This window comes from Antennarius striatus, chromosome 4, assembly GCF_040054535.1.
Source record: "Antennarius striatus isolate MH-2024 chromosome 4, ASM4005453v1, whole genome shotgun sequence".
NCBI classification, from domain to species: Eukaryota; Metazoa; Chordata; class Actinopteri; order Lophiiformes; family Antennariidae; genus Antennarius; species Antennarius striatus.
In genome coordinates this window covers 16,282,494-16,354,582 of record NC_090779.1, presented here as the reverse complement: position 1 = coordinate 16,354,582, position 72,089 = coordinate 16,282,494, and positions in this window count along the sequence as shown.

Below are 72,089 nucleotides of genomic sequence, written 5' to 3'. Positions count from 1 at the left end.
AGCGCTGTCTCATCTCTCCCAATCATGTTTCACTTTAACCTTGTTCCTCTTTCTTTACAAGCAAAATGTTGAGCTTTGCTTGTTCCATTGAGAAAATCCAGCTCTGATGCATTGCAAAACATAGACATGACAGAAACACTGCCTGTTAACTGATTCTACGGCTTGTATGAGTTTCAAATAAATTCATAGCTTTGGTTTTTGGTGTGTTTCTTCCTTTGACAAGACCGACATAAGACATTATGATCAAATTAGCCATGCACCTATAAGCAGAGGTTAAGGAGTCCAGACTGATCTGGAATGACATTTCAGCACCTTCATAAAAAAAAATTTAAAAAAAAGATTCAGACTCAGTGCTATGGGCAGCCCTCCTAGGAGAAATAAGCCTCTCTCTTTTCATCCACTGACCCATTGATGTGAAAGGGCACCTGAGGCCTTGGGGAAAAAGTAAAGCAAAATTCACATGGAGAATAAAACTACTGCATTTGTACTATTCTTTTTTCTTCGTTTTTCATTTTGGGAGTTTGTTCTTTAGGGCACCTCTAACCATCCACAATTTTCAATGTCTCTACTTCATAACAGAAAGTATCAATGTGGTTTTGCTGTAATTTTTATGTGGTGTTTTTCAAATTGTGTGAAAAAAATTACATGAAAAAACGTCAGTCAAAATTGACACTTGCAGTACACAGCGTAGTGTGGTGGTTTATTTTTAAAAATGTTTAGTAAATGTTTAATAATATTTAACAAAATAATCAGGTTATAAAATAATCTAATTAAATAATAGTTATGTGGCGGCACGGTGGCGCAGTGGGTAGCACCGTCGTCGCACAAGGCGGGTCCTGGTTCAAGTCCCGCTCTGTGTGGAGTTTGCATGGTTTGCATGGAACCCTGTGTGTGCGTGGGTTCTCTCCGCGTTCTCCGGCTTCCTCCCACCTCCAAAAAAACATGCACTTAAGGTTAATTTGCTGTTCCAAATTACCCGTAGGAGCAAGTGTGTGTGTGAATGTTGTATTTCTCTGTGTTGCTCTGCGGTCTGCTGGCGCTGCCTCACGCCCTATATCAGCTAGGATAGGCTCCAGCTCCACTGGAGCCTATCCTAGCGCTGGACGGGTACTGCTAAGCCGTGAATGAATGTCAGCAGGTTACCTGGAGAAAGAAAGCTAACTAATCATGAGATTGGGAAAGTAGCTGACGTTAAAGGAAAAGGCACCTGTCAAAAGAGCAAGTGGAAAAGAAATTTTAGAGAAGTGATAGCTCTGTTAGCTGACTACATGAACAGAACTGTATGTAGTTAATTGAAGACTGTTTTTGTCAGATGCCCGAGGAGCATCTTGGATACCATATAAATTGTGGTATCCAAACGGAAACCATAGCTGGACAGACTGCTTCGTGCTAGCAGCTAGTTTCACTCAGAATTAGTTCCCGTTCTCTGTGTCGTTCCTGCTGTTTGGACTTTCTGCTCAAAAACATGAAAATTGTTGGAACCGTTAACAATTATGTTAACTGGGAAGTCCATGTAAATATTTATTTCTTCTCCTGATAGCAGATGCCTTACGCCATATTGTTCGCGTGATTCCTTCTGGCAGATGCACTGTGATTGACTGGGTGCTGTGATTGGTTGGGCACTTGATTGACAGGTAGTGGGTGGAGTTGGTGACAGCATTAGACTTTTTCAAGTGAGCTTATTCAAATACATGGGTAGGGTATATCTGTATATATGTATATGTGTTAGGGTTAGAGTTAGGATAAAGCTTTCAATTTGCACACTGTAGAAACGCAAGGGACATATCTATTCAACCAAGACAACCCACAATTATTTATATGTACACATGAATTCCTGCTAGCATATGTGCAAGCGGTACACTCACACATTCCTCATGGGTATCTTTGGCTGCTCAGCTAATCTATAAAACCTGGCTTATTGCCTCCATGAGCCCTCTGGTTCTGCCATTCCCCCAATCCATCCCAAGGCTCCTCTGATTATCAGTTGTCTCTGTTCTGTTCTAAAATATTCATACAGATATGTGATCTGACTCCAGTCATCAAGAAAATACAGGTCAGGTATTGGTGAAAAATGTGCAGGTTCACAAAATGTGTACATGTGTGAAAACATATCCATTTGTGTTTACAGTGAACATATTAAGTGTTAATAGACCTTGTAAAACATTGCCTCACATTTTCAAAGATATGCAGGTCTTATTTGGTCTGAAGCCACATGCTTTCATACCATTATGGCTGCTGTAGTCCCAGCTAGAAAAACAAACAAAAAATGTAGAGTATATATTAGTATAAGGTATGGGGGTAAAAGATTAAGTGGAAGAAAATGAAGAGATAAGCCATATCAAGGGCAGGCTTATCCAATACCCTGCTATAATTGACACAGCTAATGCATTACAAAAGACACTGTAATCCAAGGTGTCAGAAGGCAATTACATGGAGCTAATTACTAAATAATTAATGGAGACAGTTTAACCAGACAGACTGAAAACTTGACTTGAACTGGGTGTAATGTTTTTCTCTGTTAGGTCAAGCTGGGTGCCTTTAGGCTTTTTGACATTGAAAAGTGGTCTTAATTTACTGTATTTTTCTAATAGCTGTCAAAAAGTACAATGATGTGGAAGACCATTTCATCAGCCAGTGTTACATGGGACTGTAATCCATGGTATGCCACACTGGGGCGGAGCAAATTATCTTAAATATATATTGATAAATGAAATGTTATGCTGATTATTTAGTACCTGCAAATCAAGACGTTAGTACAAGGAATGATTCATGAATATTCAGAACCACCATCTAAAATACTAATGCTGGAACAGCAACCTTATTATTCCTACAACATACCTATATTTAAAAATGTTTCTGACAGATTACAATGCATGGTTTTCTGGAGCATAATTATGAACAAAGCACCTCTTCAAAAACACATTCATAGCAATTGTCATTATATTGCAATGTATAGTAAAGTTTGAAGCTGACATTTAACAGATTTGTCATGGCCATGACTCCAGTGTTCTTTTTTCCCCCTAGTACTTCCATGCCTTCCCCTTATTGTGTCATTGTCTGCTTTTGGGGCCAAAAAAAGATTTTGGGCCCATTAAGAGGATAAAGTACTTGCAGTACCTCAGAAAGAACATTCCTGTTAAATGATGTAATTTTTCAGTGCTTTGCAAGCAGAACACTGCAATGCAGTAACAGAGCTTGCAAACCAGGTATCTAAAAACCAGGGCACTCTTCAAGCTTCAGATCATTGTAATGAAGCGGCCAGACATTAAACCTTGTGTTGTTTTTACATTCTATATACCCCTACTTTCAAAAGGGTAAAATGTTACCTTCAGTGAAATCCTAAAAAAATCCAGTTCAATTGAAATTTAAATCCTAAATCAATCACCACAGAAACTGCAGCAGCATGGCCAATGGGCCTGTAAATATGTGTTAATGGTAGCAGCCCTATGTATGTGCACGTCAGTTTCATCTACCCTCCATAATCACAAAAAACCTCCAGATTGATAATTTCCAAAGTAATTTTCTATGGCAGGTGTGATGAACAGACTGAATTATGAGATGAGACAACGTCCTGGGCAGGGAACACTGAATACCAAAAATCACCATCAAGTCTGTGTACCTACTGTACCTTGGTGGTCTCCACCTTTCATGGAAATATGTGTAGTGTAATGGCAGTTTTACTTTTTCTAATGTTGTTGGAAAATGGTCAATTAGAGAGATTTCTGTCCTGCTAAAGATGCTTGTGGGTCATTTTGAACTCAAAGACAACCCAATATTTAATGAGAGAGAACATTTTCTTTGTTTGAATTCAACAAACCTATCCTCTATCATTTCTATTTAAAAAAATAAAGACACCCCGTGTATAATTTACTAGAATTGTAAAATTATACCTGTGCTATTTATATGCATGGAGAAAAAATAGATCATCTTTAAAAATTCAAGGTACAGTGTAAAACATTTAGCTGGCATTGTTGAAACGATTTTCTTTGGGAGTGTTCCTAGCCTCCCTAATCTTGTACATAGCCTTCGGTACATCATAGTGTGATAGCAGTGCTGCAAAGGTCTTAAAATGAACAACGCTGACTAGTAATGATTGTTACAACCCACCTACCCACCCCCAACACAATCACAGGAAATGTATCTTAATGGCTTCTTTTTTCTCCCCGTCTTTAATCTTAATGGTATAGCTGGCAGTGTATTGCACCTTGGCTCAACAGTCCACCAAGTCAACAGATGGGGATACAAATCATATATAAACATGAAAGAGTGCAAGCAAGAGCATTGAACAAGAAAGGTTTGAATAAGACATAGATGTTGGCGTAAGTTGACAATGACCTTTGAATTACTTTTATTTTGTAAATTAACATAAATGAACTGTGGTCACTTTTAAAAGTACAATCCATGCATAATTTTAGCTTCCCAGCTTAATTCCTCCTATATGTCAAAATAAAGACAGAGTGACTCGGTCTTTGTGGTAACCATCTCTTCCCTTGGAGAATCTGCAGGTAGAGCATATCCCAGGGAAAATAGTTCTTACTGCACTTTATGTTAATATTATTAGAAAAGTCATCTCCTTACCACACAGTTCAAGGAAAATACTATTTTTGATCACTAGACTTTTTTTTTCATATCCTGTATATAATTTTATTTTTTTCCTCACTTTTAATTTTCATCTCCCCTGGAAGTTATACCATCTAGGTCAAGGGTATTGAAGGGAAGCAAATTGCTGTGACTACTCATACTGCTTCTATCTCAGTAAAGACTCTCGCAAAGACACGCTGACTTTCTCTTTTATTTCTGTTTCTACATTATTAATGTGAAGTAAACTGGAAAAATAAGATGAGTACTTTGTCTAATACAAATAGAGACTACAATGACTCTCGGGATCAAAATTCCATTTTACTATAAAAAGCAAACAAACTTTGAAATACAGTCTTGTGAAGATGAAAGAAAATATGAAAGAGCCAATGACAAAAGAGTGTGAAGAACCACTCTCCAAAGGCACTCATACATCCCTTATAGTGTTGCACTGGCCACATAAAAATGTGGCACTAACGGCCTCTGATCAAGGTCTAATGATATTCATAGTTGCCATGGGTCCTTTCACTGAGATATTATTAAGATCATTTTTATTCATGATATCCGCAAATTGTCCTTGGAAGATACAGCAGATTATGGGAGACTGCTGACCCATGGATTGTGAATAAACATGAAAAACAATCAGTGTTCAAATTGAAGGCTGAGTGGTGTTTAGTCCAGAGCCTCTGGGCTGAGATTTGAGAGGGTGGCATCCAAGGAATAATGAAATCATTAAAAAATGAACTGAAGAGAAAATGAATGATGCTGTACTCGAACCCTTGATCCAGGTGAAAGCCTCAAGATTATGTGTAAAATGCAAAAGGTAATAATAGCTTTCTATGAATCATAATTATAAACAACACATTTGTGGGGTTTTTTAGCTGTGACCCAATTTTTTCATTCAGGTTGACGCAATTAATAAAAGGGAAGTTTTGTAATATTATCTTTAATGTATTTTATCTCACTCACGATCAGTGTCATTGTTTCACTATTTTCAGTGTTTTAAAAAATCACATAAAAAGCCTGCTTAACCACTAGAATACTGGTTTGAAAAGAAAGCCGGAGTCTCTCTTTGGAGCCATTTCCAACAATATTTTGGGACATCAGAAGCAAGTGTCTTATTGTGCCAGTCCCAAGCCAGGATAAATGCAGAGGGTTGTGTCAGGAAGGGCATCCAATGTAAAACGTTTGTCAAATCAATATGCAAATCAAATATGACTTCAATAACGGATCGGTCTAGGCTCAGGATAACAATGACCGCCATGGGTGCTGTTCACCTACAGGGTGCCAGTGTACTACTGTTGGTCGAAGAAGGAGAGGAGAAAAGTGTGTTTGTAGAAAGAGAGAGAAGAGGCACTCCAAGAGTATAGAACTGAGAGTAGGGACGTTGAATGTTGGAACTATGACAGGAAAAGGTAGAGAGTTGGTTGACATGATGCAGAGGAGGAAGGTAGACATACCGTGTGTCCAGGAGACCAGGTGGAAAGGTAGCAAGGCTAGAAGTTTAGGAGCAGGGTTACAGCTGTTCTATTATGATGTAGATAGGAAGAGAAATGGAGTAGGAGTTATCTTGAAGGAAGAGTTTGTTATGTCCTGGAGGTAAAAAGAGTGTTAGAAAGAGTGATAAGTCTAAAGATAGAAATCGAAGGTGTGGTGTTCAATGTTGTTAGTGGGTATGCTCCACAGGTAGGATGTGAGCTGAAGGATCAGGAATGAGGACATCACAGGGAGAGCAGGTTAGAGGTTTTGGAGATAAAGAGGTCAGACTGAGACATGTCCAAAGGAGAGATAGTGAATATATTGGTAGAAGGATGCTGAGTTTTGAACTGCCAGGCAGAAGGCCTAGAGGAAGACCAAAGAGGAGTTTTATGGATGTAGTAAAAGAGGACATGAAGGTAGTTGGGTGAGAGAGGAAGAGGCAAAAGACAGGGTTAGATGGAGGCAACTGATTCGCTGTGGCGACTCCTGAAGGGAAAAGCAGAAAGGAGAAGAATACAGTCATTACTGTATCTTTCAATAGAGTAACAAAGATTATTATCTTTGTTTTATAGTGAATGTCTTTACAAATGTTTGTCTTTTATAGGTCCATTATGAAGAGGTGCTTGAATTTTGTTGCTTTATGGGGACAAACTACTGTCTGCCTCTTTTGCCATAGATCATTGTGTCATCATCATGCTTTCAAAAGTTTAAGTACATTTCCTAAAATACATGAATAGCACTGTATTTTTGTCTTCTCATGCATAATCGAATGAAGAAACTACCATATTTTGAGCACCATTCGGCCTATCGTATAAAGAGGCGCAATCTAAATTACAGAGTTTATTTCTGTACTTAAACCATATACACGGCACATCCTATTGTTCTGCGCATGCTAGAACATGCTAACTGAAGCAAAACAGTGACTGTGGTTGAACTGGATTGTACTACATATTTAGGTTCAAATGATACACCAACGTTATTTTTAAATATTTTATATTATTTTATTTTTTAAACAGTCTGTGGTAAATCTTTCTTAGTCCTCATTTTCGGTCTGCTTCGAACAGCTCAGCAATTTCAGTATTGCTGTCGGAGTCCGTCTCGTTTCCGGGTGGCTGCCCAGTAATGATTCCGGCTTTTGCGAAAGATTGGACAACCATCGAAGCAGACACGTTGTTCCAGGCAGCCACAATACACTTGCATATTGTGCCGTAACTCGTTCAGCACTGCCTCCTAGTCTTGGTAAACGTGTGTTCACCGTCTCTCATCCATTGCTCCACGACGCACGCAGCTTAACTATAAATGCTGTTTACACCAATGTCCAGCGTTTGGAGTTCTTTAGTTGGTCCTCGCATGATGATGGCAAGCTCCAAATTCAGTTACTTCACATGACAGTAGAGTCTGTCCTTTGTTCCAGAATCCATCGCTCCAGCTCATCTTCCACCTACGGCCTTGTTGCCATGGAAACTAACTTTTGTTTTCTTAACTTGGCGCAGTTGATTCTCTTGCTTCCTCCACTTTTGAACCATAGATTCATTGATTTTAAATTATCTCGCAGCTGCTCTAACCGCGTAACTGATAACCTGGAGTTTAAATTGTGCTTCGTAAGTGTGTCTCTTTGCTGATGCCATTGTTGGGGGTCTTTAGCCAAACAAATGTGGTACCTCCCAGAGGTGTGCCGGAGGTAGCCTTGCGTCATGTTCTCTAATTGATTTATCGCTGCTGGTGTACATGGTGACATATTACGTTCTATATCGGTGGAAAATGGTCGATATGGAGGAACGCTGACTAAAATTGCACAAAAACATGTTTACAGATTTGGAAACTCAGTGTACACATTAGACACTTCGTGTTAAGAGGCCCAGCATTGATTTTTGAGAAAATTGAAGCCTTTTAAGCGTGCCTTATGGTGTGCAAAAATACAGTAGCTTTGGCTATATTGTCAATTTGAGTTTAAATCTGTTGGCCATACTCTCTGGTTTAAAGAGAGAGAGGGATAAACCTGTGGGACTTTCGCCTGTAGGCAAAAGCTGTTCAGGAATACCCATAGCGAGACAAAGGCAAAAGTAGCGGGGGGGGTTGGGTGACAATTCAGAGGAAGAGCAAACAGCAAAGGGATGCAGCCGTGTGACTTTCAGTCTTTGAAAGTCTCTGTCTCCTGCAAACAAGCTGAGCTTCAGCCATGCACCTAGGCACAGTAACAAGAGTCTCTTTGTCTTTGATCATGACAGCTAACTTGAGAGCTAGGCTTTGGGCACAGTGCTGGCAGTTACCATGGCAAGCTGTTATATCCTCCTAATCAGTGCTTTCCAATAACATGGGAGAGACAGGAATAGGCCCTGGTGTTATTCAGACATTTACGTATTGTGGAGCCATGTGCTATCATTGATAAAATTGTTTTGCATGAATACAATTGCGATATTCATTTCAACAAACACCTGCTCCCCAATCTGCATTTTCAGAACCCATTTTATGAGACAGCTTTTTAAACAGCTATTATTTTGCATGTGGGAAATTACATGATCCCCTCCACACAGCCCTTCCTCGGAACAAAAACAGCTGTATGGGTAGTCTATGTACTTAACTTATGCCACTGTCTATTTACAGTTGCTCATAGGCAGAATCCTCTACTGCCTGTAGTAATTAATGTTCGATTAAAATGCACAAAGGAATGGAATGCACAAAGAAAGGTTAGGAATGAAGGATATATCAGAAACACACAGAGTTCCACTTTCATGTGGAGTTATTTTATTCTTTTCTTATGAAACATTTTATATGTCCCATGATATGCAATTTTATTGCCAAATTCTAAAAAGCTTAAACTGTTTCACAATGACAAACACCTCCAGTCCAGAATGTCAAAGCTTGGTGTGATAAAGATCTGTTATGTCACTGTACTATATGCTATAAAGGATATGTCAACTTAGAAAGTGATAAAAGGACTGATTATGTGTTTTTAGACCATCAGAGACAATCAATACACAATCAATACATTCTTTAAACTGTGCAGTTTTGGTTTAATGTGTGAAGTGACTGTTTTTAGTTTCTGTGCGTCTGTTTGAGTATTCACAATCCGACTTTACACACTCAGACAATATTCATTCATTCAACTTCGAGCCGCTTTTATCTGCTGTGGCGGGTCGCGGGGAGCTGGAGGCAATCTCAACTGGCTTAGGGTGTGAAGCAGGGGAAATTCTGCGCCACGATTCCGCCCGCTCAGAAAATATGCACATCCAATATGACATTTTACTTCCATCTCTACTGGTAATATGAGAATAGCAGCAGCTTGGGGCCTGATGAAACTGACCTTGGTGTTAATCAGCTTCTCACAGACAGACAGGAGTTCTTTATGCACCTTAACTGACACAACACCCCTTCATGTACAGGACCACTTACCTGCATCAATCTTAAGAGGACTCCTCAGTCAATTTCACTGACAACCATTTGTTCCACTTGCCCTGTCATGGGATAAAACAGCATTGTAATCATCCTCTCATAAGTGCTTTTATACCATGAATTGTGTAGCTCTATTTTTAATTTTTTTTTTTTCAGTTGTAAGCCCAGGCAATATTACAAAGCTCTATAGAACGTGTTGAAAAATGTGCACATCCTTTGCAAGCAGTTATTTGGAGCTGTTGAATTGGATGTAGTTTCTAAATAAGTCACAAGCTTAGAAAGTATAGTGATATTAAATTACTTTTTTAAAATTCTTTTACAAAAGGGAAATTTTGGTTTTCAGCCAAGGTAAATTTTTCATGAACCCAAGGTTTGTCATTTCCACTCTTCACCACATCACTTTTAAAAACAACCCTGTCAATATGCATTACATATTAATGGGTTCTCATGAATAGTTCTAATCAATTTCTTTATAAATTTTGTTTTTTCTAGTTCCTGTAAAAATTAAGGAATGAATGCCCATGCAGGATTTACTACTATGTACAACCACATGTACATGTAGATACAGAAAGAGGTCTTGGGAAATCAGTGCAAGTAATTCACATTTTATGGACAAAGCAAGTCGAGTGTATACAGTTCAACAGAAACACTGTAACTGTAACTCTCATCGGAACGGTTCGCAGCCGAGTGTGAAGCGGTTGGGATGAGAATCAGCACCTCCAAATCTGAGACCATGGTCCTCAGTCGGAAAAGGGTGGAGTGCCCTCTCCAGGTTGGGGATGAGATCCTGCCCCAAGTGGAGGAGTTCAAGTATCTTGGGGTCTCGTTCACGAGTGAGGGTACAATGGAACGGGAGATCGACAGGCGGATCGGTGCAGCGTCTGCAGTGATGCAGACTCTGTATTGGTCCGTCGTGGTGAAGAAGGAGCTGAGCCAAAAGGCAAAGCTCTCGATTTACCGGTCGATCTACATTCCTACCCTCACCTATGGTCACGAGCTATGGGTCGTGACCGAAAGAACGAGATCCCAGATACAAGCGGCCGAAATTAGTTTCCTCCGTAAGGTGTCCGGGCTCTCCCTTAGAGATAGGGTGAGGAGTTCGGTCATCCGGGAGGGACTCAGAGTCGAGCCGCTGCTCCTCCACATCGAGAGGAGCCAGATGAGGTGGCTCGGGCATCTGGTTAGGATGCCTCCTGGACGCCTCCCTGGTGAGGTGTTCCGGGCACATCCTACCGGGAGGAGGCCCCGGGGACGACCCAGGACACGCTGGAGAGACTATGTCTCCCGGCTGGCCTGGGAACGCCTTAGGATTCTCCCGGAGGAGCTGGATGAAGTGGCTAGGGAGAGGGAAGTTTGGGCTTCCCTGCTTAAGCTGCTGCCCCCGCGACCCGACCCCGGATAAGCGGAAGAGAATGGATGGATGGATGGATGGAGAAACACTGTAGAAAATGAACAGAGGCAATGACATTTTAATCGAAAATGAACAAATATGTAAAAATAGTTCTGTTGACGGTGGGGTTTTGTATGTTCGCAACATATTTTTTGTAACTCCAACCCCAACCATTCATTCAGGGAAGAAAAATAGATCAGTTTGGTTGTGAAGGTCAATCATAGTTTATATAGAGAGGAACACACACACACACACACACACACACACACACACACACACACACACACACACACACACTCATACATATGAATACACTTCTATGTATACATATATTTATTTTTATAACTAAATTCACATTCATGTCAATGTCGGAATTTGGTATCTCACAATCATAAAAATAATAATGATAATGACAATAATAATAATAAAATTATTATTATTATTATTATTACAACAGGGGCGGCACCGTGGCACAGTTGGTAGTGCCGTCGCCTCACAACACAGCGGTTCCGGGTTAAAATCCCACTCTGTGTGGAGTTTGCATGCTCTCCACATGTGCGTCGGTTCTCTCCGGGTTCTCCGGCTTCCTCCCACCTCCAAAAACATACATGTGCTTCAGGTTGATTGGCCAGTCCCAAGTTGCCCGTAGGAGTGAGTGTGTGTCTGCATGGTTGTCTGTCTTTGTGTGTGGCTCCGCGGTGCACTGGCGTTGTGCCCAGAGTGTCCCCCGCCTCACGCCCTATGCCAGCTGAGATAGGCTCCTGCTCTCCGTGACCCACTACGGTGGATAAACCTGCAAAAATTAATGATAATAATGACAACAAGAAACAAGGCAGTCAGAGACTGCAACATCTAGCGAAGGGTAGGTCAGGGTATCTGACAAGTGCATAGCTTTGACCTTTCAGGGTAGATCAAAGCACTAGCTTTGGTCAATGGTCTTACTCACACTGGCCTTCTCCCACATCTCTCTAATCCGATTCCTGAGTGTACAAAAGTTGAAATTTGACATTGACCTAGTTTTCTCAAGGTCAAGGTCATCATGTCACTTTCATCCTCTTTGTCGCCCGAGTAATATGCTTTTTGTTTTATCATTCCATCTACAACGGTTGAGAAGATATCTGGTAGACATATGAACAAACGGACGAACCGACAAACACTGACAATTACAATACACCGCTTTGAAGTGGGATGTATTAGTAATAGATGGTACAGTGGCGTAGTGGGTAGCGCTGTCGCCACACAGCATGGCGATTCCGGGTTCGTGTCCCACTGCGGATTCTCTCCAGGTTCTCCAAATTCCTCGCACCTCCAAAAACATGTGCTTCAGGTTAATTAGCCTTTCCAAAATTGACCATAGGTGTGAGTGTTTGTGTTTTTGGTTGTCTGTGTCTCTGTGTGGCTCTGTGGTGCACTGGCTCTAGTGCCCTGTGACCCACGACAGCGGATAAAGCGGTGATGGAAAATGGATGGATGGATGGATATTAATAATTTATTACTAATTTCATTCAAATATAACACAAAACAAAAAATAAATTTCACACCGAAACAAAGGGGGTATGATAATTATTAATATATCTGAAAATTTCACCTTCAAAAGGGGGACACAGCAAGGGGCCTCTGGCTGTAAGACGAGCTGGTCATGGGTTTTTCGACCAATCTTTCAACATCAGTCATTGCCTGACACTGTTGGGTGCATTGCTGCTCTCCACATCAGTCATTGACTCCCTCCTGCCCTTAACACTTCAGCACAGGACATGTACATGCACTATCAAAGTCAGAGCATTACAGTCTGATGACAGTAACAGCTGAAGATGGGAGTATAAATGGTCAGAGAAAAAAGGATTCTCGCCCTGTTCAGGATTTTAATATGCAGTATAGTCCTTTAGTGAAAACGACTCATTATATGTATTGCTATTGCAGCAGCAGCAACAGAATGTATTTTGAGTTTGTTTTTTGTTTTTTTGTTTTGTTTTTTTGGGGGGGGGTGACCAAAAGCTGACTCCTGCCAGATAAGTTTACACGGTTATGCTGAGAGTTGATGAGAAAAATCCTCAACCCTCTAAGCAGACCATACCGGTGGATGCTGGAGTGCTGGTGGGGCTGAAAGTGTGGCAGCAACATGCACATAGTGTTTGGATTGGTGGAGAAATAGGAAATTGTCTTGAACAAACTGAGAGTTGGGGAAGACATAATCTGTCACCACTCACCTGGTTCCTATCACCTGTTAGAACAATGTTCCACCCTTGACTTGCAATTATATACTGTGAAACTGACCTGTTTTGTTGTATAACATTGAAATTGTGTGGAAATATATATTTTAAGAAGGCATAGAGCACTGTATTTACAATTAATTTTTTCCTCTTTTACAAATTAATGCCCCCACAGTTTTCTCTTGGTTAATGTTTCTTGTTCCATTTCCTTTTTTTGTTCCAACATGTTTCCTGATCTGCAAAGGTAAAGTGATAGAATTTATTTTTAAAAATGCTCCTAGGAAAAGTATATGGGACTTAGAGTGCTGCTTAATATTTTCAGTATGTTTATTGTTCTTTAACCTTAAACATCATAGATTGTTTCATTCTTTCAGTCACTTTTTGAAGGCGACATGGCCTCAGGCCACGCTTTAGCTAATCTTAGCAGGTGAGAAGCAGGATACACCTGGGATGAGTTGCCAGCTTATTTCAGAGCCAGGTAATTTCATTTTTTCCAATTGTTTTTTATTCAGGTATTTGGTAACATTACTGTTTGATTTATTCCTATGTTTCTAAATCTCAGGCTGACATTTTATAGCTACTATTTTCTACGTTGACTTGATCTGTTGTGTGCTTATTAGGCTGGAGCTCCCATGGTACTAGTTTCAGACAATTATCCGGTACGGATAAAGCATTTTCGATGAGTACGAGCACGATACAAATAAAACTTGTCAATACTCGTGCTCATGCTGAAGAATCCTCATAACCACCGGCCCCCAACCTTTTTTGCGCCACGAACCATTTCCATTTAAGACCATTTTTTTCACAGAGCGGCCTTCATTTGCTCGATAATTGTTAATGATGCCAGGACAGTTGTAGTCTAATAATTTGCGGTTCGTGAGCGTTCTCACTAAGCGCAGGCAGTCAATCAGACTGGGGGGACCACTACTCCTCAACCCTGGTTGTGAGTTCTGGGGGCCCCCATGGCTGTGTGCTCAGTCCAATTATGTACACCCTGTACACCCATGATTGCACCCCGACCAACAGCAGCAGCTTCCTTGTGAAATATGCTGCCGACATTACTGTTGTGGGGCTGATTAAAAATAGCGAGGAATCAGCCTACTGGGAGGACGTCCTGAACCTCACCACCTGGTGCTCCCTCAACAACCAGGCACTGAACTCCTCCAAAACCAAGGAGATGGTGCTGGACTTCAGAAGGAACAGGGAGGATCCCCCACATCTTCTAACCTGAGGGGACCTGGTGCAACGGGTCAGTGACTTCAAGTCCCTGGGAACGTACATCTCAGAGGACCTTACGTGGGGCACCAACACCAATGCCCTCGTAAAAAAGGCACAACAGTGCCTCTAGTGTCTAAGGTCCCTGAGAAGTGTTAATGTGTCCCAGGACCTGCTGCTGTCCTTCTACAGGTGTCCTCTGGAGAGCATTCTCACCAACAATATGCTAGTGTGGTTCAATAGTTGCTCTCAGGCTGACAAGAAGACTCTGGAAAGGTCCGGAAGTCAGGGCAGAAGGTCGTAGGTGTGCAGTTATCCTCTCTGTTGGACATCTACAACACCAGATATCTGCGTCGGGCCACAAGCATCACCGGTGACAGTTCACACCCTGCCAAAGCTTGTTCTCACTGCTGCGCTCTGGGAAGAGGTATCGGTCCATCAAGGCCCGGACCTCCAGACTTACCAACACGTTTTGTTCAAGTGCAATCAGAGTAATGAAAACAGTACTCCGAAATTAACTGATGACACCCTGTTGGAAGTCTGTCCCAGTTAGGAACCTGTACAATGCCCTGGTCACAATTACTGCGACTGAGCGCTCTGCTTGTTCTTACACCTGTGTTTTGTTTTTCTTGTTTTGTATTTATATTTACCTAATACTTGAAACTAAGTCCTTTGCACAGAGTTGTCAAAGAATTTTGCTGTACACTTATATATAATGACAGTAAATGACAGTATTCTATTCTATCATTCATTCTATTCTATTCTAATAGTGGTTTTATGTAAAATGCAGACATCAACAGACAATAAACAACCTTTTTTCATAAATAGATAATCAACATCTCTGTAAATGAAATTATTATAAAAAATAATTATATTAAAAACTCGATTATTTTATTTATTTAGCGAATGCAAAGTCCTCCAGTCATGCAGCTGCTTTCGGGTCGGCTGAGTGGAGGGTGGCTAGCCCTCCTCTCAGTTTTTGGAGAGGACAAGCTTCAATAATGTGTTCCATTGTGTGCTCCTCTCCATAAGTGCACAGTGGGCTAGCGCAGTTGCCCCATTTGTGGCAGCTGGCCAAGCACGGGCCATGTCCAGTCCTAAATCTGTTGAGGGTTGACCACCTTCTCCTTGGAAGCTTGGTGCCAGGGACCGGATGGGTGCGGTCTGACAACAGATATTTGTTGCGGACCTCCTTGGAATCCCATTCCTTTTTCCAAGCTGACTGGATGGTAAAGTGAGCTGGTGGGGGGTTCGTCCAGATGGGGCGTCTGGATGGGAGTCGAGCAGTGGGTGGATTAAGGATGTCTTGATGGATAGGTAGATGGGGGGAGACTTTGACCACGTGATGTATGTGAGATGACCTGCACCAAACAGGAGCACAGTACTCTGCTGCAGAGTGAGCAAGGACCAAAGCTGAGGTGCGTAGTGTGGAAGTGGAAGCGCCCCATTTTACACCAGCAAGCTTGCACAGCAGGTTGTTTCTGGACTTTATCTTAGCTGGTGTCCCTGCTAAGCGTTGCTTGAAGGAAAGGGTCCTGTCTAGGGTCACTCCAAGGTAGATGGGATAGGGGGCATGCTTAAGTTTGAGCCCACTTAGGGATATCTTCAGTCCTCTGGCTACATTTGCATTATGCAGATGGAATACACTGGAGACAGTTTTTGCAAGGTTTGATTTTAGCCGCCAAGTTTTGCAGTACTGGTCTAGTTTGCCAAGGTCTTCTGTGAGCAAGTGTTCCAGCTGGCAGATGTCATCTGCATAGATAAATTTGTGGGATTTGGTGCGGGGGAGGTCGTTTGTATAGAGGTTGAACAATGTTGGAGCGAGAACGAGAGCGAGAGTTTTGGGGGAGTCCAATTTCCCGTGTAATCCATGAACTGTTGTTCTGGCCGAGGTGTACTCTGAACTTCCAGTTGGTCAGGTGAGTTGTGATGATTGTTGTTGTCCATGTAGGGAGAGCCTTTGCAAGTTTCAGAAGGAGGCCTTTGTGCATTGGCCTGCTACCTCCATGCCAATGTGGATCTTTTGGAGGCAGATGACATCAACAGAATGTTGGGAGGCAAGGACTTCAATGAGGCTTCGCTTGGCTGAGGAAAGGCCTTTGACATTGAGTTATAGTATGCGAAGAGCTGGTCCTACCGCTAGGTGCTCTTGGAGCTGTCTGCTTTTGGCTTTAGGACTAGGACTAGGATTCTGTGACTTGTCTTTTTGGCATCGTCTCTCAGAATTTAGTCTGCTGGTAGGATCATTAGCTTCCCCAGGCGAACCTGGGTACTGGCGGGGGATGCGACGTGAATGCTGATCCATCATTCCCCTCGATTGAAGTCACTGCACTTGTGAAAAAACTCCTGGAAAGGAAGTGATGTCACATAATCAGGAGCAAGATGGCGGCCCTCCTATCACACAGCTGTGAGGTTACTTAGAGGAGCCAGGCTTCTCACTCTGGTCATATCACCAGCAACTCTACACCAGTCTGTTTGCTCTCAGACTCTCACCATTCTTCACTCCAGAAACCTCTCCACTCTACTCCATTCTTCAAGCCATGTGCATCTATACCCAACGTGAGTTGTTTTGATCAGACCTCCATCTTTGTTCTGAGGCACCATGCGGCCAACAAATGTTTGCACACTGGACTCTGTGCCACCAGGCCTTTCCCTCCATTTGTAGTTTGATTATTTAAAGTTATTTAAGATGTATTGAATGTTTGATCATTTCCTTCAGTTTATACATCATGCATTTAAGTATTTATCCTTTCTTTATTCCTTGAATGCATAACGAGTTTATTGTTTGGTTGATTGGTTTATTGAACAATTATATTGATGCTTATTCCAATTAGTGAATTCATTGACTTAAAGTTTATTAATATTAATTATTATTTGAAGTAAATCATGGATTTAATCCTAGATTTGCATATGATTTCCTTTTCATTATAATGATTTATTATTTCTGAAAATAATTTATTTATTATTACCAAATTGAATATTGATTTAAGATCAATTGACTTTATTTGTTTATTGTAGTTTATTTGTTGAATATGCATTGAGTTAATGAATCGGACATAATTATTGATGCAAATGTATTTGTTTACTCTTCTGTACAGCACACACACCCAAATCCTCAGTAAATACGCAATTGTGGCTAAACCCAGTTCTCTGTCTCCGCCTCCTCCAAGGTCAACTTAATACGTGACCTGCCTGCTCACCTATCAGTCACTTAACCTGAACTATACCAAAGACAATCTTTCAGCACTGATGAGGTTTATTTTGAAATAAAGCGACTTAGTCAGTGCATTCAACGTAAGAGAAAAACTGATCATTTCCAATAAAAGGGTGAATCAAATAATAATAATTACAATAATGAGGATTAGTGGTTGGGGACCGCTGATGTACAGGTAATGGGAGACAATGACATCTGAAGTGTCTTCTGGACGACGGTCTACTCCGCAGTTTAGTTTTCTTTATGGTCACTGCAGAAAATCCCGCTTCACAAAGACAGGAGGTTGGAAATTGAAGCAGGGTTTTCGATACTTTTTAGGCGATCTCAGTATAATCTGCCGTGACTTTAATCAAGAACACTGGCACAGTTGTGGGTGCTTAATTAAGGGGTAACGGCTGTTGTCCTGTCACGTGACTGACACCTGTCAAGAGGCACAGACACACAGATACGGATATAGATAATTTAGATGGTTGAACAGATACAGATAGTGGTGTACTTGCTAATCCCTAGTGCCGTATGTTCGCGTTTTACGTTGACTGCCTTAACATTTTTATAATTAACCTGGTTGGATGACCTTTAGCTCTTGTAACAGGCTGCTAGTCCTAGATTCACCCCATTTTTCAAAACCAGGATAATGGCTATTTCACATTCCATCTACTGAAGCATGTTGACAGGAATGTGTATGAAAGCACTCACATTTGTGTGTAATAATGAAACAAAGAAATGAATGATGGTGGCCAGGATAAAATATCATATTCAGGTGTTGCAAAAATATTCATATATGCTCAGTAGTCTATCATACACCTATTCTACAGTGTGTAGATGCTTAGAAAAGGTACATTTACATTCATGGTTTTCATTTCAGATTCTGCAACCCATACATGACCCTATCATGAATAATAAAAACACCATCATGAACAATTTAACACACTGGAAACCTCAACAGCGGTTTACTTTTCTGGTCAGTAATCATTCTTGGCATTTAAGGGCAAAAAGGGGTATTCGCACAAATCTGAAATCTGAGGATGATAAAGTATGCTATCAATAAAGAACCTCAATTGCTCCCACATTGTTTTGACATCTTTGAAACAAATATCTTTCTGGGTTCTTTCTTTCTGGGTGGATTGTAAATCTATCAATGTGATGAAAGATACACCAGAAGATATACTTGGTGTGAAGAACTTCTTCATATCTGTTAGGTACCGTATGTCTAGAATGCATGCAACTTGGATCAGGATGGTTTAAAGAATTTTGCCCAGCACATAATGTTCATGCAATACAATATTTCAACATGACATTAAGGGTTTACTTTTGTATGTATTTACTTCAATGAAAAATGGCCGCAGAGAAACAATAATGATTTTGTCCACTCAGGCATGTGGTAATACAGTAACGGTCTCATGATATGGCAATGTGCCATGTGCAGGCGCACCTGGATTTACAGAAAAAAAGGGATGACAGATTGGCTTAATTCATGTTATGCTCCAAACACACCTATGATTAATTAAGAGGCATCACTGGAGTAGCCTGGTGCATCATTTTGTACCAGACTATCCACAATTTAAAAGGCAAAAAGGAGTTGGGTGCAACCTTAGAACACTTATACATTGCAGTTGAAATAATGCACTCATGATTACATTAGAGCCCTTGAAGTGGACTTGGATATGCCTGTCCTGTCACGACTCGAACACGACTGGCAAGGGGAACCCACGACAGAGTAGCAGGCGGGTAAAGTCTCAAAAAAGGGTTAATTAATACAGGCAGAGGTCAGGTTCCAAATAATCAGTCCAATAGGCAGAGGTATCCAATAAACGACAGGCAAATGGTAGAGTCCAGAATCAGGCAGGGTCAGGTATGAAACAATCAACAAACCAGGCAGACAAATAAGATGAGGAGCAGACAACAGGCTGGGTCGAGAGAGCAGACTGGATTCATACACAGTCACAAAAGTAGGCAGGATACGTAGGCTGGAGAGTCAGGGCGGACACTAAACAATCTGGCAGAGTACTGAGGGCTGAGCTGGGTATACGAAGACGGGTGGCTGATGAGGGGAGTGGTTGCAGGTGAGCGAAGGAAAGGCAGGTGCAGAGAATGAACTGGTTGCAAGTGGAACCGAATCTGAAATAGCATGATATGTTAGTGACCGGAAACAAACAGGATTATAATAGTCCAGTGACGTGACATGTCCTTGCATGTGTGTTCTTCACTAGTTTTCCTGATTGTGTGTGTGTGTGTGTGTGTGTGTGTGTGTGTGTGTGTGTGTGTGTGTGTGTGCACGCATACATTGTAAAAGACATTTTCTTGATGATATTAATGTTTTTATTGTTTTTTGTTTTATGTCAGTCCACAAAAAAATCACCCTTGGAATGCTCTAAATGAAGTTTGTCTTTTTTATTTGTTATTGGATTAGTGTACAGTCAACTATACTGTACATTTTAGCAATATAAGGTTTTGGAAACATCCAATTTCATTTAAAATATCTTTTGTACATGTTTTGTACTTGCACAGCCAATTTATCCTCAACAGTTTCAGAAGATCCTTTTGCTGGACATAATGCTGCCCTGGCATTCATATCATCCATCAATGGTTTTGTTTGCCTAAATTTTCACTGTACCTTATCATCCCACCTTTATGAAGGTGATTACTGTTCAATTTTCCTTTGGCAACAAAACAGTGTGATGAACCACAATGGATCAATACTCTCATGGTACCTGAGGGGAGTGCAGTGGACTGAACACCCTCATTTGTAATTTTTTTTTAATGCCCCCTAATGTAGGCCTTGGAAGATCACCCTATTGATCCAATAAAAAAAGACTGGGGAGGCGTAGTAATTCTCTCTCATCCACATAAGGGAGATGCAATTTTCATATAAATGAGAAAGGTCCTGATGATCAAGGTAAAACAGAATATAAACACACTGTGTGAGAAAAATAAATTTACCACAGAACAAATCTAAAAGGGCACCTTTGCAGGCCATCCATTGAGAAACCCAAACTTCTGTGAGGCCTTAAAAGAGCCAATGCGCCATTGTACTATTTTTGATTTGGCCTGTGTTCAAAACAGTAACTGCAGACACTTGACATTCTCAAACCCAAAGGAAGTGGGAAAGGTGACTCCAATGTTCTGGCACATTTCACCCTGTTCATGCAGCAACATTTATACTTCATTAAATTCTACATTTTTCTTTTTTTAATTATTTGTTTCTCTCATTCTATTAGAGGCCAGCAGTGGCTCAGCGGTAGAGCGGACGTCTTATGACCTGACATCGCCCAGACATTGGCGGTTTGATTCTCGCTCCTCCCAGACATCCCCAGAGTGTGAGTTGACTGGGAGGCGTCAGCTCACCTCCCAGCCACTGCCGAGGCACCCTTGAGCAAGCCCCCACCCCCCCCTCTCCGCAAGCTGCTCATTTGGGGCACACCCCGCAGTCGCAACCCGTCACTCTGCCTCCCCTGTACTGCTTGAACTAATTGTATGCCTACAGGCCCCTAGTGTGTTGTGTTTCAGGGACCTGTACAATGCTGTACACAGCATTGTGTGTGATTTGAGTATAATATATATATATATATATATATATATATATATATATATATATATGCATGTACTGTGAATGAAAGGAAAAATTTCCCCCACATGGGATGAATAAAGTGAATTTAATCTTTATTTTTAAAAAAATTCCTGTCTTGCTCTGTAGCTCTCTTCCTGTGTGTTTGTACTATAGAGGTGGAACAGCATTGGAGAAAATTGTGATTGAAAAGCTGTCCTGTAGATCAGGGTAGTTTGTGGGGCCTGTCCATATCCTAATCCATCCTGCCACCACACCACACATGTAGAATATCAAACAGGCCATCCCGAAGGAATGTGAGAAAGAAATATATGGACCAGAAAGAGGGGTGGAGCAGACACAAGGAAAAAAAAGGTTGAGTATAAACATCAAGACTGAAAATTGAGAGCAGGTACAAGACACCCAGAAGGAGAAAAAGAATCGCAAATAGAAGAAAGTAGAGAGAGAGGTTAGAAAATATTTAACATGGGCCAGCCAGTTTGGCAGTTCCACAAGGGTAGGAATAAAACAAAACATAATTCTTGCAGTCTCACTCCAGTACCTTTCTTCATTTGACTCTGATTAGCTCTGATAATGTATCTGTGCTATTATGATGCTAATAAAAAAAAAAAGAGGTGGATTGCACATATTGAATGGGGAAATGAGGTCTTGATCCACCTTCTAAAACAAGAATGAATTACTCAGGATCCCTGCCAACGGTGCGTTTCACCGACAAAAGACAAAAACCTATTATTGAATAAATAATGATTGAGGGACACAGACAAATGATCCCATGTGACAGCGCCCTCTGCAGAAGGGAAACATTTACTGGTACTTAACACTACAAACCAGAGTTGAATACTATCAAGAAAAAACAAAAATCTACTCCATAGTTCAATGTAAAATACCAGCAAGAAACAATCATATCTCCACCTACGATATGTTTTGCAGACAATGACTTCAGAGGTAAATGGGTTTTTTTTAATGGTGTATTGGAAAAAAAATAATTTGTCTCATTTGAATGATGCTAAATTTACATTGTAAGCACGGAACCCACTTCAGTACTTTGTTTTTAAAAATTGCTGTACTTGGTTGAAAACTATAAAATCGTGTAGATTGCTCCTGAAATAAAATGAAATGAAACAAACAATCACAAAACGCTTAAGATGAAATTGTAACCATGGAGATGGAAAGTATAAAAATGATTGAAATTGCAGTTGCAGTAGGCATCACTTCAGCACTTGTTGGTGAGTGTAGTGAACTTTGTATAAATACAAAAAATAATAATAATAGTAAAGTGACTTCAAGCTGGGAACAAGGGCCGGCAACCAGATTTACCAAGGAACTCCTGAGAAACATGGATACTAAAGATGACGACACATTTTGGTGTGTGTTTGTTACAATACATAAATGTCAGGATGTCATGCAAGGTTTTATGTCAGACTCCGGACAATGAAACCAAAATTATGAAGCTGTATGTAAAGCTGTCATATTCAATTGGAATACTAACGTTACTCTGCACTATTTGCAGGACTCTTCACCACAATCTGATTGAGTTTGCAAATGTAAAGCTCTACCAGTACCCACACACCACTGCTGAATAAGCTTCACACCTCAGGGCAGGAAGCAGCATGAACTTAATGGAGTAATTTGCAAATAGACAATGGATTTTTCCTTTTGAAGTTAATGCTTGATAACAGGGGATTGATACTAAACATATTTTGTGTCCTATTAATTAAAGGAATAATTTCAAAAATGACTGGATTATATGCTAAGGTGGTTTATCAATAGCATTTCCAAATAAGATGCATTGACATTTTGGGTATCTTCTGACTGTGCACATAATTCCCCCAAGGGGAATGTTAAAGTAATTCATAGTAATTATATGTAATGTTTACTTTCACATCCCTGCATAACATTTAAAGACAAATTAAATTTGATCTTGTTCCACAACTGGCTTTCTATTTAGTTATTTTAATGCATGTCACAGAAGAACAAAAATTAATTTATGATCCTGAGACTGAGAGGTCCATGTTTGTTTCCAGACAATGGACCTATTTCACAAAGCAGGTTTAGTGGAAAACCTGGGTAAGTTAACCCTGAAATCATGGAAAACCAGGGTTTTCGGTTTCACAAAGGGAGGTAACTTAATCCAGAGTTAGAGCAGTAACCTTGACCTGTTTCATGAAGCGAGGTAAACTGAACCTCTGGGTTTGTTACCGCAGTAAAAGACTCTCTGAAGCTAACCTGGTCGGGAGCAGGTTTTATTCCACAAAACCAGGGTTTCCTCTGACTCCGCCCCTTTTCACAGCCACTAGTGCCGTTTCATTTTCCTGGTTCTGTCGGATGGAGGGTTTTACCGACATAATATTTTTAGAATGACTCCGTATTTTAGAGGTATCTTAGAGGCAAACATGGCATGTCTGTTTGATGAGGATCCCTTTTGTGAAGGTTCAGCATTAAGTCACATTAAATATTTTTGTATCACGTTCAGATGTTGAAGAGTTGATGAACGTGGAAAATGGGAGAGAGAAAAGACTTTAAGAGGTGACTGTTGTGGACCAGGATGTAGCAAAGATTAGTCAGGATGAAGTGAGGAGGGCACTGAAGAGGATGAAGAGTGGAAAAGCAGTCGGTCCTCATGATATACCTGTAGAGGTTTGGAAGTGTCTAGGAGAAGTGGCAGTAGAGTTTCTGACTGGGTTGTTCAACAGGATCTTAGATAGTGAGAAGATGCCTGAGGAATGGAGGAGAAGTGTGCTGGTGCCCATTTTTAAGAACAAGGGAGATGTGCCGAGTTGTGGCAACTACAGAGGACTAAAGCTGATGAGCCATACAATTAAGTTATGGGAAAGAGTAGTTGAAGCTAGACTAAGGGCAGAAGTGAGCATTTGTGAGCAGCAGTATGGTTTCATGCCAAAAAAGAGTACTATAGATGCAATATTTGCTTTGAGGATGTTGATAGATAAATACACAAAAGGCCAGAGGGAGCTGCATTGTGTTTTTGTAGATCTGGAAAAAGCTTATGACAGGGTGCCCAGAGAGGAACTGTGGTATTGTATGAAGAAGTCTGGAGTGGCAGAGAAGTATGTTAGAGCGGTGCAGGACATGTATGAGGACTGTAAGACAGTGGTGAGGTGTGCTGTGGGTGTGACAGAGGAGTTCAAGGTGGAGGTGGGACTGCATCAGGGATCAGCTCTGAGCCCCTTCTTGTTCGCTATGGTGATGGACAGGCTGACAGACGAGGTTAGACAGGAATCTCCATGGACTATGATGTTTGCAGATGACATTGTGATCTGCAGTGAGAGTAGGGAATAGGTGGAGGAGAAGCTAGAGAGGTGGACGTTTGTCCTGGAAAAGAGAGGAATGAAGGTTAGCCGCAGTAAGATAGAGTACATGTGTGTGAATGAGAGGGACCCAGGTGATAGATAGATAGATAGATAGATAGATAGATAGATAGATAGATAGATAGATAGATAGATAGATAGATAGATAGATAGATAGATAGATAGATAGATAGATAGATAGATAGATAGATAGATAGATAGATAGATAGATACTTTAATAATCCCGGAGGAAATTGCACATATCCACTGCTCAGCAAAACACCAGGAAAAAATAACACAGGACAGTGGAAGAGTGAGGTTACAGGGAGAAGAGAATAAGAAGGTGGAGAATTTCAAGTACTTAGGGTCAATAGTCCAGAGCAATGGAGAGTGTGGAAAAGAGGTGAAGAAGCGTGTACAGGAAGGATGGAATGGGTGGAGAAAAGTGTGAGGTGTGATGGGTGATAGAAGAGTTTCAGCTAAAATGAAAGGAATGGTGTACAAAACTGGTGAGACCAGTGATGTTGTTTGGTCTAGAGACAGTGTCACTGAGGAAAAGACAGCAGGCAGAGCCAGAGATAGCAGAGATGAAGATGCTGAGGTTCTCTTTGGGAGTGACCAGGAAGGATAGGATCAGGAATGAGGACTTCAGAGGGACAGCACATGTTAGAGGTTTTGGAGATAAAGTCAAAGAGGCCAGACTGAGATGGTTTGGACATGTCCAGAGGAGAGATAGTGAATATATTGGTAGAAGGAGTTTTGAACTGCCAGGCAGGAGGCCTCGAGGAAGACCAAAGAGGAGGTTTATGGATGCAATGAGGGAGGACATGAAGGTAGTTGGTGTGAGAGAAGAGGATGCAGAAGACAGGGTTAGATGGAAACAACTGATTTGCTGTGGCGACCCCTGAAGAGAAAAGCCGAAAGGAAAAGAAGAAGTTCAGATGTCCCATCATATCCAGACAGTTCTCTTTATGATTGTTACTGGTTCACATCCCGATCAATCACACACACACACACACACACACACACACACACACACACACACACACACACACACACACACACACACACACACACACACACACACACACACACACACACACACACACACACACACACACACACACACACTATACAATGTGGGAGATGATCAGTGTGCCTTGCCTTGAAACTTTTACCCCAGTTTTTCTATTTCCCTGGAGATGAACCGGTCAGAATCATCAAGGAGGAGTTCCACAGGATTGCAGATGATGTAGAAATCTGATAAATGAATTTGAAATGATATTCTCTCAATGAGATTGTGCTATAACCTCAGAATTGGATTATTAACTTTAATTTTTTTTAGGATTTCCCAATGTAATTGGCTGCATAGATGGTACCCACATTCCCATCAAGGTACATGTAGACTGAACACAGTATCAACATGTTAAAGACTGCATCATAGATAAACTAACATCCAGATCATAAGTGATGCTGCAGACTACATTTCTGATGTGGAGATCTGGGTCTGTTCCTGATTCTCTGATTGTGGTCTTACTTGAGCAACAGACTATAACATGGTCAGTAACCTAAAGATTTGAACAATAATTCACTTGTCTTCATTGTGTAATCCAGTCTAATGAATCCACTGTACATTACAGGAGAGAGCCTACGACACCTCAGGATGATTCCTGCTGTCCAGGACGGCACAGCAGTGACAGACACCATCTGCCAGAATCATTTCAAAGTCTAAGTCACCATTACCACCATCACAGCGGGCAATAAAACCATACAATACATATTTATTTTGGTCATCTTTATTTTTTACAAATACAAAGTTAGTTTTTGTATTGTTGCAATAGTTACTATTGTAATAATTGATATGATTAACCTGTGACCATTACCCACGTCTAACTTGTGCTCAAGTATTTCTATGTCCAGATCTAACCTCATAATCTGGAGGTGCTAGTAAACCATTTCTGTTTACTGTATTTTTTTAGAAAGTGAATTCTATAAACCTCTTTAGCAAATAGCTGGTAATACATGAAGAGGACATTAAAACACATAGTTGTATATGAATTGCACAGAATGAACCGCTGGTGTTTACTGAGCAACTATTTCACTGTGACAATCTGTGCAGTTGGGACCCTTCTGCTACTGTCCATCTATGCTCTGATAAAAAAAAAAAGGATGACAATGTGTTAATACTTCAGTAGAGATGGGAAGAGAACAATCAGTAACATAAAATATTATCCCACCTTTGTTTTCTTCAATTTCTTGTTAATTTATTTTTCTTGTCATCAATTAGTTACTCCTGTGTGAATCATATGACTAAAACGGACAGAAAATAAAATTTGGGATACCTTAATGTGGTTATAAGCAGTACAATGTCACAGCCATTGATGTAAAAACTTGAGCAGTTTTGGCTATTACTGTATCAAGAAAACCATGCAAACGAGCTACATGTCAGCTCTTCATTTCAGTTCTTAGATAATATACAGTAGGTACACGCAATGGTGTAAATATACGTGCATATGCAGATAGACTTTTTTATTTACATAACATTAAAACATTTACAGTAAATAGATTTCCTTATTTAACAGAATTTGATATAGATGAGAGCACATTTATGTGCGTGAAAACAGCATTATGTTGGCGATAAAACAAGTGAATAGTCGAATGTCGTCTTCATATGTACTGTAGAATATCAAACATATTGAGGATGAGGAGGATCCCTGAGATGATGCAGAAGTCTGACCTGTGTCAACAATGTTTTTATACTTAATTCTCAGCTGCTGACATATGCGCTTCTCCCTCGCTGGACAGCACCTACATGAAATAAATTAATAAACCATTATTCAAGCCCTTTACCTACGTAAGTTTACCATGAGTGCAACGGACTACATTTAAACTTATACATTGACTTGAGCAGCAATTTACTCCTACGCCATCTCTCTCTTATTTGCAGCTGCGCCGCTGTTGCTCGTTCTTCTAAAAATGCCCTCAAAGCCTTCATCTGCATAGATTAAAATCTGTACTCTGACTGTCGTAAAGCGCTGCGGTGCACGTCTCGTCCGTTGTCATGGTGAATTGTCGAATTGGGGCTCCATTGATGATGTTTTTTTTTAGAGTTGTCGCGCCTGTTAAACTGCAGGTCAACTTACTCTGGGTTAATAAAACTAACCCTGAAAAGCATTTTTAAACCTGAAATCCCTGGTTTTCCAAGTTCAGGGTAAGTCAACCCAGAGTCAACCCAGAACCACAGGTTTACCTCAGGGTATTTTAACCCTGCCTTTGTGAAATGGGCCCAATGTTTTGCAATGGCTCATATGTTAGCTAGTTCAGGAAGTGTCACAGGTTTGTGAATGCAATGGGGACAAATTGATGGCACAGCCACAAAAGATCCGTTTGGTGGGTTTTTTTATTTTTTTATTTTCACCAAAAACAACCAGAGGAAAATTATTTACAGTGAAGATAAAAATGCCCAAAACCAAAAACCCAGTGCAACAAAAAGAAGTATATACAGAGAAAACGTACACTACCAATAGCGACCATTCACAATGTTCTAGCACTCCAGCTCCACTCTAGCTCCAACTCTCACCCCCATAAAAGAGAAATGCTTTCCTTATATATCCCCACGCCCCTCCCCTGGCAAACCAACAATAATTAAGTAGGGTTGTTTTTTCAAGATCTGTTATAATATACCAGAAACAGACAAAATAACTACTACCCTGTTTTACAAATAAACCAGAACCGAATAAAACATAAATGCCCATCATATGGCTGTTTAAACATTGATCAAAACTCCACAAAATACAAAACAATTCAGTAATACAAGATATGGTTTAGTCCAGGTACTGGACTGGCCTGACAGCGCGCCACAATGCGCTATTTAAGCCACACCCAGGTAGTGTCTTGGTTTGGCCCCTGACCCGGAGGCGGACCAACGCAGCATCCTCACGTGAACGTCTGTCATTAAGTTCTGTGGGTGTATGTGCACCCTCAAATGCACTACCGCGACAGAGTGTATGATGCGGACATGAGAATGTGAACCTGCCGGAGGATGTGCATGAAACAGTCTAAGCAGGACCGCGCTCCTGCCGGGAAACAATGAGAGCGCTGCTGCGGCTGCTCTCCTGGGCCAGGGAGAGGCACGCGGAACGGAGATGGACCGCTCCAGCACAGGAAGCAATAGATTTTTCTTTAAACTATTTCAATATGTGATGTTCCATTTTGAGATTATAGCTGGAACTGGGTCAGGGCCATCAAAAGGGAAAAAAAACAATAACTGACTGAAGAGCAAAAAAGGTTAAAAGGGATAGGGACAGCATCCTTTATGTACCGGTACTTATGTGTTATCATCATCACAGTTATTCAAAGTAAAAATGTGAACATACTCATTTATCCAGGTCATAGTAGCTGTCTGTATTGAATAAAGTCATTTGGCCTTGTAGTAAAAAGCTTGAACATGGTTCACCTCTCAACCAAGATGCTTCTCTCTCTCTAAAAGGCTAATACAGTGTTTCAAGTATTTAGCCTAGTGGAATTATCAAGGTCATGATGAGAGGTATCGAAAACCAATCAACCCATAGGTGAAACTAGAGAAGCTTCTCAGATCAGAGGCAACATGTCTTCAAGTCCAGTTGACTTTATTCCAAACAGAGATAAACTCATGGATGCATTTATTAATTAGTATGTAATAACATTTCACAACATTTCAAAAAGGATTACAAATCAGATAGAAAGCATTAGAAGTCAATGGAGAAGGAAGAGACAATCTGATCGAAACAAGAAAATATATAGGCTGCTGTGTATACAAAGGGTAAAAATACACACAGGAGGTAAAGGGAAGACGACAAGTACAAACAGTCAGACAATCACACATTGGAACGAAAAATGTTTAAGGCGCTGACACATGAAGGATACAATGATGAATTGACATTCGACAAGATGGACAGGGAACAAACCAGAGAAAAAAAGGATGACTAAAACTGAGACAGGGAAAACGAAAGGTCAAAATACGTCACAATTCCATACAACAGGAAGTAAAAATCAAACAAAACAACATGGGGAACATGCCTATCAAAATAAAACAAGTAACAGAAAACATACACAATGTAAAACTCAGACCTTTTTTCAAAAAAATATCACAATATGATGTTAACGGTAGGTGGCACAGTGGGTAGCACTGTCATCTCACAGCAAGTAGGTTCTGGGTTTGATTCCTGTCTGTGTGGATTTACATGTTCTCCCCTTGACTGAATGGGTTCTCTCTGGGTTCACCAGCTTCCACCCACCTCCAAAAACATTCATCGAAGGTGAAATGGTCAAACAAAATAGTCCGTAGGTGTGTATGTGAGTGTGACTGGTTGTTTGTTTTTTGTGTGAATCTGTGATGAGCTGGCATCTTATCCGTGTTATACTCTGCCTTTTGCCTGTAGCCAGCTGAGACACGTGCCAAAAGATCCAGGACCACAAGGCAGACAAACGGCTGTAGATGAGACGATTGCGAGCATCTTGTCTCTAAAAATTGGATGGATTGATGGACAGACAGACAGATGGCGGCACTGTGGCGTAGTTGTTAGCATTGCTGCCTCACAACAAGAAGGTCAGGGGTTCAAAGCCCATCATTTCCAACATGGCCTTTCTTTGAAGAGTTTGCATGTTCTCTCCGTGTCTGAATGGGTTTCCTCCGAGATCTCCAGTTTTCCCCCCATTATCAGGAAAAACATGCATTTAGGGAATAGATGACCGTAGTGGCGGCGCGCCCAAGGTGCAGCGGTTCTGGACCAACTATCCATCTGGCCTTGAAATTTTGTTGTACCATCCCTGTGTATAATGACAAATGAAGAAAGTTTGACTTTGACTTTGGATGGATGGATGGATGGATGGATGGATGGATGGATAGATTGGGTTTGAGCTTTGCCAAGTATTGCTATTGCAGAGTCTGAAAAAATATGAAAATATGCTGAAAGAACATATTTTTCCTGTACGTATTGAAAATGAAAAGTTTTAAGCCGTGGGTCAACATAATATTGGAAACCAAGCCAAGATCAGTATTCAGCATATCAAAGTTAAATGTGAGACTTGAATCCACCCTGCACATGCAATAGGAAGGAATTCCCATTTGTGACCCTACTCCTAATTGCATGTTCATAAATTCTTTACCATCCAGGAGATCAAACTCAAACATGTGTAATGCTATGGCCTAATGGAACTGATATGGCTGAATATACAGTAATTTGATTTTTAGCAAAATGTCAATGTGTCACAGTCATAATGAGATTGATTTTTGAAAGGCTTTTATAAAATGAATATGTTATTTGGGCAACAGGAAATGAAACTGCTATCAGACCACAACAAAGTGCTTACATGTACATTACTGCTAAGTTTGATATGATGTTGACTCTGGCCTTTTGGAGTTTGTGGGAAACATGAGAAACTGTCACTTCTAAATAAGCTGTTATGGTAACTGTGTGTGTGTGTGTGTGTGTGTGTGTGTGTGTGTGTGTGCGTGTGCGTGCGTGCATGCGTGCGTGCGTGTGTGCGTGCGTGTGTGTTTAACATTCTTATGTATAGCAATAAACCAAATTCCTATTAACTATCAACATCGATGCTGACATGACAATGAAATACAACACCTCGAATCTAAAAAGGTTGTTCACCTGGTTGAATGCTAACTTGATGGATGATTATCTTCCTAATGCTCGTCTCCTTCTTTAGCAAATCTGGACCCAGTTATAAAACTGCAAAAATATTGTCTTTTCTAAAATGACACCACCGCCCTTCTTGAATAGAAATACTGCCTCTGTTGACTCATGTATCTTCTTCTTTACTGTATGCAGTGCCTTAATCAGAACCATCATTCACAAAATTAGAAAACTGACAGATGAGTCACAGCTTCAACAAATGTAGAATCTCAGTGCCTCAGTGTCAGTAGAATTCCATCTCCTCATGTGCACATGTCAAATCCTACCATACCATACAATATAAATCGGTCTATGTAGTAGTTAGCATGCAAAAGCAAGCATGAAGAGGCTCAAATACAAAAAAAGATATTTCCTTCCACTTAAAGCTAGTGACATGATGCATATCAAGCCTTGCAATTATATCAGAAACCATTATGCAAGGGTTTTCCTGTGACATTCAAAAATGTTCTGAATGAACAGGCTTAACTGCATGAGCAATACACAAAGGGCAGAGAATCTGGTATTTAGCACAAGACTTATTAATTCTCCATATTACTCCAGCACCCCCAAGTGTTATTAAACTTTATACCGTCTTGTCAATGGTAACACCTGATTGGAATTCTCTTTTAATGGTTAAGCATGCATGAACATAAGCTCATGAAATTTAAGATTAAGAGTTCACACTTCATTGATGGAAATCGTGTTTTGAAGACACAGATTAGTACAAATTTTTTCTTCTCAAAAAATTAATAAGACTAAACTGTACTGACTAAGAGAGTAGATCATTTGATTTCAATAGCCTTGTTTCTGCTCTGTTACAGTAGACTGATCCTTTTTCTCACATGATCATTCATTCTGACATCACGGGACAATGACAGAGGATAAAGATCATGAATATAGATCAATACATGATATGTGTACAACTAATATGTTACTACACCTTCACAATACATCTATCAGTTTGCTGAATTGCATATTTCATTTGATGGAAGTATGACATCAAAACAGCAGTGATGGTAATGAAGACAAATGAATGTTGAGGGTGTTTCTATTTTATTTCTCCCTGTGCTGTGCTGTCATATTGAATTTCAATGGAATGTGATGTGAGTAGACAAATTTTATTAATTTCGCAGTTTTTGCAGTTTTGCTGTATAGATGCAGATAGGTACCTTTTGTAGTGATGGAGTAATAAGACAGCAAGGAGTAGTGGGTCAGTGAGTTTGTATTTTTGGTTTGGGGCGGGAGTGGCTCAGTTGTAGAGCTCGCAGTAGAGCGGGTCGTCCAATGTTCTGAGATCAACGGTTTGATTCCCGCTCCCGCCCAAAAAAACACCCGGAGGTGAGCTGACAATGGGAGGTGTCAGCTCACCTCCGGAGCACTGCCGAGGCACCCTCGAGCAAGGCGCCATTCCCCTTACAAGTTGCTCCTTCCGGGCGCACCAAGGAGGAGCTGCCACGACTCTACCTCCCTCTGCATGCGTGCAGGCCCCCGGTGTGTGTGTGTTTGTTCAGGGCCTGTACACACTAACATATGCATTTGATTTGACTAACTAGAGTGTGCCACTAGTTTCTCTTTGGGGATTAATTGAGTATATTAAGTAAATTTAAAAAACTTTTTGGGTGTAGGGTGGGCCAAAGTGATTTGCGGCACTGCACTGTCAATAAGTACCAGTGTGGGGTTTTTTGTTTGTTTTGTTTTTTTTTCCTTTTGTTTCTGAGTGTCCCTGGGGTCCAGCATTGTCCATTTTGTATTTATACTCCTTTTCACCTTGTTCCTGTTACAGACCTATGTGATTTTGAATTCTGAGTATCTTAAGTTACAAGATGTTTCAAAAATGACAGTAGCTGACCATTAACGTTGTACTAATATTAGGGGCTCATGGTCAGTTAAGCAATATAAACTGAACTATTCATGGTTCAAAAATCTACGTAATCAAGAGTAAGTTAATAATTCACAATTGTATTCAATTATCCTATCTTAAACACATAGATCTAAATTATTACACTGTGGTGTTTACATATTCTCCCCATGTCTGTGTGGGTTCTCTCCGGGTTCTCCGGCTTCCTCCCACCTCCAAAAGCACGCGCTTCAGGTTGATTGGCCGGTCCCAAATTGCCCGTAGGAGTGAGTGTGTGTGTGCATGGTTATCTGTCTTAGTGAGTGGCTCTGCGGTGCACTGGTGTCGTGCCCGGAGTGTCCCCCGCCTCACGCTCTATGCCAGCTGAGATTGGCTCCAGCTCCCCGTGACCCGCTGCGGCAGATGGAGTAGCAGAAAATGAATGAATGAGTGGTTAACCCAGTCACATATTCTTGCTTCACCACCTTGATAAAGTCTTCTATATGCCAGGAATATGAAGTGAAAGATGAAAGCTAAAACGTATTTGCAATTGTTTTGCAAAGCATCCTGATTAGTAAGTTATTGTATGTCTGATCGTAGACTTATGCTTGGTTGGACTGGTGCTTTATCAAATGAATGAGTGTTTCAAGAATTGACTGGTACATTTGTTTTAGTCTGAGAACCTCTCTGGCTTTGATGACATCACAGCAGGAGGACTCTGCATAAAAGCTGACCATGTCTGGAGTTACTCAACCAACATTGCTTTGTTTCTTGTCAGATGACTACCGTGTGCTTCCAGAGAAGGTCCTCCAGTCACAAAGTAATTTGAATGGCTTTTATCTTTTATATTTATCTAACCCAAATTCCAGCAAAACATAACATACAAATCAATGCACCAGATCAGATTGATTCATTTCACCAGTATTTCACCCAGTGAGTGAAGAATGACACGATAGACACAAACTGAAAAAAGTTAAAGGTAGCAGAGTTGAAAATGCTGAGGTTCTCTTTGACAGTGACCACGATAGATAGGATCAGGAATGAGTACATCAGAGGGACAGCACATGTTAGAGGTTTTGGAGATAAAGTCAGAGAGGCGAGACAGTGAATATATTGGTAGAAGGATGCTGAGTTTTGAACTGCCAGGCAGGAGGCCTAGAGGAAGACCAAAGGGGAGGTTTATGGATGTAGTGAAAGAGGACATGACGGTAGTTGGTGTGAGAGAAGAAGATGCAGAAGACAGGATTAGATGGAGGCAATTGATTCGCTAGAAGAAGAAGATGTGAGCATCCTGCAGTTTTTTTTTCTGTCAATTTATCAGGGGATAATATGAATAGAGGTGTCAGAAAGAAAATAGAAACTTCCAGGCACTTTCTTTTGTATTTCAACCTGAGCAGATACTCCACCGGCAGGGATAGGCTAATGGTGAGAGAATGAAGTTGACCTCAAATTTACATTGATTTTACTGATGATTGAAATAGACGCAAAATAGATAGTGTTAGTAGGTATGCATAAAGTGTCTTAAACCCAACATTTTTTAGGAAATTGGGTGCAAACACTGGAAGCATTTTAACTTGTATGCCCTTATTTATCCTTAAAAATCGTATTTATACCTCATGATCTGGATCTCTTATGATGATAGCTCATCATTGTGAATATTATTTCGGACTTCTAAATCCTATTAAGAATAATTAAAAACTCATTCAGTTCATACAAAGCATCATAGTCCTTCAGATTGTTTTAGATACAGTCAAGCAATTCATGTTCACATCTACTGATATAATTCACATCATTCAGCCTAATCTCTGCATAAAAAAAGAAATGGTCATCACTTTAGTTTAATTTTGACACACACAATGACACACAATTGTATATTTGTAGGAATTGTTTTGACTGTATGGGTGGTCATTTCAAATAATGTTAAAGTATGTTGCTCTGAACAGTTCATTCTTTCAGGATTTTGCAAACCATCCATCCATTCATCTTGTAGATGAGATGATTACAGTCATCTCATCTACAACTGTTTAATAACTTTGCAGGTCTCAGATAAGCTGAAACCTATCACAGCTGGCTATGGGTGAGAGGTGAGGTAGACCCCGGAGAATGGCGCCAGCTCATCATGGGGCCACACGAAAGACAAACAGCCATGTACTTACTCCTACATACACTTGGTTTGGCCAATTCATTGACTTTTTTTTGTTTTGTATTTTTTTGAGGTGGCAGGAGACCAAAGAACCTGGAGAGAGCCCATGCAAACACATGGAAAAAATACAAACTCCATACAGAAAGGAATCAAACCGTGAAACTTCTTACTGAGAGGCATGGAGTTACTCACTGCATCGCTATACTGTGCCAAAACCTTTTCGTACCACTTTTTTCACCGATATGAGCCAAAACAAATCAAATTTTAAAAAAAGAAAACTGAGAAATCAGTCATTACTAGCAGTGTTAAAATGGCCTATCTCAATCTCAACCAACTACACATTAAATCCAGCTTTTTCATTATCAACAAAAATACTTATTTTCCATGACATCAGATTTAGTATTTCTAATCAAGATGAGCTGTACAATTATCAGAATCTCTCCAGTCAAACATAGAGTTGTTTGAGGGTTTTATGTTTTTTATAAGTAAGACAAATACAACATTGATAGCTTGATAACCATAGTGACTGTGTCCATGTGATGCAGTAATCGCTGGTTGTTTCTGAGGAATGGTATGGCTCACCTCATAATATGAACTGACTCTGCACAAGTACTGTATGTTGGAAATCATAGCCAACCAACATCTTTGTTTTACAGCAGTTCAATATAAGTGGTTAAAGTTGGGTGGACAAAGTCAGCATCATCTAATGTGACCCCTTACTTTTGATTCAAGAACATGGCTTTTTAACTACATTTGGCAGATGGCAGGCATAAAATTTGGATCCTGCTGGTGACCAAGACATTTTGGTTTTAATGGACTGCACTAATGACAAGAAATGGATTGAGCTGTGCTAGCTGTCATATGGAAGCACTGAGAAAAAGAAATTGTGCACTGAAATGAAGCAAAAAAGGCTAGACATTTATTTCTATGAACTTCTATCAACTTAAACTTTAGGTGGAAATGGGTGAGTGGAAATGTAATTCACAGTAGTTGCCAGCTATATTTATGATGACAAAATTAGTAAGTGCCAGATAGAAATGACAATCAACATTTCTGAAGCCTGTCTCAGAAAAAATGTCAATCTGGAAAATAGTCCTTTGATCTACGTACAATGAAAAATGATTGAATGAACAATACCATAAAAGGCATTCCAAATTTTAATATACCTATCCATCCATCATCAGCTATAAATCGACAGTGCCATTGTGTAGGATTGTTGCTGGCAAGACTGATATGATCTTCAGATGGAGAGGAATGTGGAAGCCATGATCTTAAAGATGGAATCACTCAAAGGGAACACTGAGCATAAGCACATTGCTCAGCGTGCTGTGGGTTGACTGCAGCCGAAAATTGGCAAGTGACCCTTGAGACAGGTCAGTTTCAATTCGCAGACAGCAAATTGTGTGGAAGGCATTGATTAATGGCGAAGACACAATTCGTTTTGGCCTTGAGGTGTCATTCTCTCTCATTCTCTCCACCTCACTGTCCCTAACCCTTCTCTCAATGATGAAATCCAGTTTGTGTTTAAAATAACAGTTTAGCAACTGAGCCAAACCCATTATTACTGGCAATACTCTGGTCTAATTTCTAGAGCATCATCCATCCATCCATCCATCCATCTGTCTTCCTGCCCAACCATCCATTCTTCTGCTCACCTGGCAATGAGGCCCATTATGAGAACCAATGTGCAGACCATGCTCAAATCAACCACTCCAGCTACCGGTACATCTGACTTCAGTAGTGTCAGTAGTGGGGTACCATGTGGCACAGCCAGTAGTGATCCTATATGTCAGGACAAAGTGGATATCTCTCTCTTGAACATACCTGCCTTTATACACAGATGCTGTGAATAGCATGTTGTGGTCAAGACGAACCTACTCTTTCAGAATTAGTAATGATATTTGTGATTGTTTTTTTAGAGGGGTATTTGTGTTTGCTAAAAGGACCATATCCATACAGGATACTTGTTGCACAGAGTTGTCAGCTCAACTTTATCAAGGGTTACTCACTTCTTACATATTAATAATTCATTGTTAATATTTTTGTTTTTTGTTTTATGTATTAACAATGCAACCACTTCCTATCATTAAAAATTAATGTTTCTAAATGTTTCATTTCCATCAGTTTAGAACACTGACATCAAAATAAACATTTTATTTCATAATATAACATTTCAATGCTGCTCCCTAAATTATTCAAAACGTGCCACACAAATTTGCTGTTGCCCCTTAAAAGGTTCAGCAACTTTACTATTTTCCAATCTCTTTTACAGATGCCATTGTAAAATGTTTCTGCCCTTCTGTCCACGAAGGCGGCACCAAGTTGTGACAACTCATTTCTTCTTTATTAGGTTATTTTATTACCTATCTCACCAGCTGGGACAGCTCCAGTCGTGATCGAGTTTGGCTTGTTTTCACAACATCCTCTACAATCCTTGACATCTGATTTCATTGAGGGAGATGATATTTGAAACTTGGAAGACATGAGTGGCTAAGTCCTTATGTACCTGAGCAGCTGAGTGTGAAAAATGCTTCAAATTTTCAGGTCCTTTTTTGCCTTTTTTTAAACCGCAATAAATTTGGACTCTCTCTCTCTCTCTCTCTCTCTCTCTCTCTCTCTCTCTCTCTCTCTCTCTCTCTCTCTCTCTCTCTTTTTTTCTCCCTCTCTGTCTCTCTCTAGATTGAAAATAACTAAGGAAAAAAACAAAAGACATGATTCTAGAAGAGATGATTGTGCAGTACGCATAATTGTTTTGTTTTTTTATTTTTGTTTGTTTTTAGTTTGATAAATGTTAAAAGGTTAGATGTTTCTTTGTACAGAAAAAGCAAAGTATTATTGGAAATCCTCTTAACTTGAATCCCCTTTTGGATTTTTTTGTCAACGTAATTATTTCATAATTTGACTTTTACGAATAAATGTGATGTCAAAAATCAAAATTAAATCAAAATTTCTCTCTCTCTCTCTCTCTCCTTCTCTGTTATCCTTTTGGTTTTACTGATTAAATTTCAAGTCCATAATTGTACAAACATTTGAAAACAGCCAGTCTATGTTGTTGTTTAAGCCAAATAAATGTATTTTGTTTTGACTTTACAAGCTTTGATTTTTGCTCTATTTCATAGCACATTGCCTTAACAAGTTGAAAGATTTTATAAGTAGATTAGTGTAACACTAACTTAATGGAAGTAAAAGCAAATATATCTCTAATATGGACATTGAAAGATTCATTCCATTACTTTATTATGCCATTCATGCACTTTAAAGCAAACTACTGTACAAACTAAAAGCCATTAATCACATACATGAACATGTCATAAAACATATTTTGATTCTTAGGGACCGGTAATGTCAAAAGTGACATGAGGAACGTAGCTAATGCTTTGGGTATGGAAGGATATGTATGTTAGTATGAATTCCATATGATATCCACTGGTTGCCTTTGCATCTTCTTCTGCTGGTCAGTTGAGTGTAGACCGTGCATTTCCAATTGCCCAGGTCCCTGCCTTAATTCCATGACCTCAAAGTCTGACCTAAACAGGAGCTTGCCATACTAAAAAAAAAAAAAAAAAAAAAAAAAAAGAGCTCCTGTTGATCAGTGAGTTTTCAAGGTCCAAGAGGTGTGACCAACCTGCCATTTATTTCTCTTCAAGGAGAAAAAGCCCCGAAGGACCAATCCTCAGAAGGAACTTTCAAAGTTCAGCACTAAAAACCTGTTTACACAGTTGAATGTGTGCTCTCAAAGGGGCAGTTTGCCTGCTGTTCATCACTCTCTTTTCCTTCAGTGAAGAGATGACACAGTGAGAAATCCATCTATAAAGAGTAACCACACCGATAGGGACAACACTGCTGTCGTACCACATTGCTCCATGCTCTGTTTTGTTACCTATGTTATGATGTACCGAAAAGTGTTTTTTTTTACATTGCACCATGTCCAATAGAACACACATTGTCCAAGCTATGACACTACATAATATCATTTGGACATTGGATGGTACTATGCTATAATCCTGGATAACCATTTGTTTTTCCACTAAGCTTGTCTACAAAGAAGTAATGACTAGCAGTTGATTATTCAGTTCATTACTGTTTTATATCAAAAATACATTGGCTCCTAAATTCTATTCACACTTTTATTCAGTGAATTCCATTTCTGCCCCAAAACTTTCATCATTAACACACAAATGAAAATCAGCTAGTGAAGATCAATGAAACCAGTACAATTAATCAGTTCAAGGAAGGTCAGATAGTGTTTGGCTGGTATTTAGACTTCGGTATCTGAATGCAAGCCCCCCCCACCCCCCCCCCCCAAAAAAAAGAAAAAAGATGAGTGTAGTGTTAAGTAAACTATACATGTAATGAGAATACAGATATCATGATTCCTTATGTGTATAGTATTATCAAATATAGGTAAGTAGGTAAGCCCCGTGTATGAGCTTCAAATATACAGACTACTTTTACACATATGCAAAAAAATAAGTAACTATTTAGTTATTTTATGTATTTGCCATGAAAGGATCATTATGAAGCTGACGGCTCATTGCAACGGTAGCAAGGGCTTCAAGTGACCTTCACATAATCAATAGTGGGTACAAAATACAAGGCACCCACAGATGGGAAAAAGGAGACAATGTAGAATACATTGTAATGCAATGTGTTCAACAGCATGACCATTGTCATAGTCTTGTCATTTAAACAGCATAACATTGCTATTTTAAAAAATTGGTTGGAGAAATTATTTTTTAAACAACTTCCTCAACCTTGCATATAAACAGAAAACCAGTATGGCTAATATACTGTATATTATATATATAACCAATTTTATGTAAACTTAAAAACATAGTTATCTACCAATTTTCAAACTTCAGACATCCATACAATGTCACTTTTCCAAAATTTTACAAAATCCAAACAGACATAAACAGGAACTAACATGCTATTTCTGAAGTCCAAACAGCCTTTGAAAAAATCAAGTTATTTTCAAAAATTAACAGCTTACAGTGTTTCATATGTATGACATTATGACTAAACATAAATAAATAAATTACTGCTGAATTTAATGTTACTTATTAGGATTATGTTTGTGCTTTCCTACATGCTTGAGCACCCCTAAAATGTGTCGAAAACCACTTTTGGATAGACCATACTGAGATTAATCCCATTACATACAGATGTATTGACAGGCTTGGGTAAACCAGTGTGACCCAGACACTGGAGGTTAAATAAATATGGGATCTTATATTAGTAGAGTCTGTCTTATTAATGAACCTCAGAACAGCTCTGAATCTGAAGGTCCTCTCTTTCATTTTCAATTGTTTTGTTGTTTGCAGACTTATCATGATGCTCTGCTGCTTAACTTTTGCACCACATTTTGTTAAATAAAGTTATTTCAGAATGCATACTATAAACATGTATTTTTCACAGATTGCATAGTAGTATACATGATGTCACTGCACACTTCAATAAAAGAGTTATGGTGTGTTGACACAGTTACTTATCCTTCTTTCATGATGGAATTCTTCCTCTCATAAAAATTAATAACTCAGTGTATCTTGCATGTTTTCAGTCTCTCCCGTGCCCAATAATAGCCTACAGCAGACTTCAAGCCTCAATGACTCCCAGCAGTAGCATTGACTAAGCCTGGCAGGGGCCCTATTAGGGTGGTACTACGAGGGTGGAATCAACGACAATACACACAGAAAATGCCACAGTGCACCTGCTGATGCTGTTAGCTGCATAATTACCCTTGGAAGCGGTGCGGGCCCGGGCTCATCTCTGTCACAAAGAAGACACAGATTTGAACTGAGTCTTTATTTGTCATTTACTGCAGTCACAAAAATTTTGTTTGAAAAATTCAAACAACAAAAAATAAACTTCAGCCAGTCAGATTTGGCCCAGTGAATGTTAATGTTAAGGTGATCATTCAAGCCATATGCATTGTAAAGAGTGAATCTCATTCCCAAGTCTGAAGACCTGCATAGATCTGAAGTTACCTGATAAGTTAAATTCACACTTGATAATAATAATAATAATAATAATAATAATAATAATAATAATAATAATAATAGATTAGATTTATATAGCGCTTTTCTGGATACTTAAAGTCGCTTTTACATTGGATCCATTATTCATTCACTCCTCATTCACACTTGGTGATGGTAGACTACCTATGTAGCCACAGCTGCCCGGGGGCAGACTAACGGAGGCGTGGCTGCCAATCTGTGCCTACGGCCCGTCCGTCCACCACTGTAACAATCACACACATTCACACACCAGCTAGTGCCTCACTGGAGGCAAGGAGGGTAAAGTGTCTTGCCCAAGGACACAACGACAAATGACTTGGCGGGAGCGGGAATCGAACTGCCGATCTTTAATCATTGGACGACCTGCTCCACCACTGAGCCACTGCTGCCCCACTTACTGTAACAGTATAGGACTGAGGCTTAAAGTATCAAATGTGACACTGAAACATGTCAGTGTTCAGAGTAAACTGAACCATGTGTTGCAATTTTTTTTTTAATTCAAAAGCTGAACTTGAATTTTGAAGACTTAACCATCATCTTGCAACAACCGCTTTTCTCTACTACATATTGGAACTTTTTTACTTTTTATTTATTTGTTAAATATGTTTTCTCGATTTGCCTATAAAAGCAGCATTTTACAATGGATTTAGGTCCTAACTGAAATGTGCAGTTAAAACAATGCCAAATGCTTCTGTGAAGAGTTTCTGTAGGAGCTCATTAACGACAGTAAGAGAAAGTGGGGATGGGGGTGCGGACAGTTCATCACTAAAAAAGTTACAAGTAGCATCTCACTGTTATACTGGGATCTAATCTGAACACGGTGATTAAGGTCAACTGGGTGCAGCTGGTGCTAGTACTGACCCAAATGTTACCCAACTAGCAGCAGTGCACCAGGAGAAGATGGAAAACAACACTGGTTGGCACTCTGGAGACCCTACATTTCATGCTCTTTTGTTATTCAAACTCATAAAAATGTCCTCAGTTGACAACACCAGTGCTTCCTAGCAAAATTTTGTCTGTGGTATATTACTGGGAGCAGCCTCTACTGTTAGGAGACACAGAGATGGTTGCTCTGTCTGTCTTCAGAGGCATTGAGGAAGGTTGCAGACATTAAAAGAGCAGTGCTTGAAAGTATGGGGCTTTCACCATCAGCAAGGCCGTCAGCAGGGGTTTCGGGGAGCCAGTTTAAGAACTATTGACCGCATTTCAGACTCTGGTAGATTCTGACTGAACCTAGCCTATGATGCAGTGGAACCTGTTTTGCCATAGGGCAGCTGTAGGGGCATCAGTGGTGAATGGTTGCAAGGAAGATAGTGTGTCATGGTCTAATGCTTCCAGCATTTCCCGCGGTAAGAAGCTGCAGAATTGATTTAGCACCACTGATTTTTTTTAACACTGGGTGAAACGTAGAGCTACTGGGAAATTCTTTAATTTCAAGTCTACAGAAAAAATGGATTTCTCTCTTCTGTATAGGTTAAACCAATTTTTTGCTCATACTTTGGGTTGGTTAGTGCCACAGCCAACTGCAATGTTTTGTGGAGTGTGTGTTGTGTTCACATGCTGCATATGGTGTCACCTACTACAACAACATAATCATTCAAGTGATACATGGGCAGAGCATGTATGGGAATTGCCATGACGGTGAAGTTAATAAGGCCGGATGGCCGACTATGAACACAGGGAGGTTTTTTGTTGGTTATAGGTAGGTGGGGTTTTTAGGTTCCTGGACAGGTATATCTATATGCAGTAAAAACAGCAACATTTCAGCCTACAGCACAAGAACAAAGGGAAGGTGTGACAGTCCCAGGGCCTGATAGGGTATTATAGACCAACATTACCCTAAGGGGGGTGCTCAGATCCAGGGAAGGAGGCTCAAATCCAGGGAAGCGGGTGAGGAGGTTCCCGCTGGCATTTGAGAAGCTTCTTTTTCTTGCAGGTTGATGGTGTCAGGGAAAAAGAGCTAATTATCCAAAGTGTTTTGTCTCTTTTCCTCATATTGCAGTATGGTGGACATGGACAACACGGTGCCTGTTTTGGACGAAAGACATTACAACATCTTGGATCAAAGACGATGGAAAGCTTGTGTGACTCTGAGATACTGAAAAATAGGTGTGTGGTTTACAATTTTGTTTCAAGTGAAAGGACTGCTGCCAGCTGAATGTCGTCACTGTGCATCAACAAACAACCTACAAGCAGAGGATTCATTGTATATATCGATATGTGTGGAACAAAGAAAAGAAATTTCTCATGTACGGACAGACATTAAACTCAACGGAAATTCTAGGAAAGTATAGTGTGATACATTTTTTGATTAGAAATTTCCTCTCTAATGATTTTTTTTTTAAACTTAATTCAGATGGAACTCAACTGTACCATTAATTCATGTCTATTGGTCTAATACAGGAGCATTGATAGATTTCAGTTGCTCTTTTCAGCCAAGTAGTAATTATTGCCTGACTTCTCAAGTCTGCTTAAAAGACAAGCAATACAGTGAATATCCACTTTATTTGACCTTGCCTGTGTGTGTGTGTGTGTGTGTGTGTGTGTGTGTGTGTGTGTGTGTGTGTGTGTGTGTGTGTGTGTGTGTGTGTGTGTGTTGTGCATTGCTTGCATCACTTTAAGATCATTCAACTCAACTTCCTCCTTAAGCGCAAGCACAACTAGTTCAATGTATTGATGGCTACATAAGCAGTGTTGTAGCTAGTCTGTCTTTACTGAAATTGACAGTGGAAATGTTTCTGTTCTGAAGCAGAAAATCTGGCACATTGTGCAGCAAACTAATTATTCTATCACAGCCATTAAATATTGTCAGAAAACATGAAATAATTATCGCTTTGTGTTAAATTAGATGTGAATTAAAGTAAAACTAATATTAATCACATGCTGGCACATCAGTGAACTTTATTGACCCCATAATTATTGTAAACGGATAGCTCACCATTTATACACATCAATTTACATTTTTATGATGAAGCATAAATGTATGCATATTGTTTATTTACTGTCTGAATAAAGGGGAGTTAAAGGCACCACTAGCTATGTAATTGCTAACCTCACACAATTTTCTCTTGGATGATAATAGATGGTCCTCCATCTTAAAACATTTAAAAGCCATCTTATTTAGTCTCTCTGGCTAGTGTTAATGGCCCTGTTCATACTCCATCTGTGAAGCATGAGTGAGGAAAATCCAAATGTGAGGACATGTCAGTGACTGTGAAACAACAGTGCATTTTATGGATTTTATTCAAAATATAAATGTTGGACTCAGAAACTATTAATGTAAAAATAATTAATGGAGAAAGGCAGAAAAATGTGGCTTTGTAAAAGAAAATGTATGTTTTTGATTTATTTTTTGTCTATAAATTGTGTCATGTTTTCGTTTATTACCAGGTACGTATACATCACATGCATATACCACTTATGCATGTGACAATCGGATAATCCCATGGCTTCTTCATTTATTCTGCTTGTTTTGTTTCGTTATTTTTTTTTTTCACCTGGGAGTAATATCCAAGCCATCCACCTGGATCTAGTGCTCTCATATTGCAAAAAATATTTTCCTGCCAGTCCCTGCATTGTCTTTTTTCTTTACACTTCCACATGATTGTTCTGAGGTTTTTTCAGTGACCCAACATATTCTCTACCCATTATAAGTTCCACACATCTACACAGAACCTCAGTGCTGATTTTACTGGCAATCACAAATAGTAAACACTGATTATTTCTACATAAGGCAGTTAATTAAAGGCCTTTTTGTTGTATGAGTTACTATTTGTAGCATGTCTATTGTCTTTGAGCCATGTTTATCTGATTTGTCGATACTGTGGCAAGGGTTTTGTCAGGACATTTTAAGGCACCTAAAACTGTATATAACTTCATGGTGAAGCAATATTCTGAGTAATAGAATGCTAGAAGGACTTGAAAAATTGGACAAACAATCAAACTGTTTGTATTCCTGACAAGCTGAGATTGGCAAAATTTACCCAAATGATTGCAGTAACTTATTTTTAGTGTATATCATGGGATGAAATCTAGGATACCTGTTTTGACCTTGCCTGTTTTGTCTCAGGGCTGTGGAGGGGCCATCGGGGGTGGACTGTCCAGAGGTAGATAGTATGTCATGGGTTAGTCTAGTCCTTATGATATGCTCTGGGGTGAGAAGCTTCAGGATCCACTTTGGCTCACTTATTCTTGGACTCTGAATGTCATTTCTCACACAAGTCAAAAATCTAGTCACCTCTTCCATGTTCACATTGCATTGAATTGACAGGTAGTCCTCAACCTACAAACACAATTGATTGTGCATACGTTTGTGCATAAGTTGAATTCTTCAGAACGTATTTATTAAATGTCAATCTATTATTTTCATTTGTGGTCATTTAAATGCCATTACTACTCTAAATATGAAAGTACTTAACCAAGATACAACATACAACACATAACAAAATAAAAAAACAGATGCAGACCATTTCGAGTTAAGTTTTTCTTGATTATATGTCAAAAACAAAATACATGGAACAATAAAAATCAAATTTACTTGCGTGTGTGTGTGCGTGTGCGTGTACGTGTGAAGATTGTTTAACTCAACTTCCTGCTTAAGGCAAGCATAACTAGTTCAACATTTAATGGCTGCTTAAACATTGACGTAGCTGTTTTGTCTTTTCTGCAATTGATGGTGGACATTTTTCCACTCTGATACACAGATAGAGAGAGCCTGGCAAATTATGCTGCAAACTAATTATTGTGTCACACACATTGAATATTCACAGAAAACATCAATTAATGATGGCTTTGTCTTAACTCAAATATGTATTAAATTAAAACAAATATGAATCACTTACTGACACATCAGCAAACTTTATTGGACCTATAATTTATGTAAACAGATAACTTGCCGTTTTGATAGACAAGGCATTTATACGCATCAGTTTAATTTTTCATGCTGTGACATAAATTGCACAATTTCATCAATTTTGTGCATGCATATTCATTTACAGCCTGATTAGAGGACTTAAAGGCACCTCTAGCTGTGTAACTGTCGACCTGATTCAATTTTCTTTTGGATGATAATAGATTGCCCTCATCAGAAGTTACCTAGTTATACCTTTCTTCACTCAAAGTCAAAATTTGGTAAAGAAGGCCTTTGCGAATCCCAGCTCTAAATAGCTTCCTCTTGATGCTCTAAATAACTTCCTCTTACTGGCTACTGTCCTTAGATCAGTAGGTGTGGATCACCCTCATTCCTTGTGGTTAATGTGTTCCACGGAACCGCACGCGACTAACAAATTCTGCGATAGAGCGACAAACTATCATATTATTTATGGTAATTTAAACATTTATGATCCTCCCCATACTGATATTAAACTACCTTCTATCTGTATCACCTTTTCCAACACTCTTATAAACTGTTTAAAGCACTTTTGTGTATCACAGAAGTCCGAGACTCACGGAATGTAGCGCACTTCCGGATGCAGTCAGCCAATAGAATGCACATACGGTATCACGTGACTGCCTGCCAACAATCCATGATGAGGTCAAGTCACGAGCATTGATGATGAAATTGACAAGTGTGCACTGTATTTTTGTTGACTGGAAGTGCATTTAAAGCTTGCGTCCCCTGGACGAACGCAGCCTGACTTACTTACAGATGCCTTATTGTTCACGTGATTCCTTCTGGCAGATGCACCATGATTGGTTGGGCATTTGATGATTGGAGTTGGCGACAGCGTGACAACGTGGAACTTTGAAGTGAGCTTATTCAAATATATAGGTGGGGATATATATATACATACACACACTGTATATAGATGTGAATTTAGCAAAGAACTCAAACACATGCACACAAAAAATGAAAATAGCTGTATTTAACCAAATATTAAAATCTTTCCCATATTTTATGTAAAAGATATTTAAAAAATTTAAACTTTGATAATGTTCATGCCTTTTTTCTCTGCAGCACCCAAAGACGACAACACATTCATTGTTATCTGAGCTAAATCTGGAGGGCAACTGCTTGTTTGTTCTGTTAATCATCATTGAGATGTAAATGGACAATGTTGTGTGAGAGGAATCTCAGAGAATAATCTCGCTTTACAGGACATAATCAGACACAAGGTTAATGAGAGTTTGATGGAATCATATGCCTCACACACGGCAGTGGTGTTGGACCATAATGACAGTAACAATAAGTTAATGGTGCAGGTCCAAAGGCAAGCATAAACAAAAGCAATCAAGAAAAATGGTACAATATCAATTTGCTCACTCTGATGTCAATAATATGAGCCTGAACTACCTCTCCAGTCACACTTCATCTGATGGTAGCAACAGCACATGCAATAGCATGTGCTGTTGCATGTTATATAAAGCTTTGATTAGTATTTTGGTCTGATCTAATAGGAACAGATATGGTAAAATGAATGGCAGGATGATCAACAGAAAGGTGGATAATGGCAAATAAAGCTTGACAGAGAAAAGCCCTTCAGCAAAACATGATGTTAGTCCCTTCACTGCCTCCCAGCTTCTGATCATTTGCTGGACTGCCACTCACGTAAAACCTAGCTGTGAAGATATTATTTTCTTCCAAGTGTAAATTTATCATAATGACCAAACACTCCATTGGGATTTTTGATATAAAAAGACTTGCACATTTAACACATTTAATGTATTGCTTTCTTCAGCAGTGTTAGTGTGATGATATAAATATATTGTACATATTATGACAATCATGGACCTTCATGCTGAGTCCCCATCATTGCCACTGTATTATACTACTCAAGTATCAATCAATCAATCAATCATTTTTTATTATATTGCACTTAATCACAACTGCAGATACAGGTAGTCGTCGACTTACGACCTATGCAACTTACGACCGACCGACTTTAGGACCACAATGTCCGGGTAACACGGGCATTCCCTCCAGCCACAGTACTCACGCTCTGAGACTCCCGCGCTCTCTTCAGTCACCACGGCGCACACACGCTGTTCAGTCACACCGTGAGATCAATAGCCCAGCTCACTACTGATGGGCTGGGCTGCTTAGGAGGCTGTGACGGAGAAATGTATGAATGGCGTATGGAAAAACTGTCAAGCGTTATGTGAACTCTTCTGCTGGATTTGAAAGTGACGAAGAACTTGATCAGATTCGGGAGAAAATAGTGAAACTGGCAAAAAACCTCTCCTTGGAGAACTTACGAATGAAGAACTGATCGCGCTGTATGAAGAACTGATCGCGCTGGAAGAAGAAAGAGTGGAAGAAGAAGAGAGAAGAGAAGCAGAGAAAGAAGAGGAGGAAACAGAAAAAATGTTCACCACCAAAGGCTTGTCAGAAGGCTTTTCCCTGTTAAATAAACTCCGTGCACACTTTGAAGAAATGGACCCAAACATAGAAAGATTTGCTAGGATTGAACGGATGGCACCAACGCTTTCCGTCCATATCGTGAAATTTATGAGGAGAAAAAGAAAGGAACAATTCAGACAAAGCTCACAATGTTTATGAAAAGATCGTCTCCCGCTCCCACCAACCCACACGCTGCCCCAGCTGACGATCCGGACGGCCCACAGCCAAGAACCAGCGCTGCTGGATTGAATTTGTACTTAAGAGTCGATTTACGACCAAGTCTAGTTACGACTGATCTGTCGGGACCAGTCGCGGTCGTAAGTCGACGACTACCTGTATTTCAAAGTGCTTAACAGACAGAAAACCAATAGCGCCCTCCAGAGCAAGCGTAAGCGACGGTGGCGGGGAAAAACTCATTCAATGAGGAAGAAACTCCGGGCAGGACCCAGGGTCTGGAGGGCGGTCATCCGCCTTGACCTGTTGGTTGGGAAAAAGAAATACACTGGGGACAGAGGTCAAGGAAAAGAGAGGGACAGAAAGAGAAAGTGGAAAATAGGCCAGATTGAATTTTCATGTCCATTTTGAGCTGTTCTTGTTGAAGTAGGGGTGGGATTTCCAGACCAAGTAGTAGTATACAACTCAAGTATAAGTATACTAATGGAAGTATATAATTTGTAGTGCAGGTGCCCAGACTACATACACACATGACACAAGACAAGGAACAGGGGGAAAGGCGACAAGTACATTTGATGAACAATCAAATCAGGACTGTGCCTATGTTCTATTCATGCTAAAAGTATTTTTTGGGGGGGGGCAATGTTTCGAGTAAAATAGTTACCAATAACCAATAAGTAATGCATTTTCTGCAAACCTCATTAAATGTGACTTGTTCTAATTACTATGCTTCTGGCTATAATTGTCGAGTTAAAATGAGAACCAGAACTCAACAGGAACTTTTTTATAGCAATAGTTTAAAGCAATTTCAATAGCAATTACTGACAACTCTTATCTTCAGCGACTGCATCATCATCACTGTCATCATCATGATCATCATTATCATCATCATGATCATCATCATAAGGCGGCACGGTGGCGCAGTGGTTAGCGCTGCTGCCTCACAACACGGCAGACCCGGGTTCGAGTCCCGCTCTGTGCGGAGTTCGCATGCTCTCCCCGTGTCTGCGTGGGTTCTCTCCGGGTTCTCCGGCTTCCTCCCACCTCCAAAAGCATGCGCTTCAGGTTGATTGGCCGGTCCCAAATTGACCATAGGAGTGAGTGTGTGAGTGAATGATTTGTTTGTTTCTATGTGGCTCCGCGGTGCACTGGCGTCGTGCCCGGAGTGTCCCCCGCCTCACGCTCTGAGACTGCCAGGATAGGCACTGGCTACCCCGCGACCTGCGTTAGCGGATTAAGCGGATTTGGAAAATGAATGAATGAATGTATGATCATCATCATCATCATCTTCACTGTCCTTCAAAAGAATAAGTGTCAGCTGCCCCTCAACATATTAATAAATGCAAACATTAACATAAATTATTAAACTCATGCATCATGAGCATGAGAACAGTTCTGCTGCTTTCATGCTGGAGCAAACTGTCCTCAAATTAATTTAGTAGTTGATTCATTCATTCATCGTCAATACCCAGTGTGTCTGCTGTCAAAGGGTGCTGGAGCCTATCTCAGCAGACTACGGCGTGAGGCAGTGCACCCCATAGACACATGTAAATAGACAACCATGCATGCACACGCTCATACCTACAGGCAATCTGAAGCTGGCCAATTTGCCTGAAGTGCATGTTTGTGGAGGTGGGAGGAGGCCGGAGAACCTGCAGACAACACCACTCTGCACAGAGCGGGACTCGAACCCGAAATCGCCTTGCTGTGCGATGAAAGTGCTACCCACTGCATCACCTTGCCACCCTAATTGAGCTGTTCTGTGGTATGATTACCATCACCATAACCACATTAGAAAAAAAATAATATATAGTATTAGATGGTTTGTTGTTCCAGCCTGGAATCCAGCTCTTATCCTAAAATGATAGTCGGTTATTGTAACTGTTTTTGTTTTTTTGTTTTTTAATATTTGAAACATAAAACACAAAAATGTCATCCAGAGAAAAGCTGGGGGCACCTGCTCTATCCTGATTCTAAACTCTCCAGGTTTGATTCACTCAAGGCAAACATGACATTGTTAGGTGTGGCTTAAAGTAATTATATGTAATCTTTGTTCTCTTGATGTTGTAGTGACAAATGCACTTTGAAATGAGGTGAGGCGGGGGACACTCGGGCATGACACCAATGCACCGCGGAGCCACACACAAAGGCAAACAACCATGCACACACACACTCACTCCTACGGGCAATTTGGGAGCGGCTAATTAACCTGAAGTGCATGCTTTTAGAGGTGGGAGGAAGTCGGAGAACCCGGAGAGAACCCACGCAGACATGGGAAGAACATGCAAACGCCGCACAGAGCGGGACTCAAACCCGGACCTGCCCGTGTTGTGAGGCAACACCATACCCACTGTGCCACTGTGCTGCCCCAGCTAAAATATAGTAAGGTGAATATCAAAGCCACCTTATCAATTATTAGCATCCATTCTGATGCTGAGGTTACATCCTGGATCATAAATTTGAAGTGGTTGCATAAAAAAGATTCAGGAGATTTTTTTTTTAAAATAAAGTACAAAAGGTGCATTTGTGAAGAATGGTCCAGTTATTTTCAACTTGCTAAGATTATGATAATTCATTAAAGGAGAAGAAAAAAAATCTTTTTACATCTGAGGAGCTGTACAACATTAAAGTGTATATTTCAGAAACTCTTAAGATAGTGGCCACATGTAAATGTATAATTACAAAAACACAGTTTGACTGCCACCAAGTCCTCTGTGGCCAGCATTAATCTCAGAAATCAATTTTTCTGACCACACATATGCAGAGCACAGCAATCCATCTGTCAGCTTGGCCAGTCTACAGGGAGAAGAATCATCGATAAATACTTCTACCCACTTTGATGTTTTGTATAAAATCCACGATAGATTGTACATAGCTTGACAACCACTAGTGACTTAGCTGACAGAAAATGCTGTTGTCATGAATTTTATTATGTGTTAAACGTAAACAGAAAGAGTTTTATCCGTATTATTTCAATTGTATGATGGCTATTATTCGTACTGCTTCTGAGTCAAAGATCGGATACTGATCAATAAGTTTTTCTACTACAAGGCTTTTGGAGAAAAAAAACTGATGATGTATTTAACACTGAGATGTACATTCAGTGTCTTCTGAAGTACCTAATGACGTAATGCAAATATCTTGAATATAATGCAGTCCAGTGCAGCAACGGCATAATGTACAAATAGAATCTAATGAATACCTAGGAGGACAATTATACTGGGTCATGTCATATATGTAGGTTAACAGGATATTTTGTAATAATTTCAATATTGAAAATTGTTCAGTATTGGTATTGCTCGGCAGTCAGATATGTACTTAAATTTGCTACATAGTGTGTTTCATATTTAAGTTTAGTTATTTGCAAGGTGAGTTTTCAGAGCGAAGTCTGCTAAGGCCTTCTTGATAAATGAAACAATCATGGTTAACTTTTAGGTAAGGCTGAACCAAAGCAAAAATGGGTTCCATTTGGCACTGATTGCCTCCTGACAAACTAACTCCCTTCCAATCCACTGCCATTGTGAAACTGATGAGCTATGCCTGTAATCATCTCCAGTGATTGGAGAAACTGCATTGAGGAAAACTGTGGCTTTGATTTGGATAAGCAGTGACAGCTGGAATTACCTCAGCATTTCCAGTCTCTGTGCGGTACAAAAGGTGGTCTTCTTGTGTTTCTCTTGGAAGTGGCAGCATCAGCACATTTTGTGCTGGGTTTACAGGGCTACGACTAAGCCTTACACAAACATTAATGACCAGGCTCTAAGGACACTGAAACACGTTTCTGCTGGAACTGAAACCTGACGCACGAAGCCAAAGTGATACAAAACACTCATTCATGTTCTTAAATGTTGTTTCTGCTTTTGCGGGTCACAGGGCTCCTGGAGCCTATCCCACCTGACGTACAAGAATACTCAATCCACCTGAAGTGCATGTTTTTGGAGGTGGGAGGATGCTGGAGAACCCAGAGAGAATCCACGCAGACACGGGGAGAACACGGAATCTCCGCACAGAACAGGACTCGGAACCTTCTCGCTGTGAGGCGACAGTGCTGCCCACAGCGCCGCCTATACAAAACAAGGTCTTGTTTTGATGTCTCTTCAGGGTCATTAACATGGCTGAATCTAGACTCATTATTCTGCAGTAACTGGAAGTATACAAGTCAATGAATGCAACTGGGAATTGAAGAAAATCGTTTTCCTCTGAAAACTAAAAATTTGTTTACATGAAAGATCCAATCATGTCAGAAATTCATGCATTTTGAGTAACATCAGAATTACACATAGCCATTATTTTGTGTGTTTGTATATGTATACACACACACACACACACACACACACACACAAACACACACACACACACACACATATATATATATATATATATATATATATACATTTTTGAATAAGCTCACTTGAAAGTGTCATGCTGTCACACTGTCACCAACTCCACCCCCTGCCTGTCAGTCAAGTGCCCAACCAATCCCAGCTCCCAACCAATCACATCGCATCTGCCAGACGGAAACATGTGAACAATATGGCCTAAGGCATCTGCTATGCTACGAGAAGAAATAACGATACATGGACTTCCCAGTTAACATAATTTTAGTGTCATAACTCTTCCAACAATTTCATGTTTTTGAGCAGAGAGTCCAAACAGCAGGAATAAGAGAGAAAAAGGCAACAAATTCTGAGTGAAACTCAGACTGAAAGACAGGAAAGGATTGTGTCACAAAAAGAGAAGTACTACTTAGCTAGAGCCAATGAATGAGGGGTATACAAAAAGTATGTCAGTTTACACAATGACTGCTTCGGCCAAAAAGGAAACTCTTATATTTGCGACGTCCGTCCATTTGCGAAAAGGGGGGGCTGAAAACTTTTCTAAATGCTTTCGTACTGTTGTCAAAGAAATGGGCAAAACTCAACTGAAACAGGATGATATCAAAGCTTTGCTTTACACATTTATTAAACAGTCGACAAGAGTTTGGGAAAAGGTAATATATATAGAAGGTGGTTTAATATTAGTATGGGGAGGGTTCATAAAAGTTTAAAAGACCATAAATAATCAGATAGTTTGCCGCTGTATCACAAAATTTGTTATTCACATATCGTTCCTGGAACGCATTAAAAGCAAGTAACGAGGGCGGACTGTAGCTAAAAACTGAAAGAGCCAAGTTTTCTGATGCAGTCAAACGATGCTGTGTGTTTGCAATGGAGCTGGACTTTGATACAGTTCAGGCAGAGCTTTTGAAGCTCAGAAAGTTGGCAGTTGTGTAAATGTTGTTGACGATGCAAGTCAGAGGTTTCTGTTTGTCTGTCTGTTGGTCTGTCTTTCTGTCTGAAAATATCTAGTATGTATGTACTGTATGTAATCACGTATGTGGCTCATATTTGAAGGTAGAAACATACAGCATTAATGGTATAGGGAACCCTTTTCTCTTTTCAGATGTTGTTGCTGATGTTCCATGACTGATGAAAGTGAAGTCTGCTGTAATAACATCTGGACAGAAAAAAATAAACTATATAAATATATGCAGCAGCAGTGAGCAAATGAAAAATTGTTGCTTTATGTTGTGTTTATAGATGTAAAAATACACATCTATAAGTAATAAAATCTTCTTAGAAATAAGTAGCTGAGATGCTGTGACTTAGTGGTAGAATGGTCCATTTAGCAGATGGTAAGTGGTATGTTCCCTAGCCCCTGCAGTCCACACACTTGAAAATACAGGTGGTTCCAAGATATGAACAGCATGCCACCATATCAAACTACTGCAGTCCTCCTTTCTGCCGCAACTTCCACTGAGCAGCACTGCTGCGTACATACATCTCCAGCACTCAACTTTCACTTTCACTCAACGTGTCTCTGTGAAAATCTGAGCGTGTCAGGCTTCGTACTTTACTTGGATACTTTAGCATTTATCGTGGCTGATAAAGCAAAGGCTTGAGCTAGTCATATTGGCAAAAAGTATAAGACAACCTGCCTCTCATTTTTTAATAGTTAGTCCTCCTCCATCTTCTTCACCTTGTCCTTTGCTAAACATAAGTTACATTATGGTTCTACAGTACTGGGCATGGGTATATTAATATGATAATATATGTATTAATTCTTATTTATTTTATAGCAACATGATATATGCTTTTAATGGCTTACTAGTGATTTTATGATCACTCGTACAAATTATTATACAATTATACAATTATACAATTAAGCATTTCACATTCAGCAGGTATATATTTTTAATAATTTTTTGTAAAAACTCATTGCGTCTGTGGTCATAGAGGGCAAGGGTCTTTCCCAGCTGACTTTGAACAGGAAACAGGGTAAAAAATGGACACGTCTACAGTTCTTAACAGGTCGACAAAGAAAGAGAATCATTCTCACCAACATTCATGCCTATGGAGAATTTATTTCATTTAACAGCAACAATATTGTTGAACACCCGCCTTTGGCCCAATGTCAGCTGGGACAGGTTCAATAACCTCCACTGCTCAGTTTTGTTTTGATGAAATGTGAAAACGTCTTGCTTTTTAACAGCAAAATAAATAATAATGTTCAGCTGCCAACATTGTCCCTATATTCTTTCTTTTTTGTGTAGAGGATTAGTCTTTGCAAACAATAATTTTTAAGTCAAAAGGATAAATGTTAGCAGAAAAACAAACAATAATATAACTATGCTTGAAAGTTGGATGATAATTCTTCTGGTTTTGTCACAGCAAATGACACATTTTACATTCACTTTTTGATCTTTTGCAAGTATAAAATTATTATGGAAGCTTGAAATTATTAAACATGGATGAAAGTGTACGAGAATATTGTGGTATAATGTTGCTTTAAGCTATTGTTGTACTGAAATTGATAGCTACAGGCAATAAACAAGTATTAGCATGTTTTAGAGTCTACTGTGCTACAGTAGATGGCCTGTGTCAGTGACCCGATGTCTCCAAGATGTACTGGCCAAGCTTCATCCTCCCGTCCTTTACAACAATAGGAAGGGTAATGGCTTCCCCAAGGCCTCCTCATTCAGCCTGATTGTGCTGCCAGCATCAGTCCAGCCGTGCCATAAAGCAATTAGTTCCATTCATCAACCTTACATCCATTATCTATGGAATGGGGTTAAGGTAGGCAAGAGGGGTGAAAAGAGACAGCACCAAAAGCTTGAACTTGAGGAGAGTTTAATGAGAAAGATATGTATCAGTCAAAAATTTGTGTGATTCTTACTGTTTCATTCAGTGTCAAACAGCACGTTGTTTACTTTAATGAAAACAATGTCTAAAAAAAATAATACTGTTGAGGACTTCTCATAGTATCTTGAAAAAACTAGTTAAAAGTATAAGTAAATTGATGAAATACAATCATATGGTGCCACAACAATGCTCAAGGTTGGACACTTCTAAGGTAATTAAGATTAAGACTAACTAAATCTAAAATCCAACAGCAAAGAAAAAGACTGGCTGCCACCAGTTTCAGATGTCTTCAAAGGAGATCAGGTGAAGTGGCTTATCCTAACAATCTTAATCCACACATCAGGCTCCTGGTGGGAGAACTGCTTGGGACTTGCATTGAAATACTTTAAATAAAGTATTTCAATGCAAAGTCGCGGAGGTGAACATCAGCCCAATCAACACAGCTTACATTTAAAAATGGTATCACATGCCAAACTACAGCTCTTACAGTTTTTACTGTTAAAAACAAAAAGACTTTGTGCCCAGAGTTTCCCCCGCCTCACGCCCTCGGTCAGCTGGGATAGGCTCCAGCCCACAGTGACCCTCCACAGTGGATGAAGCGGTGACAATGAATGAATGAATGAATCACATGCCAAACGACAGCTCTTACAGTTTTTACTGTTAAAAAAGAAATGCCCATGGTACAGGATTTAGTCAATCTATAACTAATTCATGATGACTTTTTTTTTTCTTTTTTGGTGAGCGTACAGTAAATTGTCTACATTATTTTGGAGACATTCTTTAGAGAACACAACAAACCTGAAATTGTGCTGAGTGTGTGTGTGTGTGTGTGTGTGTGTGTGTGTGTGTTTCTGTGTGTGTTTCTGTGTGTGCGCGTGCATATGTGTGTGTGTGCCCGCATTTGTGTGTGCGCAGTTGTGTGTGTGTCTGTATACAGTATATGAACTGTACAAACAGACAGGCTCACCTTAGACTATGGCAAGGCTTCGGTCCATGTAAAAATAAACAAAGGTGAAATGCAACCTGAGACATATTTTCGCAATTTCCCCCAAAAGAGACATACATGTCTCTGAAGAGTCATATAATTGTATTTCCCTTTCCTTATATATCTCATGTGTAATAGATTCTACCTGCAATTTCTCTGAGCGATAGTCTTGCTCGCACCAATGTCTGTCTCATGTAGTGTATCTCTATTAAATAGCAACCATATAGCGAGAGAAAAAAGATCATTCTTTTTAGTTCATTTCTTAATGTCCAGGGTTTCAGCAACAGAGGTCTGTGTGAGGTGAAATGAAGCTCATTGCCAACACATGTACTAGTAGAACGTTGACTCTTCTCCAGACACTTATATCATGCTAACGTGAGGGGGGATGGTAATTACCCTACACCAGAAATAGCACCTCATTACAAGGCTACATGGTCTCTTGAAACACACCCATTTGCTGTGCCCTCATAATCCTTAGCTCATCATTGATGTCGGTAGGAAAGTTGTATATCTCTGGCCTTAAATCATGCCCTCTACTCCTCAATGTCTTTAATTAAGTCCTGATTGCCCTGTCCTCCATCCTTGGTATTAGGTGTTTAATTTCCTGCTGTCATGTCACCTTCCTTGTTATTCATCAAGTCTCTCCACTTTTCAGTGTTTCTTGGTGCAGTGCTGCAGATTTGAAGCAAGAAGGTAGCTGCCGGGTTTGAACTGCTGAGGGCAACTTCAACCCATAATTCCTCATGTACAGGTTCAAAAGGTAATATGCAGACCCTAGTTGATTGTAAGTTACTCTGAGAAAGTCCTGCATACCTGCTATCACATGTTTGTGTTCTTATTAGTATTGACTTAATCATATTTCAAGACCAAATAATGCTGGTTTGATGTTTATTTTCAAGAGTGATGGTGTGTGTTGTAATAAGGCAAACGAAAATGCTGTGGCCTGAAGTTTATAGTTAAACATCTTGTCTCTCTACCCAAAGACTGCATTTCAAATTTTTGAGCTTGGATGAAAGAAGAACTAGAGCTGCCGATGCACTGAAGTAACTCTCTTGATTATTTTAGATGAATATCTTTTCAAAACCACTGCAGAAGTATATCTGTCCCCACAGGGAACCAATCAACTGTGACTACTGACCACCCACTGCTGTGACAAGCACAGAACGAAAAGCTCTCTAGACCATGACACATAGAAACCGTTATCACTTGAGTGAAATGGGCAGAAATGCTTTACTCTGAGATGAGTGGAGTAGACGGTGTTGCTTCTGATCTGGTTGGGTGGCTGAATACTGAGGAGCTGTGGTCAAAGCGGAAGATCGTGGGTTAGCCCGCCTGCTAGATTTACTTCTGCGTTGAGTCTCTTGCCATAGATGCTGGTGGCCGCTACAGTGCTCCAAATGGAACGTAATTTGAGTGACATTCAGTGCCACAGAATGTGGCAGAATGTGAACACTCGGATAAGTGTTATTTTATTTTTATTTTTTATGGGTCCCTATCCTCTGTTGTCATCACTGAGGCATTATTTCGGCCATCACAGCTACACTACCTGAACAGGAATGGTACTCTAGTGTCTCACTGGTATATAAAGAAAAAGATAATTGAGAAGAAAAAAAGCATAATTATTTTGTAAATTGGCTTCTGCTGAATGCATTGTATTTTGTATATGTGAAAAAAAAATGTCCTTGCAGCACTCTCCCATTTAAGTTTATCATATAAGATAAAGTTATTTCACAGTATGCATTGTAAGATGGCATAAAATAATGAAATGACAAAATTAAATCGATCCCTTAAACTTTTGGAATAGATTTTTCTATATGCTTTACTATCACAAATGATGTGCTAAGGAAGCTATAGATACACACATGAATGTGTGATCACATTATGTGATTAAGGTGTTTCAGTTTTATATGTTTATTGTAAGAGGGGAACCCTTTCGCCACAAGGGGGAGGGTTGAAGGTGCAGGTGTTGGGCTCTCGTCTTCAGTTCAGCAAGGAGACGAGCAGATTAAAAAACTCAGTGTTACCTGTGGTTTGATTTCGTGTTTCTTGCAGGTCAGTGGCGGGTGGAATGTCATGTTTAATGTTGGGGGGCAATGTGTATGTAAAGCTCTGTGTGTTGACCGTCAGGTTTATTTTGTCTCTTTTGAGCATCATTTGACAAATACTTTAATTCCTTCAACAGGAATGTCAGGCTAGTATGTTATCCATAGCTTGTTAAGCACATGCGTGAAGCATGTATGATCATTTAGTGCATTTCAGTTAATTTGGGGCTCTGTATGTATGTTTGTTCATCTCATAATGTTATTGAAAGTATGCTCTATGGTTTTATTTAATCTGCCAATGGACTACATGTTATATTGCCAGACTTTTTATGCTTTATATTTTACTATGCTGTAATTGTTATAGTGTTGTTATGTCTGAAATTCCATGGATGCATAAATATAAGTTATTAATACAGTGGTACCTCTACTTACGAAATTAATTGGTTACGTAAGAAATTACGTAAGTAGAAAATTACGTAAGTAGAGACGCGTTTTCCATGCAAATGCCCTAATCCGTTCCAAGCCCACAAAAATTCCGACATAAATGTTTTATAAGCATAAAAATGCATCAAAACATGTAACAAATACATGTTACGATTAGATTATAACACAATGCATAACGTAAAAAATAAAGAATAGAGTAAAGAATAATAATGACGGTCATTTACCTTTTAACAGCTGTCCCCATTGTTTTGTGCCCTCTTTGGTTCATGCGCTCCTATCTCACGATGCCGAACAACAGAGTGAATTCCAGTCCTCCTTTTGAACTTCTCCAACCACCCACGCCATGCCTTAAACTCCTTAAACTTCCTTTTGTTTTAATAACGTGGCGATTGTAGATACATTACAGCCATATTCTTTGGCGAGATCAACCAAACGTATCCCTTTCTCATGCTCTTCTATTATCTCTTGCTTTGTTTGTACAGACAAAAAAACTATTTTCTTCATCTACTCTTTTCCTCTTTTCTCCATCACTTTCTTGGGGTCCATAGCGAATACGTACTCAAAAAGTTATTATATGTGAGCAAAACTATCAGACTACCTCACGGGTCGAGTGCCAAATGCCGAAACACCCCATAAGCACCGTTCTAGCTCTACACAGAGGTGGAGTGGCATCCCTCTTAGCCAATGGAATGCCAGGAAGATACGTAATAGGTAATAGCCAATGGCAGAGCAGCTATGAGATGGTTGTGTTCAGGAACCTGTGGGAGATTTGAGTATCAGCCAATAATGTGTTTTTACATTACGTAAGTCGAAATTTCTTTCGTAAGTTGAGGTAATATGTTCCTGCTGAGAAATTTTGTAAGTAGAAAATTTCATAAGTAGAGACATTCGTAAGTAGAGGTATATATGTATAGTGTACCCTCATTCTTTGAGGTTGATGCGTTCCAGACACCACACGCAATTAATAAATTCTGCGATAGAGCAACGAACTATCTTATTATTTATCGTAATGTAAACATTTATGACCCTGACCCTGATAGTAAACCACCTTCTATCTGAATTACCTGTTCCCACACTCTTATTGACTGTTTAAAGCACTTTTCTGTCTCACATAAGAGACTCACGGAACTGAGCGGACTTCCAGACACCGTCAGCCAATAGAATGCGCATACGGTATCACGTAACTGCCTACCAAAAATCCGCGATGAGGTGAAGTTGCAAACTTTGACTCGCGAATGCGCGAGGGTGCACTGTATATTAAGAATGTTTACATAAAGGTATTTCTTCAGTTCAGCAAGGAGACGAGCGGATTAAACAACTTACTGTTACCTGTGGTTTGATTTCGTGTTTCTTGCAGAACACATTTAATCTGACAACGGGCCTCAAGCCGCGACCTGTTACACTATATTACCTACAAAAATGAAGTTTGAAGACTTTTGTAAAATCTAGACAAACCTGTTAGTTAAATCAAACTTCAGTCTACAGAGTAGGGAGTACTACATGTTGGCATTAAGATGTCTTCCTAGTATGTAATATTATGCCTTATCTGTAGGTGGAAATTCAGATTTAAACTTTTAGGCATGAGATTATTACAATTACTGTATAGTTTCTTTTCTTTCTGCTCTTTTGATTTGAACTTGTTGTCTACCCAATATTATATCTATATTATACTTTAATATATTATTTTAAAAAAATAGCTATCAGTCTAACACATGGTGTGAGTTTTGTATGTAATTTAGTTGATTCGTAATTAATTACCTAATTTAAAATGTCAGAGCATACCTATTTCTTTTAGTGTATATTATTTTGAATTGCAAAAGCCATTCACGCTCCCGTTTGACAGAAAAAAAATCATAAATTATGCACACATATTCAAACACATATGCACACATATTAATAGCCAGACTTGATTTCAATCTTGTTTAATTTAAATCCATGTTTACAGTAATAAAAAAACCAAATAATTAAACATATCACCCTATCGTTGATACAGCATTTCAAACATAGGCATTCTGATGGACAAACACATCTATACAAACAAACAAGCATACATACATACTGTTTAATCATCAGGCCCATGACTTCTCTGTCTCTATTGATTTTGGGAAGTGCACAGAAGCAGCAGTGACTCAGTGAAAGATATTGGGTCATGTCATATTCTTCCTAAAGGCTGTAACTGTATGCTACTGAATGCAGAATATGCTTGGACAACCTAACCAGTTTTGGAATTTATCTTTCTCAGTATGTATCCCATATGGGATTTTACGGACACTTGATACAAGCATAGACAACTACATTATGTTCAAACCTCTGGTGATGAACACTTGTAAAGTTTTTGATTACAAACATTTAAAATTAAACCAAAACATGGAAAACAAGCTAGTCATTCACCTGTAGAGATATGGATGAGAATATCATCCATATCATATTTCTTATTTTCTGCAACCAAAAAAAAACCTCATACTTTAATTAAAGAGCTGCTAGAAAAAATTTTGAAGTTCTAAAAGCACTGGTTCAGTTGTTGTCAAGTTTCATTCCTAGCTAAGCTAAAGCACTACCACAACACCCAATCGTGTGTGTTTCTTTGTGAATTTTACCAAATCAATGGCATACAATGGCATATTTGCACGCAATCTTAAAGGGACAGTAAAGTTGTGTAGCATCATCCGTTTGGTCAGACCAAACAGATGATGTTACACACATAAAAAATAATTTTTCTTCTATTTTTCATAATGATGAATAACATATATGTCACTTAAAATTAACTTTACTCTCCCTTTAACATGTGTATGTTTTTGGTTTGTCCCAGTGCCACTTGTTAATGATGTAGACTATTCACCCCAAACCCCCTGCTCAGTCGGCATTACTTCTCATACCTGACAACTCACAGGAACCATGCCCTGAATGTCCTGGTACCTGCTCTGCAAGTGATTTGCAGATGACAGAAAATGCCTGCAGAGGCTCGATAGAGATCTCAGTGCAAGGTACCAGGCACACTGTGTACAGTCTGCCCTGTTTTGCAGTGTCATCTTATTGTCATGAACCCAGGGTCAGTGTTTCCTTTGTTACCTCAGTGGTCACCAACCCCACACCGGCTAAAGAGGCTCCCTCTGTTAGCAGAGGCCTGTTTGACATCAGCTGGTATTTTTTGCTCACCCCACGGTGCTTCCAGGTCGCTCTGCAATCCTTCACATCCTGCAGGTTTGACACTTTCTTATATAAAGGTAATACATCAAGGGGAAAAAATTTCTTTCAAACGAAAAGTCGGGCAAAGAGGAAAAGGAAAACACGATGCGACATGTGAATACAAATACATTATACTACTATATCACCATAACGTATTCTGTAATGTATTTTGTCAGAACGTATGCTGAAAATCCCTCCGCTCCATTAGTAACAAAAATTGACATGATCTTTTTTTTACTTGCATCAAAATGTAGTGAATTTCCCTGGCTCTTGTGGTCAGTAAACCAATTTAATATATCATTTATTATTTCCAAGGGTCATTTGGAGCTATGCTGTTTGTATTAGTCAAACACAAACTTTCAATAAAATGAACTCCCTGATTATTACTGAAATGTAGGTTATTGTAGTAATTTATGTTTTAAAAACTGAATAATTTAATAGAGAGAGCAGTGATGAGCGATATATACAGTATATTATCCTAGCTCACCTTTTATTTCAACCTTAGCTGACAGATCATCCCCATTCACAAAACTGAAAAATACAGAAATGAACCAAAAGTTTTATTTCTTATAACTCTTTAATGCTTGACAGTGATTGAGCTGGCTGAAATTGGCTTATATGGCACATTTGGTAATTTGCACACCTACCTGATCCTCAGAGCAGCACAATTACAGTGTCTCAAGGGCCGTTAAGGCCCCGGCTGCACCCAAGCTACCTCCTGCTGCCGCTCCCACTGCTCTGCTCTGCAACTGGGGTGCAAGCGTGAAATGGATGTTAATTCTTCCTGCTATCTGTCCTGCGCAGAACCTGTTTTAAGCCTTCATATAAAAATATAAGGAATAAAGAAATCAGAATGTGGAGAGAAAAAAATCAGAACAAGCTACTAGAAATGAAAAAACATCAAACAAATATGGAATGCAAAATAGTTTGAACCTTACATTTTCTCCATCAAAGAGATTTAATGAGTACTTCACCTCCTGGCGCAGACAATAAATAAATAAAGAGAAAAAAGAAATAAGTCCCAAAAAGACAATCAAGACTAACGAATAGTGCTTACTTTTGGACTTCTCAAACTTCCCCAGCAAATCCACTGCTTTTGGTTTAGAGGTTCGAAAGGATCTTATGAGCTGTGTCTTATCAAGCGCTGAAGGAATAGTTATGGTTAGAGTGAGTTCATGTGAATACAATGTGCTGAACCAGAACCACGTTGATCATTACAAGGCTGTCTTGACTCTTATGAAAACGAGCATATCAGAAGATGTTTTAGCGGTCCACAGTGTGTATTTGAAACTGAGCCATACTGTCTGTCCTGCTGAAATTGCTGTTTTGACCTGCTAATGCTGAGTGATTGGTCAGATGCAATTGGGCTGCGATGGAGGCCTGGGCCTGACATGCTGGCTTACAGCAACAGCAGATCAACACAGTGATATGATGGCTGGTGGCACCTGTCGTAACATATTAGTCCACCTCCTGAAACTCTTTACTCTTCCTCGGATTTTAGGTGCAAAGTACTTTCCTTATGATTTGAGTTACGATGGTATTCTGCATTCTATGTCTGACTTTTTAACCATATAGATGATTGAATGAGAAATACTTTAATCATATTCAAAGTGGGCTCAGTAAAGGGAATGCCTAAAAACGGCTTTGTGATTAATTTGAAAATGCTTCCGTGGGACATTTGAGACGGCGGGTGTTGTTGCTCTGTATTTTATGTATGTGTATGGCATGTGTTGCTGTTATTTTCTTCTCAACCTTGATGTTCGCATCACATATTGCATTCTGTTTATCTCCTTAATTGTTATTATTGTCACTCACATCAATCACTGCTTAGCTGGAAGCAAATCAAAACAAGGCATCAGAATGAGCAAGTAAAAATAACCGTTCCCTAGATGATGTTCTGTAAAAGATGATTAGTAAGTTGATTGTATGAATAATAAATTCTAATGATGTGCAGTATTTAAATGTTGTTGGGTAATCTACTTTGACAGTATAGTACCTGAGATTCCAGTTTACATTAAAACAAGCTTCCTTAAACTGAAGATTCCCCCCAGATCATTATAGCATAGTTCTTGACACACATGCGCTTAATTTTCAACGGAAGTTTTGTTTTGTCATTTATGATACGCAGGGAGCAAATTTCTGCAACCTTCTGAGTGAATAACCTTCCTTACCACCGAAGTCAGAGCTGGCTGTACGGGAACAAAATGTTGATCTTCCATTTGGAGAGTAGCCAAGTCAACTAACAGATCAAAACTGAAGTAGTGCTATCCAGTTATAGTAGGGATATCTCAACGATAAATGAAAAAAAAAAAAAAGAAGTTCAATTGTTTCTTTAAGAATTAATGAGCCCTGTCCAATCAGTCAATCAATCAAACAATCGATCAACCAATCAAGCAATCACATTTCCTTAAATTCTCAAATGACAATTTTTGTCTTAGGGCTTCACTACTGCTTCAGAAAACATGTGAGAAAGTCTTGGTTGAAATTGGGTGAAGAGTTGTTGCTATTGAATATGCTGGTTCACTTTTTATGGAATACTATACAGAATGAGCTTTAGTCAGTGTCAGTAAATCCACCTCTGTTTTCCGTGTACCAAATATTATAACTATATTTTACTTTAATATATTATAAAATAATAGCTACCATTCTAACAAATGGTGTTAGTTTTGTATGTAATCAATGCGAGACTTATCATCTCGCATTGATAAGTCGAGATATCTGGCGTATACCATATCTTTCCATCTCACTTGTATGGTTGGTACACTCAAATTAACATATTTGCATTACCAACAACCAATTGACTGGAAGGAATTGTCATAGTCTTATGGAAAATCACCACAAACATATCTCGAGTGTTGGTGTTGCTTTCCTGGGCTTGAGATTCAGAAATAGTTGTGAATATAAAAGTTCTATGGTCGTTCCCAAAAATCAATCACTATATATTAAATTAAATTAAATTAAATTAAAAAGATCATCACATCTCATATTGCCAAGTCTGAAAAAACATATTTAAATATAATCAGTGGTATATTGTTGCAAAAATTATTGGTCCAGGGTCAAGACAGACAATTGTACACACAATGTTCTCTTTCAGTTAACTTGCACAGTACATTGAACAGCAAAACGGGGGGAAAAAAACGGGACAGAATGATGAGGGTGAAAGTAAAATATTTTTCTATTGTACAGATAACTATAATGAATTGCATTATCCATCTCTCACATTGTGATCTGAGTTGAACTGAATGACACTGAGTGAACAATGAGGGAACAGTGAACAATCTCCACAATTTCAGGTGTAGTTCCAGGCATAGATTCATCTTACTGCTGAATTTGAATATGCCATAATGTTTTGATTTGCCTTTACCAACAAGACATGCTTCATGAACAAGTCTTTAAAAAATAAATAAATTCTGTGTTTGTTGTTGCTCATTTTGTTTGAAATTATTGACAATCTCCTGATGTGTACCTCTGTGGTTGGAGAGTGATAAGGGACATTTAATGGTGGGCTTGTTGCATGCATGACAGCCACAAATGAGGGCCACCATGGAAGCAGATGCATAGGAGGAAATGGCAGTCCTTTGTTTCCCTCTAATGGTTGTCAGTGCAACTGCTATCTTAACCAGACAACGTTTCCATATATGTCTGAAAAAATGTTATGCAGCAAATTTAATATACACATGTTAATGCATTTGAAGAAATATGACTGACAGAGATATACTGTACACTGAAAAGCAGTAGAGGGAAGGAAGGACAGAGACAGCAGCCAAGGTAAAGACATACCGTAACTGGCTTGTAAATGTGCTTGCAGCAGTTCATCTCCTGGAGTGATTAATGTATATTCCTTAAATAGAGTAACTGGTAACAGCGCAAAAGGGTTCAGTGTAACAAAAGCAGTACATTATTATGTTAAGATAAGTCAATAGAGAAAGACTGTTCATTTCACAGGTCTGGCCTGTTTGTGAGGATGAAATTCATTGCAAACTTGGAGTGTTTTCTCAAGGTAACATACCATGGCTTGCTATTTAGCTCCTGTGAAGCTCTTGTATTGAATGACATCATTCCGATGGTAACTGATTAGCTAATAGAGACAGACAATTAGATGACTTTCCTTGTAATTTTCCAATCACAGTTGTTTATTTTATTTATTTATTTTACTTGATGTGTCTCATAGCATAGTTGGCTTTGTTCAAGGGAGACATTTATAGGCTATAAGTGCCCTTGAACAAAGGGAAACAGGCCATACATGTTGCCCTTGGACAAAGTGTTTATGTGTGAACCCTTTCCTCTCTACTTTTACTTACAGCTCAAAGAACAGCACATGGCTTCCGAACATTGACACACACATGCACAAGCATATCTACACACCACTGTGAATATACCACAGACACACATTAATCGCAACAAGTCACAGGCAAACACTAAACCCCAAACTGATGCACTGATGCTGAAGTAGCTGTGTGAGGCCAAGGTCACACAGGCTCATTCTTTCAGTCCCATAATCCCTTATGGTGGGTAGGTGAGAGGCCTGCTAATGGCTGGCACTCTCAAAAGGAACTACTGTGTTAACATAGACTCTAGAGAGTCTCACAACCAATAACATACTGTCTTGCATAAAGCACATCACACATGGTCTATATAATCCATCAACATGGTTAATTAGCCCCCCCAAAAAAAACCCTGGGAGAGTCCTTTGTGGGAGAACCAGAGGTGAACTAGTGATACCATTGTTGCAATACTAAAACTAATATTGAGTTTGACTGCAGGGAAATTATATGACTTGTTTGGATGTGTTATGGAAACAATGTGAGTAACAGATCTGATCTTGCAAAAATATTAAACTAACATGAGATCCCAAGTCAAGAACTAATGACATAAACTCTTTTAGGTAACACAACTAAGGATAAGCAATAAGAATAAGGGTAAGCCATTCACATTTAAGAAAAGTGGACAGGTCAATCACAATCACTAATCACTAATCACAACTGATAGTTATGAAGCTATATTTTATTTTACATTTATCCATCACTCATCCATTAATTTCTTTTTGTAGATGAGGCAATCGCAATTATCTTGTCTGCAGCCACTTACACCCAACTTGCGGCTCACGGGGCTTGTGGCCTATCCTACTGCAGTAACTTTTGGTTGTGATCATTTGTGTTATAACTGAACACTACATTAGTGGCTAGTTATTTACTGTGATAGAGATGCGGTTTCATTTTGTCACTTGGTTATACCTGCAGTTGCTACAAATGCCTAATTCTGTCAACCTTCTACAAGTGGGGTTGGCCTCTTTGCAGATCAGAAGATCTTAGTGTGGTGGTGGTGGTGGAGGTAGTGGTGGAGGGGGGGTTGCCTCCTCGCTTGTCTATTACTGCAGTAGCAGTTTATAATGAAAAGGTGGCTACATTTGTAGATATGACCTGTTGGTTTTGTGCTTTTGTATCTCCTGTTGGGGGCTTTTTGGAAGGAAAAAAAAAGCACAAAAGCTCTTGATTTAAAAGGTGAGACTTCAGCAAAAGAGAAAGGGTATTATATCTGGAGATGCACTTTTCTGTAGTAACAAGGTTTGTTGTAGTCTGTGAAGTAGTTAAACTGAATTGAGCGAGGGATTCAAGACTTTTCCTCTGTTCTCCATTTTGATCCTGCAAATCTGTCCTCTGGGTAGGTGAGAGCTGGCAGGCTAGAAAATGGTTCAGATTAAAATGAAGTGCCACATTGGTGGGCCCGTTGTGTGAGATGCACATGTAATTTAAGGAGCTTCCATACAGTAAAGTTAATATTTCAGTGCATGCCATGGAATCGGAATAGAGAGTATAAAAAAAAACCATGAGTCTCATTTTGAAATCTCATTTATATCAGTAAATCCGCCCAAGTCAATGTCTTTCAATAATGAATGCCACTATTCTATCCTGCTGCGATGTGGCTGCCTCTTTTCACACAACCCTGAATGTGCTATATATTTTACGTTATAGAAAGGTCGCTCTCTTTCTCTATCACACTCTTTTTCTTCATTGTCAAATGCAGACAACTTTTATCCCCCTTCCATCTCTTTGTCCTTACATTCTCTTCTTCTGTCACCACCATAAGAACCTGCTTTTCCTTCCCCTACCGGCATACCCCATCCACTCCCACCTCACCTTTCCTTTACCCTTTGAGATCAAGATGATGGAAGGAATGTGAGTCTTTGATTGACGGAGATGCTGAGATGTAATGTAGAGCAAGCAGAAGTGTGTCTGCGTATGTGTGTGTGTGTGTGTGTGTGTGTGTGTGTGTGTGTGTGTGTGTGTGTGTGTGTGTGTGTGTGTGTGTGTGTGTGTGTGTGTGTGTGTGTGTGTGTCTTTTGAGAGAGGAACGGTGGATAAGATGGGGCAGTGTGATGCTTGATTTATTGCATCACAAGCTCATTTGTTTGTATTTTATACCTCATTTTGACTCAGACAAGTCGGCTCGACATTCAGGCTGTGGGTGACCCAATTTCACTCCTTCTCTAATAATTGTCTTTTAATATATTTCTTTTCTGTAAATGAACTGCACTTTGTAGATTTGATTTAATGCAATATTACTTCAGACTAGTTTACTGAGAGGTATATATAAACTCTAGCTATTCCACTGTGATAGTTTCTCCTCCATCCCCGCAGGCACAGCTATGCAATACATTAGCATGGCGGCGCAGTGAAACGTTACTGCTCTGACAGCACTCTAAACATCAGCAGGACTGAGGTTCATCTGGGTTGTCAGTGTTATAAACATGGGGGACTTGAAGATGGCCTGTTTAAGGGTACACAGCATAACATATGAGTAACACAACAGAAACGTGAGCTTAACTTCACTTCCCGTGTAATTAAGAGACTTTTGAGGGACACTGACAATGCATGCATTTGTGTGATTCTACCATCATAAAAACATATAGCATATTTCACAGTTTAATGTGTTTGATGACAGATAGTTCCGGAGGCACACATTGAATTCATTATTAAATCATGGGAATGTATTCGATATATTTGTCATGGTATTATCTGCTTGCTTAGCCACAAAACCCACTGTTCTCCCCAAGCTTTTTACCGAGTATGCATAGCATTTACATTCCTTTTGGTGCCATGGGCAACGGCTTTCCAGTCCAGGTGCTGGGAGAGCAGGTGGACATGGGTGACACCACCAGGGAACCACAGGGACAATAAAGGCTTATTGGGTCTCTGTGAGAAGGGTGGTGCAGTTCAATCATTTCCCTACCCTAAGGGTACCTCAGAGCTATGCAGCTCTGAAAAGACTGTCATCCATGGAAAGAAATAAAAATGTGCAGTGCATTCTGGCACATAAAAGGTGTCTACACAGCAACCAAGATACTCACAAATGAAGAGCTGACATATTTTATGAGATTTGAGCTTAACCTCCATTCATTTCCTCCCATCCGTCCATTGTTTTGTGTCCTCTATGTTCTGGCCACAATCCATACATGTCTGCCGTATACTCTCCCCTTCACCCCTGCTCATTTCCCCACCACTCACACCTCCTACAGCAGGGCTTGGTAGTGGCTGGTCCATGCCATCCATTATTTCCAGGCAGGAGTACATTAAAGATTCATCTCTGCAGCTCAACCTCAAAGGAAACACTTTGACCCCTAGTATAGCTGCTGAATTATGGAGACTGCCAATAAAGTTGTTTGCCTTTGATCTCATTCTCAGCTTTCTCCCTCCCAGGTGAACGTGGACAGGTGAGCACACACACACACACACACACACACACGCATACACGCACAAAGTGCGGTTATACACTCTAAATTCCTTTTTCAGTCACTCTCTTCCTCTATCTGTCAAACACAAATTTGTACTGTGTATCTCAACTTTTCTGCCACTCATTCTTTCCTTTTTCTGGTTCAAATCCACATAAACATACACACAGACAAAAACACACAAGCAACAGCACATCTCTCAGAAGATGATTATTTGGAAATATTCTTGCCTATTCCTTCCCTACACTCCAAGCAACTTGTGAAACAAATTTCACCTCTGTCACTAAGCACAATTTCTTACTTCTGTACTCTCCATTGTAGAAACAAATATGCTCACACATTGTTCATTGTTTACATTTAATTGACACTCAATACCCTGTTCAAAATGGCTGTCATTCGTCACATATTAATAATTCAGTCACAGAAATACAAACATACAGAGAAGTAAGCCCAGGAATGAGCCCACACTGCCACGCAGGATTGTATGAGCTGCCATCTCACCTGAAGGTGCACTCATGATCACTTTTAATTCTTTTCTTCAGACAGCTTCAGTTTTTCATGGCCTTGTGGTTATGAATACAATTATGAATGAAAAATGGAAGAAATAGAGGACAGAGGCAGCTAGAGATGCTTACAGGGTAGTTGTGTAAGCAGCTTCTATGTAAACTAAAAAGAGGCACCTTCACTGCCCTGAGTCGAGCAGTCAATCCATGGTCAGGGTTAATTTTATCATGTATTGTGGATAAGTGGTGGTTGTACTTGTGGGTATAATGGGATATTAGCTTGCTTTTTTATGTATTCAAGGGGCAGGTCCTCACAGAGTTGTTGCCTTGAAGGGAGGTAACAAAAGATAAATTAAATTGGGTTTTGAAAGTTTGTGTGTGTGGGGGAAGGGTTGGAGGGGGTGATGTCCCATTATCTCCTGTATGTATCTAGTGTCCAATCCTAGACCCAATTATAATTCTTAGCTGACCTGGATGGTCGTCACACAGAACAAGGGGAAGGACAATGATGTGAAAACTGTGTTTAAATCAAGCTGGTTCTACCTTACTCCTGTGTGTGTGTGTGTGTGTGTGTGTGTGTGTGTGTGTGTGTGTGTGTGTGTGTGTGTGTGTGTGTGTGTGTGTGTGTGTGTGTGTGTGTGTGTGTGTGTGTGTGTGTGTGTGTGTGTGTGTGTGTGTCTGTGTGTGTGCGTATTTGAGACAGACATATCAGTCCTCCTATCTTCCTTGTGTGTCGATAGATTTGTAGAGATTTTTACAAAAGATACAGGTATATGGCAGCACAAAACAAGGATTCCTGGTTGATTAATGAGGTGTGACTGCACTCAGTGTTGTGTTCTTAGAGTGAATGCTTTTTCTCATGGGATTTTACAAAGGACACACAAAGGGACTGGATAAATCCCTGCAGAGTTTTCTACCAGACTTGTGAAAGTACACATGTTGACTGGAGACCACTAATGATGTTGCCATACGGAGGTGTTGCACGACTGATTTAGAAAGTGAAAGACAACATTCTTGACGTAGGATAGATTCTGAGTGACAACTTCACTGGTTAAGGGCAGGTACGTGTTTGAGGACACCAGGTGGAGGAATAGGGCATTAAGGATGTGCCGTGGGAGAAACAGACACGGGGCAATGATGAAGAAATGCAGGGTGGGACAAAGAAAGGGATGGTCAAGTAATACTGCATTTGCAAGATGGGAAAGACAAGGTGATATAAAGAGAGATGTTTCTCAAAGAGAGGTAAGTTTTCAGCGCTGTGGGAATCAAATATGGTTTTCACACTAGTGTTTTCTTTTTCTGTTGAAGGTCACTGGAAGTGTGGATATTATAAACACACACACACACACACACACACACACACACACACACACACACACACACACACACACACACACACACACATCCTCACAAAGTTAACTTCTGGTGACATCATGAATAACAACACGGCCTAAAATAATGTCTGGTATGTTCAATGAAAGGTGAATTATTC